The sequence below is a fragment of the Coccinella septempunctata genome, chromosome 2, assembly GCF_907165205.1.
Source record: "Coccinella septempunctata chromosome 2, icCocSept1.1, whole genome shotgun sequence".
NCBI lineage: Eukaryota > Metazoa > Arthropoda > Insecta > Coleoptera > Coccinellidae > Coccinella > Coccinella septempunctata.
The window spans coordinates 9634954-9707042 of NC_058190.1; the positions used below are offsets into that span (position 1 = coordinate 9634954).

At 37.0% G+C, this 72089-nt stretch overlaps 5 protein-coding genes and 2 long non-coding RNA genes across 7 annotated transcripts in view; 3 read left to right on the top strand and 4 right to left on the bottom strand.

The window, feature by feature from the left end:
- The window catches only part of LOC123306689, a 1518-nt gene extending 894 nt beyond the window's left edge, over nt 1-624 (top strand). The window contains exon 3 of the mRNA XM_044888808.1: nt 1-624. This exon is cut by the window's left edge and continues 254 nt beyond it. Coding sequence (XP_044744743.1) covers nt 1-517 — 517 coding nt within the window. The 3' untranslated portion in view covers nt 518-624.
- Nucleotides 625-648: 24 nt separating this feature from the next.
- Nucleotides 649-1713, bottom strand: LOC123306703. The gene is made up of 2 exons (XM_044888823.1): nt 1178-1713; nt 649-1119 (listed from the first exon to the last, which is right to left on the bottom strand). Exons 1-2 carry the CDS (start codon nt 1568-1570, stop codon nt 649-651), a joined length of 864 nt encoding a protein of 287 aa, XP_044744758.1. The 5' UTR covers nt 1571-1713.
- A 33325-nt stretch (nt 1714-35038) lies between these two features.
- LOC123306731 lies at nt 35039-35724 on the top strand. The gene is made up of 2 exons (XR_006536951.1): nt 35039-35078; nt 35578-35724. It is a non-coding gene; the product is annotated as an uncharacterized LOC123306731 (long non-coding RNA).
- Nucleotides 35307-35663, bottom strand: LOC123306730. The gene is made up of 2 exons (XR_006536950.1): nt 35586-35663; nt 35307-35428 (listed from the first exon to the last, which is right to left on the bottom strand). It is a non-coding gene; the product is annotated as an uncharacterized LOC123306730 (long non-coding RNA).
- Nucleotides 35725-36769: 1045 nt separating the features above from the next.
- On the bottom strand, nt 36770-37890 carry LOC123306933 (jerky protein homolog-like). The gene is made up of 3 exons (XM_044889136.1): nt 37749-37890; nt 37143-37595; nt 36770-37092 (listed from the first exon to the last, which is right to left on the bottom strand). Exons 1-3 carry the CDS (start codon nt 37888-37890, stop codon nt 36770-36772), a joined length of 918 nt encoding a protein of 305 aa, XP_044745071.1.
- Nucleotides 37891-68182: 30292 nt separating this feature from the next.
- Nucleotides 68183-68685, top strand: LOC123306935. The gene is made up of 2 exons (XM_044889137.1): nt 68183-68436; nt 68519-68685. Exons 1-2 carry the CDS (start codon nt 68247-68249, stop codon nt 68683-68685), a joined length of 357 nt encoding a protein of 118 aa, XP_044745072.1. The 5' UTR covers nt 68183-68246.
- Nucleotides 68686-70103: 1418 nt separating this feature from the next.
- Nucleotides 70104-70923, bottom strand: LOC123306938 (zinc finger protein with KRAB and SCAN domains 2). The gene is made up of 3 exons (XM_044889141.1): nt 70833-70923; nt 70362-70771; nt 70104-70256 (listed from the first exon to the last, which is right to left on the bottom strand). The coding sequence occupies exons 1-3, from the start codon at nt 70912-70914 to the stop codon at nt 70104-70106; spliced, it is 645 nt and encodes a 214-aa protein (XP_044745076.1). The 5' UTR covers nt 70915-70923.
- Nucleotides 70924-72089: the final 1166 nt, after the last annotated feature.

Genomic DNA, 72089 nt, shown 5'->3' on the forward strand with positions numbered 1-72089 from the left:
CTCAAAGCTATCAGAAATATTACAAAAAAATTCTGCCAACCTCCCAAAAGATCAAGCATTGCCAGGAAGATCAAAAGCAATACCTTTTGTCGTTGTTGCTGATGATGCATTTCCTTCAAAAACTAATTTGATGAAGCCTTTTCCTATGAGAGGTTTGAGTCTGCAACATAGAAGATTCAATTATAGACTTTCAAGAGCACGTAGGGTGGTGGAAAATGCCTTTGGAATTTTAGCAAACCGGTTCAGAGTTCTTCTCAATCCAATAAGTTTGAACGTTGAAAAGGTTGAAGCGATTTGTTTGGCTTGTGTTTGTTTCCACAATTATTTACTTGAAGACATTCTTACTGAAAATCGAGGTTGTGGTGACATCACAGACATTCCCAGAATAGGTAATCAGGCTGGCAATAGATCCTCGTCAGATGCTAGAGCTGTGAGAGAAGAGCTCAGCGAATATTTCTCTGCACCAGAAGGACAAGTCGACTGGCAAGATGAACAAATCAAAAGTTTTAACTCATGAGCAATAGAAAAAGAACAGTTAATGAGTCATGTTTTGACATTATGTGAATAAAGATTGTTATGTTTTGTGATTTATGAATTGAGTAAATGAAAACAGTTATTATCTTTCAACTTTTATTTACTGACAAGTATTTAGATTTTATTTCTACATCCTCTGATTCCTTCAAACAAGAGATTAATTATCCGTTCTTCCACATCAGATTTAACTTGTGGATCTGATATTTGCCTCATTTTAGAAACGACATATTTTCCAAATGCTTCTTCTGCATCAGTTTCTTTATTTTTATTTGTCGGTGCTTCAGAAATAGTTTTCGATATTGTGCTCAGGGCAGCAGAAGCTTCTTTCAAAAGTGAATTTGAGTCATCATCCAACTTCTTTTTCCGTTTTGGTCTTGGAGATTCAAGTGGCAGCTCAGATTCCTCTGATATTAGAAATCCAGATTCAGCCACAAAACACTGTTCCAATTCATTGGAACATTCTTCTGCTTCTTGAGGGGCAGCTTCGATCTCCAAGAACTGAGATGAATCAAAAGAAGGCCTCACATCAACATGGTCAATAATGAACTTCATACTATTAAAGTACCATAATGAAGGTATATAGATCTGTAAGAAAATGTGTTAGTTCTACACTGAAACAGTAGTAATTCATCTCAACTCTTACCTCATCTTGTCCAGCACCACTTTTCATGCTTTGAACATGTTTTCTATGCTCGTTCATGAAATTTGTTTTCAGAGCTTGAAATTTGCTCTTAATTTCTTGGGACGTTACACTGGGCCTTAACGTCTTCAGGGATGCTTCTATAGCTTCTATCGCTGTATTTCGGGCATGTTTGTTTCTGTACATGGGTGATTTTACCGCATACAAACATGGGTATTTGTGATACTCCTCTATCAGGAGTGAAACTTGATCCCTAGACCACGACATGATATCAATATTATTTGTCTCAACCGAACAACACACACCACACTTAAGACTTTTCTTTCGAACACTATTATTGTATGCACCAAACTCTCTAAACACCCTGAAATGGTCTATTAACTTTCTACCCTCCATAACTTAACCCCTGTAACGTAAACAGAAATCACAGATTTCCTTAACCTACAAGATTAGGCTATGTTATAATTCTTCTTCTATCTTTTATTATGTGCCTGCCTGGTAGCCATCTACATGTTTTATTTCTCGAAGATATACTTAAAATGGCGTCAACCCGTTCTGGTTCATTGCGCATATTTACTGTCATATTTTCGACCTCTTTTAGAAAATTTCGGAATGAAATGAATTCTCTGGAGAATTCTACCGAAAGTGTGTTGCAACTGCAGATAATTCACGCTGAATGAATTTTCGAGTAAATTTTCTAGAGAATTCTCGGCTGTTGCAAACGGGCTTTACGATAAATTTTATGAAATCGGCACCCTGGAGTCGACACTATTTTAACATGTGTGCAGTCAATTGCACCATCAATTCGAGTAAGCCCAGGCCACGTCCCATGTTTTTCCAAGTCCTTGAATAGTTTACGATTCCGAAGTAATCGATTGCCAGTAGGGAATTTGATAAATTGTTCGTTGAGTTGTGCTAATAATTTTGAAACCTTATGAATGATTCTGCAGTATTCACGTCCATGTTTCAAATAATAAAATATCGCAGGAATTTGGACAGGTTCAAAAACAATCTCTTATGAATTCGCCAAGGTTTCGGAACTACTTTGTTCCTTTCTCAAGGCTAAAAAGAAGGCATTTATTAATCATATACAAAACACAAAACAAATTATACCTCATCATACAACTAATAAAAGTAACATTTTGGTCATAGGAAGTTAGGGATAAATTAATAAACAGTCCGACGTGTGACAGTCAATGAAATAAAGCAATGAAACTGAATCGGAATTACATACGTTGTTATCGATGACAGATATCTCATATTCGGTCTCGGCTTATTTGATTTATCCCAACCAGCAAATATACAGTGTGAGACAAACATACAAAAGGCGACGAACACGAAACAAAGCGCGCAGACAAACAATTTTTCGTTATTTTCCATTATCCATTCTTATTCTTGTTATCATGTGGTCATAAAAAGCATTCAAGTTGTTGGTATACTCTCTATAATTCACTGTGTCGTTTCTTCTTATATGTATCATTTCACTTAAAAGACGTCTGATTTGATGCTGCTCGTGATCTAGGATGGCTACATCTTCAAAATTAAACCTATGTCCCTCTCTGTGTGTGTGTGTGTTGTGTGAGGGCAGTTTTGTTTTCGGCTTCTAAATGTCTGCCATCATTTTTATGTTGTCGAATTCTGTCTTTCAAGTATTGTCTTGTTTGGCCTACATACACTTCAGTACTGATGTTTGAAGCAGTAGGTTGCGAAAATTGGAAAGATCACCACAGACGGACTGAAAAGGAAGTATTACTCATTTAATAATTCATTACATCTAACTTGAGTTAAGGTAAGGTGTATTATATTTGTTATGTATACTTACTTGCAACGATGCTGTAGCATAAAACCTCAAGGTCATCAAGACGGCTACCTCGGGGGCTACAGGTTATCCTCGCCTCGTTGGCTTCTGGAGCTTCTCCCTTATCCAATTCGTTATATAAACAACTGAATCTTTTCAAAAACGCAATTTCTTCTTAAAATCTTTAATTCCAAACGGATTTGAGGCATCTCGCATATAAGTTTTTGGAATTCTGAGACAAATAATTTCTTCTTGTTCGTCGTAGTGATCGATTTCGTCGTAGTAGTAGACCACATCTTCCATGGATTCCATATTGACTTCAATAAAGCCGATTTTTGGAAGCACAAAAGACAATCAAATTACTGTCTGTTTACACGGCAAACCAAACCAACTTTCATTTCGAGTCAGGGTTCGACCATACTCAAAATTTGACGTTTCCAAAACCTATCTTGAGATCATTCGAGGACTTGAGTCACATTTATTGATGAGCGACTACTCAAGTGAGAAATATGTAAACAACCGGATGGAAGATTTGAATAATCATCCACAAAAGTCAAAAAATACTCACCTCCATCAATTGCCACAGGGCTTATTGGACCACGTACTCGTAGGTATATCTATTGATATTTCTTTCACTGAAATCATCTGAACAGTGTTCATTCGCACCAGTTCTATATATTTATTTATTTAGCGTATGGATGCTTTACAATACGATACTTTACAGTACGATAGGAGACTATAAGTATAGGTAAAAGTAAAAACAGAAGTGAAAATAAAAAGTACCTAATCCACAGAAACATAACAAAATAACATATCGTAGATCCTCTGACAAACTATATATCAATGTCCAAATTGCACAGCCATTTAACATCCAGTTCGTTTTGATTTGAATTATGGATATAATCGAATTGATTATCTCACCTTCTCGGTTATCCCTACCTTCATCGTTCGCGTCTTCGTTATCTGATTCATATTCTGATTTGTGCCTATTCTAATATTCTCAATAGCTCCCTACTAGCTATAGGTTGTCGATAATGCTCCTTGTGGGTTTTGCTGCTGTGCCCCATGAAATTAAATAGACTGTAGAATATGTGTGCGGAACCAAAACCTCTACTACTAGTTGTCACAGTCAGTGTAATTGCTTCCATCGTGTTCACTGTCTCCATGGTAGACTGGCCATCCTTAATGCCAGGAAAGAGCTTCCGCTTAAGCTCGTATGCTAAGTCGATTTCCGTCAATAGATTATTCGCTCTCCGTCCTTGTTGGACTTCTTTCCTGATATCTCCCACTCAAGGGTGGCAGTCTCTTCCTCGGGGTCTCTGCGAAGTGAGAACTCACCTGCTGTTCTACGGCTCTACTCTTCTCACGTAATGGAGCTCAGAACTGAGCACATATAAACCAAAGTTGAAGTTGATTCTGCAGGTACCAACCAAGCTTTTTCTCTGAATTTTGACTGTAATCCACCGAGAGCGAGGTGCTTCCTTTCTCTCGCGTAATTATTGAAAATTTTAATGTCTTTCGTTGAAGGCAATTCAACGACTTTTCTTCTCGGATTTCCAGTCCGAGAGAGTTTTATTGACCGTAACTTCAATATCCTCATTCAGTTTTCTTTTTTGATGCATTCGCTTTACACTATTTTTTTATTAAAGTTCCAGTAGTAAACGCCCTGCACACCGCCTGCAATATTTGTGGCCAAATTAGCATAATCAAAATAATTGGGAACGTATAAATCTTTCTGTTCCAATATGTCCTTATTGATGGACTTTAAGCTTATTGAGAATCTTTCTAAGAGTCCCAATTGAGCCCTTATCAGGCCATGTTGGTGTTGCAAGCGAAACTTGCAGCTTATTTGATTTCCACAGATAATTATAAGCCATATCGGATAGACTCGATAACATTATCCTTCCTTAAAACGGGAAATACGCAAGATATCAGATGCATCTGGATGGATTCCTCCTATTACCTTCCGCTCCGGCACAATAACGGTTCGGCTTCTGGATCTATCCTAGTTGTAGAAGTTGTAATTTATATTGAAAAATTTTTGGACCATGGTCCAACTAACAATTTAACATTTCATCATTTATATATATAGTCATTTTAACTCTTTTTACCCATTGGGTGTAGGGTGTTGTGTGGCCTCTACATCTGAATATATTCCCTCCACTTCTTCCTATTCAATGATATGCGTCTAGCTTCAGGAATATTCGTTGCCCTCTTATTCAATATCTCCGCAATGACTTGACTCCAACTTCTTTCTGGTCTTCCCCGTCTCCTCTTTCTGACATTTTGGCATCCCAAATTCTCCTCGTCATTGTATCCTCCTCCATTCTATTCAAGTGTCCCCACCATTCCAATTGTCTCCTCTCAATACATTTTTCCAAAGATTCCACTTGCAAATCCTCTCTAATTAATTCATTCCTTATCCTGTCTCTTCTAGTCACTCCCATTACTCTCCTTAAGTATTTCATTTCCATAGCCTGCAATCTTGACTTTTCTCAGGTTCCATGTTTCACATCCATAAGTCAAAGTTGGTCTGTAGATCGATTTATACACTTTGAGCTTTGTTTACTTTGATACTTCTCTCTTATTTATAATGCCTGACCTCATGGCGTGGACATTTAATCATTTAGAACATATGAAATTATCTGCAAACAATGCTCTCCAACAAAGGGACATTTTATTTCAAGCGTTTTGAATGGTTTGTCTTCACGGAAAATGATGCCATCCGGAGAGAAGCGAAGCCAAGCATATCTGCTACAGATAATAAATCCAGTTTCTATAACAGTATATCCTAGCTTGGATTTACATCATTCTCGGGCTTCTCTTTCATGTTCTATGCAATGGTGAACAAATTTGTTAGTAGATCCCTTTGGACGGAAATACTTCACAAGCTTATTCTCCGAATCTTCTTTATTTTATGTGAAGATGGAATAGCATCTTGAACCTGAAAAAAATTTCATAGTAAACAGCGCTATGTTTATTTGGATTTTTCATGATTCAGTTAATCTCATTGTTTGAATTTTTAATATTCAATACATACACCTGTCAACCGATATTTTCTGTGAAATTTCCATCCTTACTTCCATCGTAGTACGATTTTGGGACCTTAGGAATGTCCACTTTATACAAACTTGAGTAAGTGGACTTACAACAATCTCTCAAACTAAAATTTTGTTTTTGCACCAACTTCCGGAACAACTTTAAAGGAGGGGTGTTTGTTCTTAATGTGTCTTTTCAGGCACCGATGATTTGAATGCAAGCACTTGTTTAGCTATTTGTATTTATACGCGAACCAGTTTTTTCATCAGTTATCGAATTTTTTGATATTTTTATTTATCGTAAGATCAAACTCCAATTCGAAAACGTTTAGTAAATTTTTCATTATCTTTATATTATCTTCATCAAATGCTTTGATGGATTCCATATGGAGTAGTCTGCAGAGTTTTTTTAGTTCTGTTTCTAATGACATGCAGTCGCTGGAGTCGATACAGTCCCATTTTTTTATCTATACCTGCTACTTTGTTAACAGCTTCGATCCTTGCATCACGTAGATTAGGATTAGTCTCTCTGGCTGCTAATAAAGACTTTCCCAATTCAAGTGGGACCTTATTTGTGCAGCATGGTGTTCGGAAGTATATTACCTACATGAATAATTTCCATACTCTATGACTGCTTCATCATATCTGATAATGATATGGCCATATATTTCGGCCATGTACCAAAATGATATCACATCAGTATGTAGGTACATACAAATTAACAGACGTGATCTCTTATTAATCGAAAAATAATTTGAAATGAAAAGAAAGACCAATATTTTTTCGATAAAGATAAGAGCGTCACCCTTTGGTTAACATGCTCAGCAGTAAGCAATGTTTACAGCGGATGCCACACCCTGTTTATAAATTGAGGACGCTGAAATTACTAATTACCTAATGAATTTCCGTACTGGCGTGAAAGGGCAACAATCAAACCAAAATTTTGTTAGATTCTCATTTCATGGAATGATCTTGGTCTAATCCAGATATTACTTCAGTTCGCTAGACATACCACCACTGGTAGATGTCGAATGAGAACTTGAACTGAACCTGCAGCCATATCTTTCACTTTTTTTCATGCCCAGACCACAAGAGTCTGAAACTGCAGTCGTGAAGTCGTGAGTTGAACAAGGGAATGTTGTCTTTTGCGCCTGTGGTTAGCCCGTATTTCGCTGGATATTTCCCTTATAACCGTGGAAACAGCTACAGAGGAATTAAAATGTATCCGCTTGAAACGCGGGAGAGGGTCCAAAATTGTGGCTTCAGCTAGATGGGGACTACGTTCTAGTGGTGCTTGTTACCAAGTTAAGCAAAAATCTTCTGCACTGCAGTACCTAATTCTGTAGTAGGATACTTTCTGCAGTAAGTTTGCAATCTGAATTGCTAAACTAGCAGTCACGTTTTGATCCCCACTAATCATCTCTACGGTAGCTTACTTAAATGGGGCGAGCAGAACAATCAGGTCTCTTACGACACTCAACTCTGCCGAAGCTATCAGGTCAGCCAAATTCTTAGCCACGACAGACCATAACACACTGCAACTTTCCAGCATATCAAGACAAGAATTCCGCCTAGTTCTTACGGATTGAATGAGTGTCAACACTTGTCCCTTTTTCTTTTGACCCTCTTGTTCTCCAATGCATCTACAGATTGTTTGAAGTAAGTAACAATGGCTCTCATTCGATTTGCAAGTTCCAAAACCTTTGCATTCTCTATAATTGCTCTACCACATTCAACAAATTTGCCAGGCCTGGAACTCTGTTTCTATCTCCCAAGAATTGCTTCACAGTAGCCATTCTGTTAGTTCCACCATCAATAATAATCATTGTGAGATTTTTCTATTTTGAGTTCTTGGGTTATATTTTCAAAACATGTCTTTATGTAATCAGCTGTAGGTATGTGCCTACAGAAAAAAATCCAATATTAGTTCACCTCAAATTTATCACAACGTAGAGCCTCTTCCCAGTAGGCGATATTCTTCACATCAGACAATTTTAGTATAAAAATGGCTTCTGTGTTGGCATATCTCTGTTCCATTCAGCCAGTTATATGTAATGAGGAATGAATAATGAAGTAAATATAATGATATTCAATATTGTAGTTTGCTTACGGTTGACCTTAACGGTGCATGTTTTCTTGCAAATCATATAAATCATGGCTTGATTTATTTGACTGCTCATTTAAATTAAGCAAAATAATATACTCAGATTGGGGGTTATTTGGGATTGCAGTCAAAAAAACGAATGGATCACTCTTTATTCTTTATACTCGAGCTTTCGGAATGTATTCAATCTGAGTATAAGCAGACAGTCGATACTTATTTACCTGAAGCAAAATAATATATATACAATAAACAATATAGTAATATACACAGTAACATAAAAAAATTTCTAGTTATGAAGATTCGGTACATTATCATTAATCATTACATTTGTCATCAATGTTTCAAGTTAGGAAGCAAAATATAAATCGATTATAAAACTAACCATCATCATAAGTAATCTGACTATTGATTTTTAATGGTATACATTAAAGCCACTTTGTTTTACATAATTAAAGTATGTACTTACAGTAGTATTATCGTTATTCACAGATTCAAAACATTCCTCATTTTCTGTATCAGGAGGTGCCTCAGTAGAGATATTACTAATACTACTAGTCATAGTTTAATCTGTTGAACAGGCTGCTGTATCTGTGATTGAATTCAATAAGTTCTGAATCAGAATCTCGTGATTCTCTTGGTGTTATTTCATTCACTCAACCGCATAGTGATGATTACTTTTCAAATGTGTTGATGAATCCGATGTGTTTCGCTACTTTTGTAGTTTTTTTCACAAAGATTGCACGAAACATTTTGTTTGTCTATTTTTTTTAAGTTCCATACAACACTGAACCTAAGTGTGGAAAATAGAAATAACAAAAATCCACTATCCTTCTGCAATGTCTTAACTAATATGTAATTTTTATATGAATATAAAATATACGTTGTTTAGACACAGCAGAACAGATAACACAATAGTACAAGAATCGCCTATCGGACGAATTAAGAACCTAAATTCGAATTTGAGCTCAAAACTCAACAACGGACAATTGTATATTTCAGTAACAGTAAGCAACCGATACAACATATTGCAAGATGATGAGAAAGAAAGGTCAAATGCAATAAAAATTATTTAAAACGGAAATAAAAAGATCATTCTAGAAAACTATCGAAAATCTTGTCCTAAAATTTTATTAATTTCTGCCAGTTGAAAGCACTGGTATAGTACCATGTCCAATATTTTTTCTGAATCCATAATTTCATTCAGAAACTGTCAGTTTTTCAGCTGTGTAAAACCTACACAGTTACACAATGTTCCTATTACGCTATCCTCGCTCATGTTCTTCATCTTGTCATCTTCCCGATCGACACAAGTCACAATTTTTTCGGTAATATTGCAAATCCGACATTTGTAATATAGGTAGCTTTGAAGATCAATACTTGCTTCCTTGATAAGCAGCATATTTCTGAACGCACACTGGAATGGTTTGTGATTGTCCAGTCTTCTTTTCTCTTCTTTGAAGTGTTTGATATCTATAATCCGCCGGCCTACTAGAGAAAATGCTGTAGAAAACTCTTGTATAGGTTGTGAAACAAAAACTTCCGCATTGTCAGTCCCATTGAAATAATTTTTTCTGGATTTTGTATTTTTTTGCTTTTTTTTTCTGTGAGTTTACAGGCAATGCCTAAACTCTGAGCAAAATTAATAATAATTATAATAATTTATAAAATTACCCACTCGCCTCTTGGTTTAATATTTATATTAACGTTATAATACTTGATTTCAATATTTTATTCAGACTTCTGGATATAATCTCTTGAAATTATGTAATATGATACTCCATCTCTATGAATTACTCCATCTCATAGAGACTACCCTACCATAGAGATCCAAAACATTCGCACTGATAACTGCAGTTCCACTGTGGCAATGGTGCTCGACATTTCACAATATTGTTTATATGGCTGCCTTCACATGGTACAGCTGCTGAGAAATCGCAAACGCCAATTTTGAAAAAAGGCGACTTAGTCATTTTGTCCGTATTTACCCTAATTATACAGGCTGTTCAAAATTAAGCTGGCACCCTTGCCAACTTCGTTATTATTCATGCTACGAATTCGGTTGAATGGAAAAACTCATTTTTAATGGCCTTCTCGATGCCGTAAACAAAACAAAAATTGACAGTATCGTTTTAAAAATATTTCATAAAATTATTTTTTTTTCAAATGGAACACCCTATATTTCATCATGCATTTCGATTCGTAATAATCTCTCAACAACAAAGCTCATATCTCACCTTTCTTTCTTGAGTTATAAATGACCGACTTATGTGGAAATATTAATTTCATTCACTAGTACAAAAAATTTATGTATTTGTTTTGGCGAATAAAGAGCAATTAAATATCGAGTAGATGTCAAAAAACACGTAGTGTCAAGAGAAGGGCCCAAATATGTATTCAACAAGAAGGCGATGGTTTTTGAACATTTACTCGATGTTTTATAATAGCTCTTCATTCGCAGAAACAAAGAAATTTTCGGTATAGTCAATGAAATGAAAATTTCCACATAAGTCGCTTATTTTCAATTCAAGAAAGAAAGATGTTATACCAGCTTTGTTGTTGAGAATTAATCTAATGTCAACATTTTCATCTTCTGTTACTACATTGTTGTCCATAGTTATGAAGTCTTCTACCACTCGGTCTGGGGGTCCTAGCTCTTTGACACCTCTCAACAAATCAGCCAGTTCTGACAATGGTAAATCATGTTCATGAACAAATTCTGTTGGACTATTCAATTCATGTTTCTTGGATCCTGCTTTACGGAAACAATAACTCTATGGTTGCAGTAGTTATCTTATTCCATGCTGTTTTAATGAAATACAATGCCTCCAACATATCAATAGATTTCGAGAGCTCTGATGCAGATTCAATGCCTCCCATGTTTGTCAAAATATGTTTCAGAAGTTGTTCTTTATAATGAAGTTTGAAATTCTGTATTAGATAGATTTATTATTCTTAATTATTATTATCTCATTACTCCTTGATCTAGTGGCTGGCACACCGAAGTTGAGTTAGGTGATAAAAAAATTACATGACTCAGGCTTGATTCCCCGAGGATGATATCCAGCATTATCTAAAAATAAAATTATTTTTCTTTGCTGAAGGCCCATTTTTCTGTAGAGTTGCATCAACCATTCAGTCATAATAACTCGTGTCACCCACGCTTAGTGATAGAAAAAGCGAATCGTCCTCGAGCGTTCAAAAATGTCGATCTCATCTCGGTAAATCATTGAGATCAACATTTTTGAACGCCCGAGGACGATTCGCTTTTTCTATCACTAACAATTCTTCTTTATGACGTGCCATACTCACACAAAACAAAATTGTGAGTAATAATAATAAGAGATATTGTACATAAATGGATTTTTTACTATCAACTCTACATGTTTCGCTTTACAGAGGCATCTTCAGGAGTTTCGTCCAAATTCACAGATATTGTGCAACATACATTCTCTGGTTACGCTGAACTGAATCAAATCTCATAGATGTTCAAACAAGATATGATCGAGCTAAGTCCCAATTTATACAGTGAAATTATTTTCGTTTAAAAAAAATTATAGCATCAAATTATTTTCATTCCATTCGCTCGTTACAAACGATGTTTTATCGTTATCAGAAATTTTTTTTGCGTGTTCGAAACCGTAATTTTGAATAAAAGAAATGATATTTTTTGTGATATCCACCATTTCCGTACCATTTACGTTGTTGACCGGTAATAATTTTAAGATTTCTTTTGTATGACTAATCATATAGGAAAGAACCGTTTTAGTCAGATCTTTGGGTTGTGACGAATTAACCGCGGTATCGATACTATTTTTCGATCCATAATCTAAAGTGGGCAGTTCGCGGGATACATTTGAGAGATAATTTTTATTTCCACTATTAAAATTTGCAGAAATTTCTAGAGGCGATGAAATTGATCTTGAATACCTCTTATTAGGAAGAATGAAAAAGTTTCTCAATAATTCATAACAAGAGGCTGACTGCGAATATAAAATACTTGATAAGTAGAACTAATCATATAGGAAAGAACCGTTTTAGTCAAATCTTTGGGTTGTGACGAATTAACCTCGGTATCGATACTATTTTTCGATCCATAATCTAAAGTGGGTAGTTCGCGGGATACATTCGAGAGATAATTTTTATTTCCACTATTAGAATTTGCAGAAATCTCTAGAGACGATGAAATTGATCTTGAATACCTCTTATTAGAAAGAATGAAAAACTTTCTCAATAATTCATAACAAGAGACTGCGAATATAAAATACTTCATAAGTAGGTACCTAATTGTATTCCTACTTATATTGCTCAATTGATCAGTACCAATTTCCAGCTGCCTTAGTTGGTCAAAATTTTCATTCATAGTTATTTGAGACCATATGCTCAGAATCAGATGAGAAGGAAGTATCGATTCCAGGTCATTTTTAATTTCCCATCCCGACATCTATTTTAGCCGAATAATTTTCAAGTAAACCTTCAATATCTTTAATCAAATCGGAACTCAAAAAAGCTTCTACTTCATTTTTATTCCCAGTAAAAATTGGTTCCCTTCTACACTGAGGATCGGTCTTTTTTTTCCATTTGGTTTTATAGTTTTGTATGGTATAAGGGTAAATTTGAATTTTTTTTTGGGATAGCTCCTTTCAATTTTGGGTATTTCAAAGAAAGTAATTAAATGGTTGCATCTGCTTGTAAATGTTTATCGAACTTAATTATATCGTCGGAATCGAAATGTTTCTGACAAACAAAACTATTATTTGTTGGAAATAACTGTTGTGGTATGGCCCTCATTCATAGAAATATACGCTGTTCATCTTTCGGGAAACTAAAACAACTGAAATATCTTTCATTTTTTGTATACTGATAATTACTTCTACACGATGAAATGCAACACGTTTTGTCCATTTTCCGAAGCAGATGATCCTTATTAATTTTCTAGTTAGGGTGGCAGCACTGAGAAATGAACAAATAGCGAAAGTTTTCACTTTCTACAACCATCAGCTTCTTCATTTGCAACGGTGAAGTCTTTGTACAACATACCATTTATTTCGACACATATGTGATTCAATATTTCCTCTGCGGAAAACATTAAGTTATCTATTTCGTTTCGTGTTTCCGTTTGACCGTTCGAATTGCAAAACTTCCAAAATGAATACAACTCATCGTCACCGCCTTCGATGTTGTTTTTTATAGATTTCGCTTGGTAATCTCTAATTTTTGAGTTTCCCACAAACTTTTCCAGAACTTCAAGGCTTGATTTGAAAACTTCATTCGTCACTTGATGCCCAGTTGTTTCGTTTGAAAAAATTTCATCGCGTCTCCCTGATATTCATTTTGTGTAATCAGCAGCATCTGGGTTGAAAGGCTGAAGTCCGCAAACACGAAATCCTTTCACAACAGTTTCTGGTTTTGCAGATCTTTCAAACGCTTCTTCAAACAGAGAACAAAAATTGTGCCTTGTAATGGTGCACCCTGTGATTTGCTGATAACTTCTGACGGCAAATATCCATTCAGTTTTTAAAGGACGGAAAATGCTGATATCACATGGCTGAAGAATGTGCGTGGAATTCGGCAGTTAACAATACAATGTTATTTGTTTCTCTCTGCAAAATTCATACAGTTCCATATTGTAATGCGACTTGGGTCCATCAACGAACATAATAATTGGAAATGTAACATTATTGTTGAGAAGCCACGAATAAAGAACATCAGCAATGTATTCGTAAAATGTTGCTGCTGTCATCCAACCTGAGTCAGACCTTCCCATTGCCCACCCTTCTGGTACTGACAAAGCAAGTTCTTTCAGAATTCTCTTATAAGGTAACATAACCATTGGCGGTGCTACTTTCCATGCTGCTGAATAATTGCATAGAACAGTAATTGATTCTTTCTCGCTACCAGAAGAAATTTCGTACAAGTTTTTTTAACCCTTAAGGCTAGACCTGTTCTGATGCCCGTTTCATCTGCATTGAACACCCTCGAAGGATCTTCGATCATATCTGAGATGTTTTTATTTCGCAAGAAATCTTGAAGATCGGAAAACCATGCTCGGATGGCCTGTTCTGTTACAGATACCCCGGATTTAGGAATAGTTTCGGTATTTTTCTTCGTAATTGAGGATGTCTTCTCAAAAATACTTTCAACCACTTGTCGCCCGGTCTGTTCTCTGTGAAGAGGTTGGCCCGACCAATATCCTGCAATATTTTCTTCACTGCATCTTTGACTTCATCTTGATGAATTAAAAAACCCAATTTTGCCTTGAATAAAATCCAATCTTTAATTCGTTTCTATTCAGTTTAAGTTAGTATCGGAGAAGGACCCATCTTTCTCACATTTGTTTATTTTATTATGTAGAGTAGATTTGGGTATTCCATATTACTCAGAAGCTTTATTCAATGAAATATTCCCGCTTTTGATGTCTGTGATAGTGTTTGTCAGTGCTTGCTCCGAATATCGGAATCGTTTATAGATTTTTTTTATCCATCTGAAATGAAAAGTTTTCTTCAAGCAATACAAAACAGTGTTCGCTAAAGAATGAACACCAATTAATAAACTAAGAAATAGTTGCTGTTCATTTGCTGGCACCCTAATCCTGTAAATAAATATTACAAATAGTTATAATATAATATATATAATGTCTGAATTATAATAATATGAAAATTTTTTAACAGCCGTTAAAAATTACAAATAGTCTCGTTCACTGGTTTCAGGATTACGTGATGAATATCCTTTTAAAATTTATTGAAGCACTTATGACACTTCACCATAATGTTTTTTTTTCGCCTGTTTTCATATTACTGTGTGAACAGCCGTTCATTCACTGGAAATAAATTCGTTATTCTCAAACTATTCAATGGACATCACATATAGCGGTAAGCAAATTATCGAACTGAATCTAATACATCAACATAATCCTTATTATGTTATTATATTATTATTTTTTTTCCAGTACAAATATAAGATACAACATGTAATCGTTGTGGATATAGAAAACAATTTTGAATACAATGGTTTGCACTTACAATAACAAAAATGGCCCACAATAGCTGCGATCTAACTTGTTCCGATCTAATAATGTTATAAGACTTCACTGTTTGAGGTTAGGATATTTCCAATGAATGAAAGACTTGGTCAACGATGTTGCCATATTTATTTACGTCTTCGTCAGCTTCTTATAGTTGAAATAACCTTAATACCGATTAAATAATTTGTTCGTTTAGTGGTTGGTGTGCATTCTCTGGCTTATTCACCGTGAGTTGAATTTATTGGTTAGATACTTACAAGAGACGAGTGTAGTTTGATATTTCAAGGAAAATTCAGTAACACTAATATCACAAACACTTTCACTGTTCACTGCACTCGAAACTGAGATAATGCTACAAAAACGGGGGAACTATTTACCACTTGACCTGACTAGACGGATACCCTGCTCCAGTGTTGCCGCTCTTGGCAATGACCGGGCCCGGGGGTTTAGAAGGCCGTGTACAGGGTGACAATTTGAAAACTTGCCAGTCCAATTATGTCACAACAAGGATGATTTCAGTGAAAATGCCGGAACAGGTAAATTTCTTTTCGTAGGGGGATATATTTTGAGCAGAATTGTAAGCCGAAATCTCCCCAACCCTACGTGTAGGAGCTGTCACCCCTAAATTCTTAATACTGAATAGGGGATGAGCTATACCCCAACTGAAAGATCACTTGACCCTCTACATAAATATTATAGTTTGCAAATTTTTATTGAGTCCTTGAAGTAGTTACACGAGCTGACAACTTGAAAACTTGCCAGGCCAATTTGTGTCTCAGGGGGACATGTTTCTAGCAGAATTGTGAGCCAAAATCTCCTCAATCTTAGGTGTAGGGGTTGTCACCCTTAAATTCTTAATAGTTAAAGAATTTAGGCGTGATAGCCCTACATCTAGGTTTTAGGAGATTTCGGCTTACAATTTTGCTCAAAATATGTCTCCCTGCCTTTAAAAATTTAACTGCTTTGGCTTTTTCTTTGAAACCATTCTTGTCGAGACAAAATTAGTCTGGCAAGTTTTCAAATTGTCACCTCCTGTAACTACTTCAAAGAATCAATAAAAATTTGCAAAAAACCATAGTATATATGTAGAGGGACAAGTGATCTTTCAATTAGAGTAAATCCCACCCCCTATTCCTATTAATAATTTAGGGGTGATAGCCCCTACACCTAGGGTTGAGGAGAATTCGTCTTACAATTCTGCTCAAAATATGCCCCCGCCGAATAAAAACGGACCTGTTCCAGAATTTTCTCTGAAAACATCCATGACGCGACATAATTGGCGTGACAAGTTTTTAAATTGTCACCCTGTAGATATCCTCTGGTTGATAACCAAGCAACATAAAAGGAAGCTTTTATATAAACTGATTCACATCAGCTTCATTTCCAGATATGCATTTGAAACGTAGATAGCGGAAGGGGAAGATAACGTAAACAACAAGAAAAGTGTGTCCAACATCTCTATGTTTTTGTTGACATTTACTGTGCATCTACTCCATGTTTGTTTACGTTTACCCCAATATTTGAATGTTTATTATCGTATTTGTGTTCGATGTAATAGTGTTTCGTGCGTTTCAAGACTTGAGTATCAAGAATTTCGGTGTTGACATGCCAGGAAATTGTGTAATTTGTGGAAAATATACCGAAAAAGATTCGGATTGGGGTAAACGTAAACAAAAACAAGTTGATGTTGGACATCTTCTCTTTCCTCTATCTACGATTTGAAACTAACATAATGCCTTCCACACCATTTTTGAAGCCATCCATCTGAAGCAGTGAAACTTGCAACCAGATTTTTCCGCAATATCTATAGTTTTTGCCTTCACTAAAGGCACTAGACTTCATCATATTGACATTTATTCCTGAAAGCCATTGAGTTCCTATTTCATCCTTATTTTTTTGATATTCATGCAGCCTGTGTTTTTCCTATGTATATATATCAAATTTATACGGATTTTCATAGAATCGATAAAATGAAGTGTGGTGTAACATACTACGGGCCCAAGTTTTTCAATAAGCTGCCGACCACTGTGAGGGCGATGCCTGCAAAGCAGTTCAAGACATGTTTGAAGAAATATTTATTGAGTAAATGTTTCTTTACTTTAGAAGAATTTTTCTGTGATGATTTTGTTTATATTTCATGATTTTTTTTTCCCGTCGTTGACGTATGCAAACATTTTAAAATGTACTAGCATGAATAAATATTATTATTATTATTATTATTATTATTATGTTGAACCTGATCAAAATAATGTTAATATTGTTGATAATATTGCATGTGGTTGTATAAACTAACTGACCTTTTTGCCAACATACGAACTGAAAACTTGTCCTTCTCCAGTGCATTCACAACCTTCATTTTTCCTTTTAGAACGTTTTTCTTTGGCGCCATTTTTGTCGAATGTATTCATACGAGCATCTCCTAAGCCGTTGTACGATTGCAAACAAGCCTGGACTTGCACGGGAATCCGCGAGCTTACAAATTGGAAGTGGGGATACTTCGAGATCGAGAATTACGAAGATACATAATGTCTTTTGTCCTTTTATTGGAGCTTCGCGTCCGCTTAGCGGAGAATGCAGAATCAGTGGACATGTAGAAATACCTACATACATACCTACACCAAATACTTGTCCGCTCAATGGAGATTGGAGTGGGAAATGTGTGAAAAAATTGTGTGCGCTGAGAGCGTCCGTTTTCCTAAATTTACTGTAACGATCCGTTTTATCTCTTCATTTTATATTATAAATTAATTTGTTATTACAATCAACGGAATCGCAACTTGAAAAGAAATTCAATGCTCAACTAAAAATAAGTGATATCGATTGAAATTTATTCTGGGAGGATTCTGCATTTCTTCATAAACTTTTTAGGCTTTTCACTCCCAATCTCTGAAACAAAATCGTTGATTCCATTTTTAATTGATTTTGTTTCAGAGATTGGCAGAGAAAACCCTAAAAAGTTTAAAAATAAGTGACTTTTCTGAAAACTATTCTGACTGACAAGTCTCTATTTTTTTTATGTTTCCATGCCATCCTAACCCAGCATCTATGATGAATAAATTTCATATAATTTAACAGAAATTTCTTCTAGTTCCTAATACTCATTGAACATACTAAACGAAACAATATTATTTTGGGAAAACTCAAACCATAACAAAATCCCCAAAATTAGAATATTTATTCCCAAATTGAAAATTTTGAGAATAAACATTTCAAATTTTTCAAACTGAATGAATTTTCACTGTATGAATGAATTCCAAATCTTGATAAAAGTGAACTGAACTGTGATTAAAAAATATCATTAACTGTTCCCCTATGTCTTCTTTTTTGAATCTTATATATTTTCTCTACTTTTGTTTTTTCATCCTCTTTATGTTTTTCTCTCCATTCTGTTTCAATTTCACACAAACTTTCTGGATGATATTCTGCCATTTTTTGTTCCATGTGTAATTCCAATTTCTTATATATGTTCATTCTTCATCATTGAACCATAATAGTGCCTCTTCAGATAATAAATTTCTTATATATTCTTTAAACGTTCTGAATGTTGAGAAAGATCGCTCCTTATTTTCTAAATATCTAATAAATGGAACAGGATGTTGCCTTTTTATTTTTCCATTGAAGTTCCATTTGGAATCATGTGAATACATGATTTCTGGTGTACTAAAATTTTCTTTGATGATTACTCTTTGTAAGATTTCATTTTGTTTGTCTACGTTCTCTTTGATTTTATTTATATCCGTATCTAATTTCTCTCTCACCTCCTTTCGAATGTTATTTTTCGTTGTTTCCAAATCTCACATCCCTCCACATTCTCTCTACATTCTGAGAGTGCGCTCCCGAGACCGGATCTACAAAATTTAAACTGTGATTTACCGTTATATGGTGGCAGACTTCCTGATTTAAACAATCGTAAGCCTTCCAACAATCTGACATAATCGTGGTTCCTGGGAGAATCCATTGCTTAATAATTTCTTATAAGGTATCCTGGCTCCTGTTAGCGACAGGTGCCAGGAAGACTTTTTTAGTTTCCCTTTCTATCCCTCCAAGAATCCACTGTCCGTCGACTACCCCTATTGTATTTACGACGCCCGAATTTTGCCTCGTCAATTTCCATCCTTCCTTGAGGGTTTATAAATACATACACCGAATGTCAAACCATTTATTCATTTTTAAGACCTATTTTCGATTTATTCTGTGGACTCTGAGGAGAGGGGGTGAAATTCACCCTTCCAAGTCCTGCAAATGAAAAAGCTCTTGGAATATCGTTCCTTGAGGGTTTATAAATACATACACCGAATTTCAAATCCTTTATTCATTTTCTAGACCTATTTTCGATTTATTCTGTGGACTTCCAGAGGAGGGGGTGAAATTCACCCTTACAAGGCCTGCAAATGAAAAAGCTCTTGGAATATCGTTCCTTGAGGGTTCGTTAATACATACACCGAATTTCAAACCCTTTATTCATTTTTTAGACCTATTTTCGATTATATTTCGAATATCCATTTTAAGGCTGGTACTGACACTTCAACATTCTTGGAATAAAAAATCTTTCAAATAGTATTTATCATCTTCTAATGAATAAACACACTGGGTTTGAAAGAATTCATTCATTTCCGAGACCTAATAACGATTTCAGTAAGCACAGTACGCGAAAAAAAAAGTACCCGACGCCACTGGTCAAACGGCCGCTAGATCTGAAGTGGCTGCTGGAAAGTGGCTGCTAAGTTCACACCGGTTGATTTGTTAGAGTTCTCGTTGATACCATCGGATTTTCACTCACTAAATCCAGGATACGTTCTTCGTTATTTCGGATTGTTTCCTTCTTCTTGCGGTGAAGAATACCTTCTTCACGTAATTTACGCACTGTTTCTAGGAAAGTTTTAAAATTAGGAACGTTTCGGCTTGGAAATCTGCGAGCGTAAATTTCCCTTGCTTTTCTCCCTGAGGAATTCGCTTCATAATAAGCCTGAACCATATCATTTTTTTCTAAAAGTGAATATTTCATTTTCGTTTGCATACAAATCGTTTCAATATACTCGAATTATTCAGAAAAATTCAAATACCCTGTCAAATTCTATCAGCTACTGTTGCTCGGCAACGAAAATTAATATGTATACTCAGAACCTTAGAACAGACTCATATTTCACATTAATACTTAACTCAGAGTAGGGAGTTCGACTCTCAATGAAGTTTCACTGATTTTTTTTAATTCATTTTGCAATCTGGAATGTTTCGACATACAAATTCAAAAATTATGGGCCTAAGAACACAAGCTGTGTCATGTTTTTTTATTATTTCAGATATTCGAACGGGACATTTGAATGGCTGTAAAAACGAAACCGTTTGATATTCGTGTTAGGTATGGAAGTAAGTACAATCGTGAAAAATTTCATCAATTTCGAGTGAAATTTTTTTTTCGCTGTAGACATGTAAAAAAAAAGTTGTGTTCGATTTCTGAAAAATTTTTTTCACAGATATCCTTCAAAAATTGTGGTAATTTAGGAAATGAAAATCAATTTGGCAACCGAAAAAAAAAATCACGAACATTGCAGGTTTTCCGCCATTTTGTAATTTTTTTTCGGTGCTCTACACCATTTCTGAATGAAGCATCCAAAAATACTACGATATGACAAGAAACATTACTTCCAGTCTTATACATAACCGACCACACTCAATATAATAACGCTCGAAAATGACATTAAACACCGTGTATCTCCCTTATGCTTCGAAAACGGGAAATATTTCATAAGAAAAAAATGATTCTCCCGATGTTCTCTACACGTCATATGAGTTTGTCCAGTTTATGATGAAACACCCTGTATATCTTTGCCTTTAAGTTTTCGTTCTATTAGAGCGTGAACACTGTCGCATTCCATTTGTGTGTGCCCACGCTCTTAACATTTTTGAAAGATCTCTACGTCATGTTTCATGAAAAAATTTCATAAAGCATTTGCAAGAATGTTATTCCTATTTTGATAGGTACATCCGTTTGAATATATCACAATTGGTACCTTTCTACTGACGCACTATTTTTCTAGATGCTCTAGTATGATGGAAGTGAAAGTAGAAGCTTGAAGATCCGAATCGACTTCCGTGAACCATTAACAAACTACTTCATGAGACTCCAAGTTATATACGGAAAAATTGTAACAGTATAGTTTGGTTTAAAAAAAAATTGCGCTAGCATTTACATTTGGACTCACTTCAACAGCCTGAAGATCCATCGTTAAAGTAATGCAGATATTTTCTTGGGCATGAATTTTATCTATTTCTTTTTCATCACGAGCCCTATCTTTTTTACCTATGTGTAAACTCCACTCTTCAGGAGATACGTTGCCAACATTATACGCAGCACACGTGTCACATTGATCTTTCTTTTTTTGATAAACAGAAACTTTTTTTTCTTGCAGCTGCAATAGAATTCGTATTTCATTTAAATAAATATGATTAAACAAAAAAAAAATATATTTGAACTTTAAACTGATTCAAGCGTTTTGTAAAATATTGACTTGAGATGCGCTTGAAAGTCAGCACAAAATTAAGACGCCAGTTGTCGTTCGTCGAAATATTTCTTTTCAAGAACGAATCTTTTTCATTTTGGCATTCGATAGATGATTCAATTCAGACTTCTTTCCCACTTCTCTTATTATTATTATTATTATTATTATTATGAACTCTTTATTGCTGTAATAATATTTACAAAAGTGTGTACATAAACAAGTGCAATGGGTGGACATATCGCCAAGTGCGATGTCTTCCTGCCAACCTATTATTGATGATAATTCAAATCAAACACAATCCAGTTTTCATGAAAATGGAATGGTGTTATAAGTTTTCACATTTTGAATAGAAGGAAATCCCGTTATTTGCGAACGGCAGTTTTGATTTTTAAATTCGATTCCTTTTCTTCAGAGTCCGTCGTAATATTTGGCCTTTGAAATTATATTTTGCCAAAGAGGAGTGATTGTCTTATAAGAGCAACACCGGTGTGAAGAAGATCCGGATCTTCTGGAGTCGGTTTGGTAAACTTGATGAAATGGTCCATATGAGTGGAGAATTCGGTAGCAGTCATCCATCCTGAGCTATTTCCAGCTCAAGCTGACTCAGGAGGGCCATCCCGTAAAAATAAATCTTTATATCTCAAACGTGGAAACACGAACATTGGAGGTATCGTATTTCCTGCGGCACTGGCTGCTAGCACTACAGTAACCAAACTATCGCGCTATGGCACCAACCTGTTTTATACCTTTTTGGGCTACTATCTTCTTTGGTTTCAAGACGGTCGTTACTCCAGTTTCGTTTAGGTTCCAGATTATTGATTGTGCCACTTTGTGTTTTTGTAGAATTTCACTGAGCTTGAAGAAAAAATCATTTACATTATGTTTATTAAAATCAGATGCACGTCCTGCACTAGTTGCTTGTGGGGTTCTTATCGATAAAAGGGGGTGCCTCTTTATAAATCCAGTAAGCCAGTTAGGGCCAGCTTCTTGATTCTTGTGCCATGACGGGGGTATATTTTCTGAAGAAAATTTTACTGCACCTTCATAAGCGAGTTTTCGCACTTCTGCGGGAAGAAGACCGAAGTATATTCAGGAGCATTTTTTTTTTGGTAGCAGGGGGAAAATCTGCAAATCAGACGAACCACCCTCTCCTGAGGGGGAACAAGTGTGGGGTTTCTCACTCTTCTGAGCTCGAGACCCACTAAAAACCCTTAACTGCTTCTTGAATTTTGGTTCCGAGCATTTGCCTATAAACCGTTCATCTCTTAGTCGGTTTTCTTCTCGCACACTATCGTGCTGGGATTTATGTGTTTATCCTCTATTGGATTAACACTTAATTGAATTTTTCAATAAGTGTCTGTTGTTATTTTAATCTCTTTTTAATTGATCTCCTGGTCTCCTTCGGTAAATTCGCATTCTCCTCTTTCTAGGTCTGATTCTACAAAATCTCTTAAGAGCCACTGATCTTTTTCTACAAAAATAGAAATAATATGTGGAATTAAAAAACTAATATTTTTTGGTTGGGAAGGGGCCAGTGGATGGGTTGAATATTTGAACTTGTTGATTTCCCTTTTTCTACTATTTATTCCTTCCTCCAAGACATCATCTAGATGTTGAGGAATCGATAGTTCCTGAGAAGTTGTAGCTGTACATACTGTGGTGTCTGTGGTTGCAGGAGCACACCAGGGATATGTACAAATAATATAAAAATAAAACAAGAATATGCATAAAAATATTATGAAAATGAAACATGAATGCAAACTGTGAATATATAAAAAATAGGAGAAACATAATGAAATCAATTCAAAAAATAATCATGTCATTCTTATCGACTAGTGGAATAAGAATTATAGTCATAATAGTTTTGACTCATATTTTGTGCATCAGGCGAAGTTATGGGAGTGAATGAATTTGAATAACTTGGTTCATCGTTCGTTCTTGCCATGACTGGTGGATTTGGACTAATGATGGATTGGATTTCCATCTCTCCACTGAGCCAACTCGAGCTTTTATAATGGCACGATGGTGGCATATTTTTCAGTCTGAGCCAATCCATGGAAAAAGGCATCGATTTCGTCCTTTTCTTCTTGTTAATTTTTTAGCAAATAATCCATAACCATGGAAGAAGCTTAAGCTCTCTCTTTTCTTCTCCTTTTTGGGGTAACAGAGTCATTAATTCTTCATTTTGGGAAAGGTCGTCGACTTCTGTTTCGGGGTCGGCCTCAGTTTCTGAATTTCTATTGAGGAAATCGTCTTTCCATCCTGAATATAAGGATCCAAAAAATTCATTTCCCCTTCAACGTTCCACCTTTTCAAAGGTGTTGCAGCCTGACCACTTTTTGTCGTCCGTTTTCTCTTATTTTTCTGTATCCGTCTCTCAAGGAATTCCATGGCTTTCTGCATTTTTGGCTGGACAAAATTGAGAAAAATCTTTCATTACAGTTTTTTGGCTACTGGGGATTCCTTCGAAACAATTTCTTATAGTTATCGGCTCGGACATTCTACAGTACAGTAAATTGTGAAGAATGTTTCAAATGCAATCTGGACATCTCCCTCTTCCTACAGTTGAAAGATGCAATCCAAATCTGCCTCCAATTTTTTCTTGTTCATTTGCGTCTCTGTACTGTCTTTTATTGAAGTTATATAAAATATCGTGTTCACGCACCAAACTGATCAGTTTTTTCAAATCCATTTTATTTTTTCGCTTCACGTTTGAAATACGAGAAATGAGAGCTGACCTGAGCGGTTGATTATTCATATTACACGTTCAGTTCCGTTCAGTCCAACCACGCCTTTCAGCCCAACCGCACAATATTCTCTGGAATGTCCACCTCTGTAGGAAGTTTCATTAATGTACAAAGAACAGTTGCAAAATTAGTCAGGTTTAAATTCGGATTTCATAACATTTTTCTTTAAAACTTATCTGTAGTTGAGGTTGATGTCAAGGAATATAGGTTTTCATTCAGTATAATTATTATGAAAGGTATTGTCGGTCGAAAGGTGTTTCTATTCAGGAATGTACAGAATGGGCATAATTCGGTGTCACTAATGTCCTCATTTCACTATCTCAAAATCTGTTTATATAGAAAAACAGTATTATCATTCCAGGTTGTTGTATCTTTGAGCACTCTAAGGATGCATATTTTTTTAAATATTATACCATAAAAGTATGTCGACCTTCGTGAAAAATTTCACTCGTGTATATATAATTAAAATATTTTTGCCAAATCATTCAGGTTTTAGTTCATTACTTGAAATAATAATTATCAACGATATTTCTTAGAAATGTGCCTTGATTTAGTTTCATCTTCGGGAACTGGCAAACACTGTCTAAACAAATCAAGAAATTCGTCTTTTGTAATTGGACAAAGGGTTTTGAATTCCTCATCAGTAAAATTCTTCTCGTCATGATACCTGCATTTAAGAGCTTCTCCATGGCATTCGCGCATTTTTTTTGTAGAAATGTAGAGATTTGAATTCCGTTCATTCTAATATTTTTCTTGGTGTATCATATGAACCAACAAGGAGAGGTTAAAAAGATCCACATTCATGTGGTGTTTCTAGCATTCTCACCAATATATATGTCATGTCCTATGAAAATTTTCACTGTGCACTTCGGTGTTGACCTGCAAAGATCACCACCGTCTTCATTGCAAATGAAGCATGACTTGGAGTTTGACGCAAAGTATTTAATTTAACTGGTACTGTAGAATCATCATTAATGTCGTTGATTTCTTCAGTTTACTCTTTCAAACAATTAATGCACAATCTCGTTAATTGGGTTACTTCAACTACCGGTAATTCTAATACTTCACGCCTCAAAACAGCCAGATTTATTTTATCGACATCATCTTCTCTATCTATTCGTCTGAGGTTATTTAATTTAAACTCATGATCACATAGGACACATGCATATCTATTTCGCGCATTCGTTGGTGTCTTTTCACATCAACTTTCTATAACTTTATACCAATAATCGTAGCAAAGATAAAAAAAAATAAATGAAAACTACTTGACAGAAGGAAAGCTAACCGACCGTTTAAGTAGCTCACAGAATTCATATAAAATCAAATAATTGACAGTCATCTCAACTACAGATAAGTTTTAAAGAAAAATTGTATGAAATCCGAATTTAAACCTGATTAATTTTGCAACTGTTCTTTGTACATTTATGAAACTTCCTACAGAGGTGGACATACATCATGGTATCATATTTTGAAAAACTGCGGGTGGTCCCAAAGTCACTAACAAAGTTACATTCAGTTACTTATACAGCTTCGTGGAACAGCCTGTATAACGAAACTCAACGTGGTGGGCGGTGTTTGGATATCTGTGATATCTTGTTATTCAGAACCCAAGGCATCATGATGAAATTCTGAAAATTAGAAGAATTATCATCAAAATTTAAAGATTCATTGTTCCGTAGCTGCAATTCAGGAACGCCCTATAGAGCAAACCGGATGTAAGACCCTCGTGAAAATCTGATATATTGTTCTTAAGGTTGATATAAATATAATATGTAAAAATGTGAAAAATTCACTGGACCCGCTGTTCCTAAGTGAGTGTGCGGGGTCCTTCATTCATCAAATCAGCCATAACTGCTGACGATTTCAGTTTTTTAGTTATTCTCCCTCTATTGACAATAACGACATGTCTGATAGCCGTTCCTGTCCCATGAAAGTCCTTAAGTCCTTTGATAATATTTCATCAGTTTTAATTTCGAAAAATTTCTTTCAGCGGTTGCAGTTGTAATTTGAGTCCTGCCCCACATAATCAAGTTCGAATCGAGCCATCTCCTCTAACTCCCTATCAGTCCACGGGGCTCTTCCAGACTTCCCCTCAGCCTCTGCTACAAGATCCGCGTTATATTCGTCCGGATGTGCCTGACGCATGTGCTGCCTCATAGATTGGAAGGAGGCATAGTCATTTCTACAGACCGGGCAGACTCCGCCGTTATCGGTAGGGGGTCCTCTGCAAAACCTCCTTTGGTGGTCTCGGAGGTTTCGCTGCGTGGCATACGACTTACCGCAGATACACGGGAAAGGCATAGTTTAACAAGTGTCGCCAGACGGAATAGAGAAACTCTCACGCCTCGACTGAAGATAAAAAGTTAAAAGTACACTTGCAAAGTAGTGCCCGAAACACAGCTTTCTCTCTAATTATGACATGTCGAGGGTGGCCCGCATACCGCCGCCAACGATGTTCCCGGATTCACCAAAAACACTAGCTTTCTGCGACCAATTCCAAAGTTGTTAAATTTTCACCCGGCGCCTCCGCCAGTTCACAATTCGAGCTCCAGAAGGTCCACGAAATATCCGAGCTCCATCCTGACATCAAATATCCGTTCAGTGGTCCAAAAAGCAGCGTCCAGGCCCAGAACACCCACTCAGATTTCCATAGATAGCAGGGAAATCAATGGGATCCATTTTCACCATTAAAAATGCGTTGATGACATATACGCAGCCGGTTTGCGGCAATGGTGGAATGTTTATACGCAGTCGGGTGGTCGGACTGCGAGGTGCAGGGTAAAGCTCCGGAGCCAAAGCTCCGAAAGCTCAAAGTTACCCGATTTCACAAAAGTGAAAAAGCTCAAAAGCTCCAAAGCTTATCTATTTACGGCCGTTTTCAATAACCTATCCAAGATAAGGGATAGATCGCTATCTCCAGTTTGTCTGCCTATCTATCCTTGTAGTTATCTATCTATGGTTTGCATTTCACAATTATGGTTTCACGTTATCTATCTCAAGGCAAGGATAGATAGGAATCTATTCAGCTCAGACCACAGAACACTAATATAAGACCTAACATCATTAATTCATTTCTAGCGGTTGAGATATTGGAGTGTGTTAGAAAGTGTGAATATTTGAATATTATGTATAGAAGGTTAATCGTGTATACCCGTATGCACCATTTCATTAAACGAGCTTAATTCCTTAATGTCTTTTTTTCCCATAGAGATTCTATGCTTAAACGTCGTTCAATGAAAGGTGCATACGGCAATAAATACATCACAATAATTGTTGATCGAGATTCTCAAACACGCAATACTTGAAAATGAATTCCTCAACCGTAAGTACCTTCAAATAAAAGCGCCGTTGTTATCGATATTCATTTTTCATTAATTTCAAGTTCTGAAGGCAATGATTTTTTCAGCCTAAATCAAAACCAATGACTTAAGAAGAGGCCATGCGTTTGGTACAATTTGTAGCAGCTGATGTGGTTATTACCAACAGGGCTATTAATGCTACCAACAATAAATTGAAAGAGGAGAGTTGGAGAAGATTGACCGAATCCTTCAACTCTTCGGTTTCAATTTTCCCACATTGCGCCCTCAAATATGGATTAATTAAATCCAATAATTCACTTACAGCACCTTTGCTCAGTTGAATTCTACATGTGAACTCGTAATCATTCAAAATAATCATGTAATCAACTCGTGCTTTATAAACTTTTTGTATTATGGTCTCTTCCGATTCACTTTCTTCTCATCAACCATCTCTAATAATTCCATGTCGCTGTCGTCGCTACTCAAATAATCCATTTTTTAAAGTTAATTACAATTCAATTGTCAAGAAAAATGCACTGAAATGCACTCTGATAGCCATTTCCAACGCTTATCTCTACCCCTTACTGCTCGAACTCGACAAATCAAAAAACTGAACTACCGGAGATACTTTTTACAATCGATGGTTTACTTCAAATTTCTTTGAAACGCAGGTAGGCGCATATATAATGAAAGTTCCTATCTCTGGTTGTCTATCTGTCCTCATTTCAGAGGAAGGGATAGATCGCTGGGGCCAGTAAGAATCGCTATCTGCAGATAGAATATTGAAACGTAAACAAGCACAAAATGACAGATTTGTCTATCCCTAGTATCTATCTATCCACCGTTTTGATTAGGTTATTGAAAACGGCCGTTAGGTGGTGCGAAAGCTCAGTAGAGCATTCGGGGTGGTAAAAGCTCACCTGCCGGTAACTGCACCTATATTCTCAGGGATCACATTGGAACAAGGAGAAGTGAATTTGTATCCTCCATCTCAATCGCGAACGATCATAGGGGGGGGGGATCAGGAAGAACTCTGCCCCGTTTACCTTTCAATAAAATATATGCAGTAATAAATAACGTCCCGAAAACTGGATGCAAGGCTATTTAAAGCTATAATTATAATGTAATTCTGAAGGTTACTTCATGGAATGAATTTTCCGAATTTCAGATTTTATACATGTTTTCTGAGCAATTAATTTTTCAGATAAATCCACTGAAATAACCCTTTTCTATTTAGCAGACAGTTTCCAGCTTCCTCTTTTGTTATTGCGTTCGACAAAGATGAGGTAATACTTCGAACGTATCTTTAAAGTCATAAAGGCTGTGAAATCTTTTATGTTTGATAAATTCATATGTCTAAACAGCAATATTACACATTGACTTTAATACGACATTTCACTTCTATCAAACCATGATCATCCATCAATTCTTTAGGAGAACCAGCAATAAATTTATGTTGGATGGATGATCAAACCTGAATTTAGCATTACCTTCTGCTTCACACTCATTAACAGCTTGTTTTTCAAGATCTATACAATGCTATAGCAACATTGGACTCGAAGTCAATCGAATCTTGCATTTCTTAAAACATATTTAATAAACTAGTTGTACTCCTCGCATTACATATTCTACCAGAATAATATATAAGTATAAAGGAAGAGATTTTCTTCAAGGATTCCATCATATTATCAATCAAAATGAACTGCCAACTTGACCGAACTAGTTTTTGAGCTTTTTATTGGAAGAACAATTAGAGATACGACTTATATTATATATTCTGAATCAGAAAAAATATGGGACTGTAGTATGTAAAAATAACATGGTTAATATTTAAAAAAATAAAAGTTACCACTATATCTGTGGCGGACTGAGAAAATCTTTAACTACGCCACTGCATTCTACCTGAAAAAGTATTGAATGTAATATTTGTTTTTCGATATCACTGAGACTTTAATATATAGAGGCACTACTACGAAGAGCCGAAAAATGAGTTTACACTTATAACTTGAAAACAAAAGAAGATAGAGGGATGAGGTTTTGGCCATTAACAATCTTTTGAAAATCGAGTTCGGAAACGTGCCATCCATTTTTCCTTAGCTCTCACGGTTACAGAGCTGTCATTCAACACCATCGAATTTTGCCAATTTTGCCCATTTTGCCCTGTACTTATATTCATAAAATACTTTTGGTACTCGCTGTTCCAGTCAGATCCCATATAAGTGAATAAAGCATAGGCTCTTGGAGCTGTAATTCTGAATCTTCTCTGCTTCCTCCAATAGACCTTATTGTTGAATCTTGCAGAACACTTCTACAGAATCACACGGTGTCTGCGTAATACTGGTAGAACACTTTGTACTTGAAGAAGCTCATAGCATGTATTGCAGCATGAAAAGGGTAGAAAAGGCAATCATTCCTTCAGTCACCTCAACAGGAGGATAAACGTTCACTCTCTTTGGTGCACCGAATATTCCGTAAATTCTCTCTCTCTCTGTCCCTTCATATATTTTGCCTTTGCTGTTTTAGCAACGTATGGTTGCTTCCAATTGCAAGGCCTACTCGTTTTTGTCAATAAATCTTTCTCATTTACGCAGAGCACTGTAGCAGATATGTGCTTGCAATGATCCGAAATGTCAGCAATACAGGAGCAAGATGCATTGCTCACATTTCTCTCTTTGTCAAGCTGAAAACGGAATTATTATCAATTAAAATATAATACTGACCGTGGGTAGTCACCGTGATCTTCACATTATAAGGAGGCAAATTCACCGAAGTCTGCCTCATTCATGTAGACGTGATTTCACCACCTCACTCAATGATGACCAGATGCCTTCAAAGCTTGGCCTTTTCCTGTATTTCTTTCGAATGAATGATTGAAATTTACAAAAACCGCTAGAAATAATACGGAACTTAACCTTAACGCTATGAAATCTCCGATAGTTTTGCCGAAAGTCACCACCAGATGTCTCATTCTAAAAATTGCTCAGCGTCTATAGTTCGGGTCGGGTATCGGATGATGTTTATTTTATGTGGAAACAAACGTTATCTTGTGAATTCGAGTTTAATGAAGCTATTCAAAAGTATGCTGTGAAAGCAGTTATTTCCGTATATGTTAACACATTTAACATCAAACTCGAGAAGATCCATAATTTTTGGTATTTCACATTCATAACAATTCAGCAAATATTGTGTTGATGTTGATCCTTCTTCCGCCCTTCCATTGAGGTTCGCACTATATTTTATGAGTTCTTCGAGGCAAGAAATTGCATTTGTAGTGAACATCAACATGTGAATAGGTCTAAACCTGGCTTATCTGTGTCACCGCCCGCATACCTTATTTATTGAGTTATTTAGTGGAAGGTTATCCAGGCTTTTACGCAATACCATAACGGTCACTTCTCCCGCACTCCCTTTTATTCTATTCATGCAAGAAATTGCATTTCTAGTGAACATCAACATGTGAATAGGTCTAAACCTGGCTTATCTGTGTCACTGCCCGCATACCTTATTCATTGAGTTATTTAGTGGAAGGTTATCCAGGCTTTTACGCAATACCATAACGGTCACTTCTCCCGCACTCCCTTTTATTCTATTCATGCAAGAAATTGCATTTCTAGTGAACATCAACATGTGAATAGGTCTAAACCTGGCTTATCTGTGTCACTGCCCGCATACCTTATTCATTGAGTTATTTAGTGGAAGGTTATCCAGGCTTTTACGCAATACCATAACGGTCACTTCTCCCGCACTTCCTTTTATTCTATTCATGCAAGAAATTGCATTTGTAGTGAACATCAACATGTGAATAGGTCTAAACCTGGCTTATCTGTGTCACTGCCCGCATACCTTATTCATTGAGTTATTTAGTGGAAGGTTATCCAGGCTTTTACGCAATACCATAACGGTCACTTCTCCCGCACTTCCTTTTATTCTATTCATGCAAGAAATTGCATTTGTAGTGAACATCAACATGTGAATAGGTCTAAACCTGGCTTATCTGTGTCACTGCCCGCATACCTTATTCATTGAGTTATTTAGTGGAAGGTTATCCAGGCTTTTACGCAATACCATAACGGTCACTTCTCCCGCACTTCCTTTTATTCTATTCATGCAAGAAATTGCATTTGTAGTGAACATCAACATGTGAATAGGTCTAAACCTGGCTTATCTGTGTCACTGCCCGCATACCTTATTCATTGAGTTATTTAGTGGAAGGTTATCCAGGCTTTTACGCAATACCATAACGGTCACTTCTCCCGCACTTCCTTTTATTCTATGCATGCAAGAAATTGCATTTGTAGTGAACATCAACATGTGAATAGGTCTAAACCTGGCTTATCTGTGTCACTGCCCGCATACCTTATTCATTGAGTTATTTAGTGGAAGGTTATCCAGGCTTTTACGCAATACCATAACGGTCACTTCTCCCGCACTCCCTTTTATTCTATTCATGCAAGAAATTGCATTTGTAGTGAACATCAACATGTGAATAGGTCTAAACCTGGCTTATCTGTGTCACTGCCCGCATACCTTATTCATTGAGTTATTTAGTGGAAGGTTATCCAGGCTTTTACGCAATACCATAACGGTCACTTCTCCCGCACTCCCTTTTATTCTATTCATGCAAGAAATTGCATTTGTAGTGAACATCAACATGTGAATAGGTCTAAACCTGGCTTATCTGTGTCACTACCCGCATACCTTATTCATTGAGTTATTTAGTGGAAGGTTATCCAGGCTTTTACGCAATACCATAACGGTCAATTCTCCCGCACTCCCTTTTATTCTATTCATGCAAGAAATTGCATTTGTAGTGAACATCAACATGTGAATAGGTCTAAACCTGGCTTATCTGTGTCACTGCCCGCATACCTTATTCATTGAGTTATTTAGTGGAAGGTTATCCAGGCTTTTACGCAATACCATAACGGTCACTTCTCCCGCACTCCCTTTTATTCTATTCATGCAAGAAATTGCATTTGTAGTGAACATCAACATGTGAATAGGTCTAAACCTGGCTTATCTGTGTCACTGCCCGCATACCTTATTCATTGAGTTATTTAGTGGAAGGTTATCCAGGCTTTTACGCAATACCATAACGGTCACTTCTCCCGCACTCCCTTTTATTCTATTCATGCAAGAAATTGCATTTGTAGTGAACATCAACATGTGAATAGGTCTAAACCTGGCTTATCTGTGTCACTGCCCGCATACCTTATTCATTGAGTTATTTAGTGGAAGGTTATCCAGGCTTTTACGCAATACCATAACGGTCACTTCTCCCGCACTCCCTTTTATTCTATTCATGCAAGAAATTGCATTTGTAGTGAACATCAACATGTGAATAGGTCTAAACCTGGCTTATCTGTGTCACTGCCCGCATACCTTATTCATTGAGTTATTTAGTGGAAGGTTATCCAGGCTTTTACGCAATACCATAACGGTCACTTCTCCCGCACTCCCTTTTATTCTATTCATGCAAGAAATTGCATTTGTAGTGAACATCAACATGTGAATAGGTCTAAACCTGGCTTATCTGTGTCACTACCCGCATACCTTATTCATTGAGTTATTTAGTGGAAGGTTATCCAGGCTTTTACGCAATACCATAACGGTCACTTCTCCCGCACTCCCTTTTATTCTATTCATGCAAGAAATTGCATTTGTAGTGAACATCAACATGTGAATAGGTCTAAACCTGGCTTATCTGTGTCACTGCCCGCATACCTTATTCTTTGAGTTATTTAGTGGAAGGTTATCCAGGCTTTTACGCAATACCATAACGGTCACTTCTCCCGCACTCCCTTTTATTCTATTCATGCAAGAAATTGCATTTGTAGTGAACATCAACATGTGAATAGGTCTAAACCTGGCTTATCTGTGTCACTGCCCGCATACCTTATTCATTGAGTTATTTAGTGGAAGGTTATCTAGGCTTTTACGCAATACCATAACGGTCACTTCTCCCGCACTCCCTTTTATTCTATTCATGCAAGAAATTGCATTTGTAGTGAACATCAACATGTGAATAGGTCTAAACCTGGCTTATCTGTGTCACTGCCCGCATACCTTATTCATTGAGTTATTTAGTGGAAGGTTATCCAGGCTTTTACGCAATACCATAACGGTCACTTCTCCCGCACTTCCTTTTATTCTATTCATGCAAGAAATTGCATTTGTAGTGAACATCAACATGTGAATAGGTCTAAACCTGGCTTATCTGTGTCACTGCCCGCATACCTTATTCATTGAGTTATTTAGTGGAAGGTTATCCAGGCTTTTACGCAATACCATAACGGTCACTTCTCCCGCACTCCCTTTTATTCTATTCATGCAAGAAATTGCATTTGTAGTGAACATCAACATGTGAATAGGTCTAAACCTGGCTTATCTGTGTCACTGCCCGCATACCTTATTCATTGAGTTATTTAGTGGAAGGTTATCCAGGCTTTTACGCAATACCATAACGGTCACTTCTCCCGCACTCCCTTTTATTCTATTCATGCCAGAAATTGCATTTGTAGTGAACATCAACATGTGAATAGGTCTAAACCTGGCTTATCTGTGTCACTGCCCGCATACCTTATTCATTGAGTTATTTAGTGGAAGGTTATCCAGGCTTTTACGCAATACCATAACGGTCACTTCTCCCGCACTCCCTTTTATTCTATTCATGCAAGAAATTGCATTTGTAGTGAACATCAACATGTGAATAGGTCTAAACCTGGCTTATCTGTGTCACTGCCCGCATACCTTATTCATTGAGTTATTTAGTGGAAGGTTATCCAGGCTTTTACGCAATACCATAACGGTCACTTCTCCCGCACTTCCTTTTATTCTATTCATGCAAGAAATTGCATTTGTAGTGAACATCAACATGTGAATAGGTCTAAACCTGGCTTATCTGTGTCACTGCCCGCATACCTTATTCATTGAGTTATTTAGTGGAAGGTTATCCAGGCTTTTACGCAATACCATAACGGTCACTTCTCCCGCACTCCCTTTTATTCTATTCATGCAAGAAATTGCATTTCTAGTGAACATCAACATGTGAATAGGTCTAAACCTGGCTTATCTGTGTCACTGCCCGCATACCTTATTCATTGAGTTATTTAGTGGAAGGTTATCCAGGCTTTTACGCAATACCATAACGGTCACTTCTCCCGCACTCCCTTTTATTCTATTCATGCAAGAAATTGCATTTCTAGTGAACATCAACATGTGAATAGGTCTAAACCTGGCTTATCTGTGTCACTGCCCGCATACCTTATTCATTGAGTTATTTAGTGGAAGGTTATCCAGGCTTTTACGCAATACCATAACGGTCACTTCTCCCGCACTTCCTTTTATTCTATTCATGCAAGAAATTGCATTTGTAGTGAACATCAACATGTGAATAGGTCTAAACCTGGCTTATCTGTGTCACTGCCCGCATACCTTATTCATTGAGTTATTTAGTGGAAGGTTATCCAGGCTTTTACGCAATACCATAACGGTCACTTCTCCCGCACTTCCTTTTTTTCTATTCATGCAAGAAATTGCATTTGTAGTGAACATCAACATGTGAATAGGTCTAAACCTGGCTTATCTGTGTCACTGCCCGCATACCTTATTCATTGAGTTATTTAGTGGAAGGTTATCCAGGCTTTTACGCAATACCATAACGGTCACTTCTCCCGCACTCCCTTTTATTCTATTCATGCAAGAAATTGCATTTGTAGTGAACATCAACATGTGAATAGGTCTAAACCTGGCTTATCTGTGTCACTGCCCGCATACCTTATTCATTGAGTTATTTAGTGGAAGGTTATCCAGGCTTTTACGCAATACCATAACGGTCACTTCTCCCGCACTCCCTTTTATTCTATTCATGCAAGAAATTGCATTTGTAGTGAATAGGTCTAAACCTGGCTTATCTGTGTCACTGCCCGCATACCTTATTCATTGAGTTATTTAGTGGAAGGTTATCCAGGCTTTTACGCAATACCATAACGGTCACTTCTCCCGCACTCCCTTTTATTCTATTCATGCAAGAAATTGCATTTGTAGTGAACATCAACATGTGAATAGGTCTAAACCTGGCTTATCTGTGTCACTGCCCGCATACCTTATTCATTGAGTTATTTAGTGGAAGGTTATCCAGGCTTTTACGCAATACCATAACGGTCACTTCTCCCGCACTCCCTTTTATTCTATTCATGCAAGAAATTGCATTTGTAGTGAACATCAACATGTGAATAGGTCTAAACCTGGCTTATCTGTGTCACTGCCCGCATACCTTATTCATTGAGTTATTTAGTGGAAGGTTATCCAGGCTTTTACCCAATACCATAACGGTCACTTCTCCCGCACTCCTTTTTTTTTGAGACTTCTTCTTCTTCTTGAGACTTGCAACTATCTACAGTAATTATCCGAATTAATGGGGACCGGGACCCATTCGGATAATCAAATATTCGGATAATCGGATTTTTTTTAAAAAAATTGCCATTGGAGAGAATAAAAGCTACGTTTTGATATTGCACTATTTTTTTATTGAATTAAATGAAAGAAACATGAAATTTTCACATGTTTTAAATATAAATAAAATGTACTTATGTACAAGTTTAGAAATAAAAATCATTGTTTTTTAAACATCTCCGTCAATGTAAGCTGTTTTGCGGTCTTCAACCGTTTTCGGGCAGCCAGGTCACGCATTCGCTTGACGGTGAGCAGTTGCAAGTGGTCACACTCGGGCTGACGCTCCATCCACTTCAAAGCAGTCTCGAGGCCGGCAAATGCTTCACTAGCTGATGGTCCAGCGTCTACTTCAACATCAGCAGAAAGTTCTTCTTCCACTTCAACATCTTCTCTCACACTTACAACAATTTCATCGTCATTGAGAATTTGAAAACTAGGGTCAGACGTGTCACAAGCCATCCACTCTCCTACATCTTCAGCACTTACTTCTGTACAACCAGGAATTTTTACAATCATTTTTCTTATTTCCTCTAGTGACAACGCATCTTCATCATCATCATCCTCTCCATATTCTTGTTTCTCATTTTCTTCAGATTCTTTTTTTTTGTTCTTCTCAGACGATAGGCCTTTCAGTTTATTCCACGCACGTCACTGCCGTAACCAAACTCCAAGCTTCCGCTACCATGTAACAGCAGTCCTTTAAATTTATTTTGCTATGATTTTCCAAAACCAATTCTTCATCTTCAGCACCTTCGATCAGCAGTTTTCTCAGCAGTTGCCTTCTGTAATGGCGCTTCATTGTTTCAATAACAGACTGGTCCATGGGTTGCAGCAAACTTGTAACATTGGGAGGCAAAAACGTCGTTTTAAACTGCCCATTCTCTCTTTCCAACAGTTCTGCTGTAGGATGAGTGGGTGCGTTATCAACAATTAAAAGCACCTTACTGCCTTCTTTTCCTACCGATTTTTGGTGCTTTTTCACTTCAGGAATAAACACTTCATCATACCATTCGGTAAACAAAGCTGCAGTGGTGGAAGTTTTTTTACGTTTTTAAATGCTCTTGGATTTCTTGATTTTCCTATCAAAAGAAGTGGCAGTTTATGATTTCCAGTGGAGTTGGCACAGTTAAGCACTGTAACACGTTCTTTACTGACCTTATGTCCAGAGGCACTAGATTCCCTTTTAGAAGCCAAACTGGATTTTGGTAATGCTTTCCAAACAAGGCCAGTTTCATCGGCATTATAAACGAACTCCGGATCATAGGATTCTGATGCAGTTTTAAATTTTTCAATAAAATTTTCAGCAGCTGCAGAGTCTGCTGAAAGCTTCTCACCAGCCAAATCTAACTCGCGTACACCATGCCTGAATTTAAAATTCCTTAGCCAGCCGTTACTAGCCTCAAAAGATGAATAACCAAGCTTTTCTGCTAAGATTTTGGCTTTTTCACAAAGGATTGGACCTGAAATCGGATTTCCCATAGAACGTTGCTGCAAAAACCATTTAAACACGGCATCTTCCAAATTTTTGTTGGTTGCTGTCTTCATTGTTTTCCTGGAGGAACTTCCATCTTCATTTTCAAGCACCGAAACAAAGTTTAAAAGTGTTGACTTACTGTTTTTAATGTCAGAAATTGTTGCTTGTCCAACACCATAAATCTCAGACAACTTCTTACCCGTTACACCTTTATCGAGTTGCTCTATAATTTTCAGTTTGTCCGCTAACGATAGCACAACACGTTTTCTTTTCGAAGCCATGGTATAAAAACAATGCAGTATTGTACACGCACAAACAAAAGTAAGCCGTAGCGAAAGAGTACATAGCGTCCTCGAGCAAGGTCAATAGCACACTGGCTAATCAAAACAAACAATGACAGGTGCGCCGTGACTACAATGCGCCGGAACTTGTCTTAACTTGCCGTTGTGCCTACACACGCGGGGGGAAGTCAGTGTAGGCACAACGGCAAGTTAAGACAAGTCAAGTCAAGACTTGACGCGCATTTGTGATTCGGATAATCGGCGATTCGGATAGTCGGAGTTCGGATAATTGGAGTTCTACTGTATTATTAAAAAGGCGTACTGTTGATAAAAGAATATAAATCAATGAAAGCAATAGAACTGAAGAACACTACGCACCTATTAAACTTTTCAGACAGTGTAACAAACAAAAATATTTCAATTTCTCACTCCATATTCAAAATCACCTTCAATCTCTCACTTCCGACCTGTTCTGATGGCGGCCAAAATGAAGCCGCCACTAGTTGTGCCTTGTTACGAGTAGGTCGCAAGCTATTTACGATACCGGTAGCGCGAAATTTTAATTGTAATATTTGAGATGGTGCAAGTCTCATACCTGAGCAAGTCTCCCGGATTGCCCCTTCGGCTGTAATCGAATCATCCACAGCCAGAAGATGGGAAGAACAAATGGCAAGTCCGCCAACACTGAAGACACCAACTCATCTATCACTTAGTCTACCAAAATCGGGCCCAGAGGGTTGCCCATCGCACTCACATCCAGTTGCAAATATATTGTCCCTTCAAAAACGAAGTAGCTCAAATCAACAAAGAAAAAACAAAGGAACATTAGAAAAACTTAATATTCAAACTCTTGGAACAACAAGAACAGTTTAAATATCGATGATTTTGGCTATTTTTATACATTATTTTTTCCTTGAAGAATATACCAAATTCTTTATTTCAGAAAGGAATTTTTCCTGGAGCTACATCCTTTTTTGATGGCGTATATTTCTTGATTCTTCCCTTCTCTTTGGCTTTCAGAAATTTGATCAGTTGAGATGTCTACTCTTTCTCCTGGGTTGCTCAATGTCCAAGCCTTGGGGGTTCAAGAAACTGCCTAAAATAATATTTATATGTGAAATCTGAGCCTTGATTCAGATACTGAATACATTTTCATATAATTATAGAATTGGCTAAATGAACTACCTCCAGACGAGCATGCCAATGCAACTGTACTGACATTGGAGCGATCCTCAAATATAATGTCCATTTGTGTCTGTTTGGAAGAAAAGTTGGAACCGTAGATTTCCATCTCTGAAGAAATAATCTTCCAAACAGCATCATTCATATAGGAACCGCACTTGAATTTACTATCATTTTCATGGTACAACTCTATCAAACACGGAGGCGGAGGCGGTTCTTTCCATCCCAACTCCATATTGGCCAGCGGTGGTCAATGGTTTGAGAAGATAAGATAACAGACTTAATGTGTTTATAAGTAAGTTGGTTACAAACGGGCATATTGCCTTACGGTTGTTTATCCCTCAACTGGGTGGAACCCAGACTCGTCGGACTGAGCCTGACGGAAATCGGAAACGGTGACGGGTTCGGCGCTGCTTTGGTTCGTCCACGTGTACGAGAACTGCCACCCTTTTCTTTCCAGAAGCTGACCAATTCCGGAAGTCCGGCTGTTCTTTCAGCCGGGCCGCCAAACTCGGAGACAGTGGGATCGGCTGGGACAGGCCCTTCGGCGGGCGGGATAAGTCATAAGTCATATTTATTGAAGATATAGGAAAAACGTCCTGAGAATTACAAGTAAATATAAGGTAGATATAAGACAACTACAATTTGTTTAAATTGTAGTTGTCAAATGTGAAAGTATCATTCTCTCAAAATGCCTGCGCGCTATAGAGAGCAGTCCTCAACAGCATTCTTTCCATCTCCTGAATCGCTTTCTATCCAACCTCTTGAAAGAAGTCGGAACTCTATTGTAAAATACAGCACCCCAATGGTCAATGAACTGTTGGCATGAAGTAAGTCGATGGTAAGGAATCTCCAAAGCAGATTTATTTCTATTACAAAAGCATGTCTGTTCATATTTATTGGAATTGGTGGAATGGTTTAACCTCTAGAATAGCAAACCTACCCTGGTAGCTACTAGCCGAAGACAAGGTTCCTTGGTGTCTGGGGTGTTAGCGACAACCAGTGAAATTCAAAATCAACGCACACAAATTATATTTGTCGACTCTTACAAGAAAACACAAATGGCACTATTATAAAATTCGTACAGTGAAAGACTCGAAATCAATGAATTTACAGGGCAAAATGGACGGAATGAAACGGGATCCGATCTCAAACGTTATACGGGGGTTTACGGACTTGTTCGCCAGCCAGAACCTAAGACGCACACTTAACGGACAGATATCGGACTTCAGCCAGGTTAGGGGATGAAAAATTACAACACAGAGTCACGACGGCTCACCCTTAGGCTTGTTCGGCACTCCCCGGGTATCCACACTAGTAGGGTACGTTAATGACAGTAGGGGTGGAACTCAGACTCGGGTATAAGAGGGATGTAGACGGAGACTGAATTTCCAATAATATATAAAGAAAAACGGAGTGTCGTCTTACCTATCGGTTTGGCCACTTGCACTCGCAAAACAGAAAGAATCGCCCAAGTACGGTGAATAAGAAAACAAAAAAAAAGAAAATTGGAATTTTATTCGTTAAAAAAAAAACTAAAAAGAAATCTTCTGATTAATACGGCGGACGGCACTAGTCGTAGGCAAGTTCTCGTAACAGGCGAAAAACGTAAGTGACAGCAGGTTAATCGTAAGTGAAGTGACCTGCGGGGGAACATCTGATTTTATACCCACAGAGGGGGTGGGGAAATCAGATGTGCCCCGACAGTCGAAATTCGGTAAAATATGCGTCGATGAAGACGTCTTAATTTTGACTTTCTGTGCTAGCGAACAAAAATCTCGGTTATCTTCCATTTCAGGATGTTTTATACGGTGCGACATCGTTTTTAGGAAATGAAAACGGAATAAAAACGGTACGGAATGTTTACAATTCCGAACGATGTCGGAATCCTGAATTGGAAATTTGAAAAGATTTCTCGGAAAATTAATTCAAAACAAAATTACTTAAAAATGAATTGTGAATTGTGAGAATCCCCTTTGATACAAATGAGCTCCTACAGCTGTTTCTGCGCTGAAGTCCGCAAAGTGCTCTGACTGCCCTCTTCTGCATCCTTAAAACTCTATATGCTTCCAATGTTCCACCCAAAAAAACTATTCCATATGAGGCTAAGCCATGAAAATTAGCGGAATAAGTTAACCTAGCGCTCACGTCTTTATTCTACGGATGGAATAAACCGCTGCTGATAACTTTCCGGTCAATATATCTATATGGGTTTTCCACCCCAACTTACTCTCAAGATTTAGTCCGAGTAACTTTTTTGAGGATACTTGTCGATTTGCATGCGAAGGCGAAGTTTTCGAGTTATTCAATTTCAGCCTATTTGCCCGAAACCATTCATTTAGCTTCCCCAACAGAATTTCTACTCTCTCACGAATTTCCTATGGGTCCGAACCTTTCACCAATACAGAGGTATCATCAGCATATAAGAAAATTCCATAACATTCCATACTTTCCAGGATGTCATTGATAAAAATAAGGAACAGTATTGGACCCAGGACCGAGCCCTGCGGTACTCCTTTACCAATGCTACCAATAGCTGACTTACGATTCTTCCACGCAACCCGTTGCTCCCTGTCTGCCAAATACGAAGATATCAGATAGAGGGATATTCCTCGAACACCATAATATTCCAGCTTCTCGAGTAAAATGTTATGATCGACGGTGTCAAAAGCCTTTGTTAAGTCGGGGCAGATCAATTCAACTATCTCACGACTATCTCAAGCAGCAGTAGTCTTCTTGATGACTTCCCATATTGCCGATATGACTGATCTTCCCTTCCTGAACCCATGTTGATGTTTCGAGAACATTTTGTTTTTTTTTTTTATTATGACCTCGAATACTTTAGATAGAGCCGGCAATATTGATATGGGTCTATAATTTTGAGGTAGGTTGATGTTTTCCCCTTTATAGATAGGAACCACAAGGGCTCTCTTCAGTTTCTTCGGAAATATTCCCTGCTCCATACATCTGTAGAAAACGACCGAGAGTGAGAGAGATATCTGCTTCTTCACTTCCTTCAATATTCTCGTCGAGAAGTCGTCTACATCCGGAGTCTCCTTAGATTTGAGCTGGCCTATGATGTTTTCAATTTCGCTAGCATCAGTAGGCCGAAAATTATTTCTTTTCTGATAATATTCCAGTTAGTTTTCTGTTTGTTTTCAGAGTATTCTATAAGTCTGGAGTTTTTATACTTATAGGCACGGAGGAGTTCTTCATGATATACTTTTTTGATAGTGAGGGGGGAGGACGGTGACACGGACAGTGGAGGTATTGGTATTACCGGTGGTGGCAGGCTGGACCCGTCCAGACCCTCATACTCAGTGACGCGCCGGCTGCAGCCCAATCCCACTGCCTCGCCGGTCGCCGAAGGATCGGATCGGTTATGAGCAATCCCCCGATGAACCACTGGACAGGGAAGCATGAGCCCGCCAGTATCGGTCGTCCGGTTGTGGGATCAGACCGGTGGGCATATATCGGGCCACCAACCCGAGTGCACAAAGGTCCATTCCTTTAGCATATGGGTCTCCGCGGTGCTGTTCTGGGGCCCAGTATAAGCCTGTGCCTACCAGATCAGTTAGGAGGCCCTGTCCCGGTTCCAACTTACAGGCCAGTCCCAGGTCAGCCACCACATATCGGCCGTCCCGGTGGAACACATTTTCCGGTTTCAGATCACGGTGGACGATGTGCTCCCGGTGACAGGCGGCTATCCCCTCCGCCACCTGAAGCAGTATACGGTAGAACCCCGACACTGTCGCCCTTGGTCCTTTTTCGGTTATCAGGTCCCAGAGGTCTCCTTTGTATAATGGCATCACCATGTACATGCCCGGAGGGGATACCAATCATTCAGTCTTACCACGTTTGGGTGGGTGATGCCTTCCAGGAGCTGTACCTCCCTGATCGCATCCGTGTTGAAGGACTCTTCTCGGCCCCTCCGCCGAGCCTGGAAAACCCGGCCAAACCCTCCTTCGTCCAAATTGTACCGACGGTGGAAAGTTGTCATCTGAAACCGCAAGGCTAAAGTCATTATGACTATTGGGTTTTCAGATATTTCTGGAAAGTCATCGAAACAGTCCTTGCGAATATGCTCAGAATCGTTCAGGATAGATTTCTATTCCTTGAATTGTAATCCTCCGCATAAATTTCGACAGCTGAAATTGACTCGGAGTGGGGCCTTGGGTGTCCACATTTTACTATCCACAATGACAGAGGACATATTCCAGTATCGACTCTCTAATCCTTTTCGGTTTGTCTGTTGAGAGCGTAATAAAATATGAATTTTTATATTCTCCTCTCTGGTCTTTTTTTCATTTTCGGTACATAGAGCTTTTTTTGGATATGACCTTGCTCAAAGAGTTTCTACTATTCAGCAGGTCAAAAATAGTATTCATCATACGACAATACTCGACAAGTGGTCCGCTTCCATGAAATTGTGTGATTTTCAAGTCCTTATCATAGTGTTCCAGAGCATCTGCCACACTAGCACTGATCATTTCCACTGCTAGTTTCTCTCGCATCTTCCTGTCTGGTAGTTCAAATGCCTGCTACCAATTTTCGTAGCTGCATGAAGCCCAGATTCATTTTGAATATTCACTAATTCAGTGAAATAATTCCAATTGATTTCTTTTCCACATCCATTGTAGAAAAATCCCCAGCCTCCAAGTGTGTTACGACATAACTTGATCATGTGGTATGCATCCAGGATTACATGAACTCTGTTGTGAGGGTCTTTATGACAATCCCAGTAGACTCCATATGTACCAAGCAGCCCCTTCCCAATTTTCCTTCCTCTGCCGTTAGGGTGTCAGTTAAAAAATATGCTATGGGAACTTTCCACTTAGCATTTACAGCCACAAGCATAAATACTAAGGCATTTTCAGCCCTAGGAATTCCACCGCTATCTCGGATCCCCGTTCCATAATCAATGTATCCAGCATGTCTTGAACCTTTCCATTCAACATGCTCTTTTACGGACATCTCATCCATAACTAATCCTGCGATTAGTTCTTTCCCTTTCGCTTCTTCAACCTCCACCTTGATTTTCACTGCTCTTATGGCTTCTGAAGTGAAACCTCGTGATCCATCTACTGAACTACACCACTTCAGCAAGGTACGAGGATGTGGCAGACAACTTTTCCAAACGTTCTTTTGATATAATTATAAGCAGAAGCTAAATAAAAATTTAAGATCAGTGCGAAACTTCTCAGTTCTGGTGGAAATCTTCCCGCTGTTTCTTTCAGTTGTCTTGAAAGGAATTGCTTCCCTGCTTCAAGTACACATTCCTATACAAAATAAAATCAAGTGAATATCCGGAAGCAGCACCAAAGAACCACAATGCATCTGAAAATTAATTAGTTCAATCTAGCTTTTGCAAAAAAAGCGGTCATGCATTTTTCATTAGCAGAAGCAAATGAATTAAGCACAGTTACTGGCAAAAGCGGAAAAAGAAATGAAAGCAACTTTTGTGTAATATGATTTGGCGAATTATAAATAACTTTCTCAATTGCACAGGATGTTTTATTATGACATTCCTATAATCTTGTACTACTAATTTTTCTTCTACTATTGTGAGATTCGCTGTGAGAATAGGCCAAATTATAACAATAGCAACATCAGAACCCTGAATACCTTCAATACTATTGATGATTCAGAAGACATTTGATGTGTTCTTTTTAAATTATCAAGGAGACTACTGAGATCATTGACCTTCTCTGCGAATTTTGCGAGTCTTTGGATTTCCTCAATTGTTTTATAACAGATTGAGAAATTACAATATCTCTTCCTTTTCACTGGATTCTACAAAATCTCCCACAGGCATTGATATTTTTCTACAGAAAATTAGAAATAATATTTGAAATAAGAAAACTAATAATTGTTGGTTGTAAAGGGGCCAGTGAATAGGTTGAATATTTAAACTTGTTGATTCACCTTTTTCTACTATTCATTCCTCCCTCAAATCATCATCTCGAGGTTGAGGCATCGATAGTTGAGAAGCTGTAGTTGTTGCTACTCTGTTGTCTGTGGCTGCAGGAGCACACAGTTGTGAAACATTCACTACACCTTAACTCTCTTCAGGAATGGGTGGGGGTTCGATTATTACAGGATCTATTACAATTGGAGGAAAAATGAATTAAATATATACTTATTCAAAAACAAAATCCTGAAATGCATAATCACTAATGAACTTACCTTCAACATTTTTTTCCAGCGGGGATTTTCTGAGGTTTTCTTTTTTTCCTAGATGTTTTGGGAAATCGAAAACCGATGGAATAGATTCCTTCTTCAGAACATTATTGCCATAGGCATCACAATCAAGTAATCCTTGCCCTTTAAATGCTTACTGCAAATTTTTGAACTAGCTGAAGGATTGAAGTCTATTCTCCTCAAAGCTAATGTTTCATCCTTTGGAAAACTTCAATTATACTTTTTTTTTCTTATGAAAAAGTACAATCGCAATTACTCCACGATTACTTACGAATGAAATTTAAAATTTTTGCCTTTCTTGCATCGAGCTTCACACCAAGTCCAAGTACTTACTACTTCCTTAAAATACAAAACAGTGTAACAGTGAAAAGATGAACAATAAATATGAAACTATTATTGAAATCTATCAGAACTAATTCTGAAAGTTTCTTGATGGAATGAACTTTCTGAATTTCAGATTTTAAACATGTGTTCAAATCAATCAGTATTTCAGATAAATCAACTGAAATAGCTTTCCTATCTAGCAGACTGTTTTCGGCTTCTTCTTAAATTATTTCACACCACAACGATGAGGTAATACTTCGAACGTATCATTCAAGTCATAGAGGCTCTGAAATCTTCGTTTTGTTTGAGAAATTAATACGTCGAAACAACAATAATACACATTGACTTTAAATTACGATTGAGGGTCTAGAATTCTTCCGATAACTTATCAGAAAAACCGCTTCGTTATCTTCCTTCTTTTATTTTTGAATACATTTGTTACCCCCCACTCTTCTGCTAGATCTCCAGACTCGTTTAACAAACCATGGAATGAATTCTGCTTTCTCATTTCGCTCAGTCTTTTCAAAAGATTACTAATTGAAATAAAAGCTTTTTTTGAGTCATATTTTCAAGCTGCAGAAATTTCATGCTTCAGGAACAGAAATAATTATGTCAAATAGTGAAGAGAAAAAGGCGACAAGTACTATAGAATCGTAACTCTCTAACAGTTTGATAATATTGTTATATTCATCATGTTCATCGTTTTTAGTAGAAACTACACTCAGTCGGTACAAAATTTCCATTATTAATGAACAATGTTCCCTTATATCTGATAAGGTTTCCCTTTTATCTAATAAGGTATCGTTTCTTAAGGACCATCTTGTAGTACCCACTCTTTCAAAGGTAATTCTATATTTTTCAGATGAATCATTACCTAAAATTGACCAGCGTTTCATGCTATTGCTTGAGAAAAGGTTTTTTTTTCCACATTATCGAATCTGTTGGTGCTGATTGTTTTACTGATTCCCTCTCCCAAGACCGCTCTCAAAAGAGGCAGAAAACAAACATACATCATCATACTCAACAACAGACGTTGACTACCTTCAATTTTTCTCCAGATTATATAAGTACTCATTTTGCATGAATGCGTTCTGATTCTTTCTAATACACTTAGGTTAATTGAATGTTCAGTTATCCTTGATGTTTCCTACCTTTATATATCCTTGAAGAGCCTCAACGATGGCGTCACATATGAGTACTTCTGGTACAAAACTAGAGATTTACTGTTTGGAAATCTTCATAAGGTACATTAAAGGTGATAAAAATCACCAGTTGCAAGGAAGCGTATCCTTACCAGTTTATCAAAATGGGTCCTCTTCATCTGGAAAAAGTTCGTTAAACCCACTTTGTTCCTGTACTCCAAGTTGAGCTCCTCAACTAGGACCTCATCTAGGAGAACGTCGTTCACGAATGCGCTGGCTCCATATTTCTCTCGACCTTTCCTAATACTGGGTCTTATCCAAAATCTACGAGGATGTGGGCGTCGTTGACAAGCTGTAACTCCGCTTAGTGTAGATATTAGTTTTTGTCCTCCGTAAATATTATTATATATCAATTTTCTCGAACATACAGCTCCGATGCATGTAGAAAAATGATAAGTGGAACAAAAGGTATATCCATATAATTTTAATGTTCGTTAATGGCATCAAACTGACGGCGGTATTCAACACTCAAGCATTCTCAACTTTCCTAATTGAGGAACCATAAGTCATTTTAAATTTTTTTCAAGATCTATCGATTTATCAATATTTGCAACTATCTAAGTTTCTTTATGTCATACTCGTGAGATATCAAATTCCTGATTAGCGTATTTTAAAATATAAAGTATTGTTATCATAATTCTTATGAATAAATGCAGTGAATCAATACGCAGAAACTGTGGCAAGGTGGTTTGAAAGGAATGACTATTAATCATTCAAAAAGCTTCCTAGCAAACATACCAGTAACGACTGAATTAAGTTGATATTCCCTCTTGTGTTTAAATGTAATTCACAAGAATTTCCTCTGGAATTTATAATCTTCCAAAATTTGAATCTATCATTCTGCCATATTTATGAGTAGCACCTGCATAAATTATACCTTCTAATGATTGAAGATAAATATTTATACACCTTTAAAACCGGCTATACACGTTGAGAGCTAGCGCGTTCCTCTGACGTGTTCGTGGCTTGTCAGAAATAGTACTGTTTCATTAAGCCTTTTTCTAATTTAATTTTCAAAGAGTTCATAGTTTTTACTTTACTCTGTAATCTTTATATTTATAATAATAATATCCTTCGAAGCATAATTCTGACAGTCAGCTGTTTTTTTAATTACTTTCAATTCTAACAGGTGGATATATACCTTTACTGCTCCACATTTTCAGTTGGTGGTTCATTGCCTACGTTTGTTATCAGGAAAATTTTTCAGATCCTTCAGTTGAGATAACAACTACAAAGGCACATTTGCAACATGCTCGAAAAAATTGAATCTATTTCGTAGGTATTTCCAATAAATAATATAACTAATAAAAAATTTTCATTCATCCGCTGAGACATGCATTGATCTATAGGATAAGGCAAGAAAAAAACGTACAATTCTGATCAATGTGTACACGTCATCCATAGATTCAAATGAAATAAAAGCATAAGCTGCAAACAAAAGTAATGAAAAAAAATCATGCTATAACACAAAAGACACATATACATAACTACTTTCTCATATTCATATTCATTATATACTTGGCTCATGTGGAGGCTATCAACATCTGCAGCGCAATTAAAAGTTTCTTCACAATCAAATTAATTCATACAGGACAACTTTTTGAAGGCAGTCATAAATTGATAAGGTGTTGGATTTACTGAATTGCTGCCTCCCTGTTCTAGACAATCATAATTCAAACGAATAGTGCTTATTTGATTTATGCCTTTATTCTTCAGATTCTCCCATAAGATCATTATGCTCTTGATAGTAATCTGAATGAAATCTATCATTTTGAATGTTCTTGTTACGTTTTTTTTTTGTATATGTGGTCGAGAATACTTCCATCGTTTTCAGACTGTTCACCATAGATGACAGAAACTAGTCTTATTGTTCTACAAAACCAACCTATGGTCGTCTAAACTGCAGATTTCTCGCTTGAATTTAGTATATTAAACAAATGGTTAAACTTCTCCAGGAAGTGAGTAGTTTCCGCTGACCATTGACAAAGTATGCCATAAAAGCTTCAAATATTGATATCTAACGATTAATTATAAATGATCCATAAACCACAAATAACAGCCTACCAGAAACTACTGTTGAACTCAACTCTTGGGAAGCATGTTTTTTAGATTAACATCTAATTGCTTCGAAAACCAAACAAAGGTATGGACCATATATGAAATTACATCTTGAACATCGAGCTCTGCTTCCAAAATTTTTCCTGTGCATACGTACACATACTATTAAATAAGCTGCATTACAGCAGTTAGGAAAATACGGAGTGGTTGTTTCTAATTATCTGGGATTCCTTTTGTCATTAACACCAATGCATTTCTGGCTGTAACCAATGTTTTTCCTCGTCCTTAAATATATTAGGATGAAACTAGTGCTTCAAACTTCTTTTGTAGAAATATGATTGTATACACAATTGGATGAATCAATGATATTTCAAACTTAAATTTTGCATCAATTGGCGATCCCTCCACACATTTATAATTCATGAGACTTATGTTGGTTACATACATACCGCCATGTATGAGCATACCCTGTAGGTCAAGGTTAGTCTATTCTTTGGATATACCAGCATATTCATTCATAAACATTTTTTTCTAACGTCTCCGTAAAGTATTATCTTCGATCTCGAGGGGTATTTCTAAAGCTTATTTAGCTGCTGTTTCGGGTACGACATTGAATTGTTCATAAGATCGATGCATACTCTATAAGATCCTTCAAGGCACATATTGAAGAACTTGAATTTTTATTTGGATTTTGAAGAACCAACTACATTCAATTTCCTGAAGATCATTCCGAATAATGATTGAAAACAAGAATATCTTTTACTTAATATTGTAACGTGACAATTGCCCTGAAGGGCGTTCGAGCATGAAACTCTACTTCTAATTTCTCAAGGGGAAAACATTTCAATCCGGTGCTCAGAAAATGTATCTGCATCAGTGACGCAAAATTTAAAATTAAACTCCAAAATACACCGTTGGATACAACAAGATTCTTTTAACTGCATATCCGCAATATATTCCAGACAAATTAACGGCAATTTCATGCAGAGCCAAAATACGATAGGAGGGTCGAAAATAGGTACGATAAAGAAATTGCCAATCAAGTAAATAATCCTGTGCACCGGAAAGAGTGAATTTAATGGTCATGTTCGTGTTCGTCAGAGTCGGTAGGTACATCATGAGTTAGATCAGGTTTAAGATGTTTAACATGGAAGTTACCCAGTTTGTGTCCGTCTAAATCTTTCAAGGCATAGACCAATGGGGAGATAACTTCATCGACAATACAAGGAATATACTTTGGAGCGAACTTAGCAGAAAACTTATTCGATGCATCCGAGAGGACAAAGTTCTTCCTCCAAACCCTATCACCTACAGCATAACGAACGTCACGCTTCCTCAGATTATAGCGATTTGCATTCTTCTTATATGCATCAAAGAGTCTACGCTGAACAGTCTTATAAAGGTCCGGAAGGTTTTTGAGTTGTAGAGATGGGTCCAAAAACTTATTTTCCACTTCAATCAAATTACTAGCGTTATCTGAAATCAAACCAAAGAAAGCACCGTCAGTGGGAACGTTTCTGCCAAAACACAAATAGGATGGAGAATAACCCGTGACTTCATGCCTTGTCAATCTGATAGCTTGTGCAATTTGATAGAGATTCTGATCCCAAGTATTATGCTTTTCATCGATGAAAGATCTAATTGCGGTTGTTATCGTTTTATTGACTCGTTCAGTGGGATTAATTTGTGGAAAATACCTTGCATTGTACCAGATTTTTTGTACGTTATATTTCTTAGCCAAATTCTTAAATTCATTGGAAGTGAAACTCCATTATCTACAACTATGATCTGCGGAACACCAAACATAAGGAAAACCTGATTCTCAATGAACTTGACAACACCCTTTGAGGTGGCTCTAGCCATAGGATGCACTAAGACAAACTTGGTGAACCAATCTGTAACTACAAGGACGTACTGATTACCATTCTTCGATCTGGGATATGGACCCAACAAGTCGGCAGATATTAACTGGAAGGGAATATTGCGATAATTACCAGTTAAACCAGCTTGTGGCAAATTGTCCGACTTGCACGAAGCACATACCATACATTTACGAATATATAATTTTACGGAATTCCTCATTTTCGGCCAGTAGTATAATTGGGAGAGTCTAGAGAGAGTTTTAAATACACCAAAGTGTCCAGCTAAAGGGTCGTCATGATACTTATTCAGAAGTTCCAGCCTATTTTCTGTCGGAACCACAATTTTCCAATCTGCAGACGCATCCGAGAGCCTAGATCTACTCATGATGTGTTTATATAAGACATTTCCTGAAACCTTGAAATCAGGGAAGGACTCAGGGTTCCTAGATACCCTATCACACATAGTTCGGTACCAAAGATCCGGTTTCAACCTATTCAGATCCAGAACAGCTGTTTCAGGAATTCTAGACAAGGAATCAGCCACGGTATTGAGGGAGCCACTGCGATGAACTATTTTGAAACGGTGACAGGACAAACGAACAATCCATCTTGCAATCCTAGGAGAAGGGTTCTTCATAGAGTGCAGCCACTGTAGTGATGAATGATCCGTTATTACAGTGAATTCAGTTCCTTCAATGTAGGGACGAAATCGATCGATAGAGAGAAGAATAGAAAGAAGCTCCTTCTCAGTCGTTGTGTAATTTCGCTGACACTTGGTTAAAGTCCTGCTGAAATATGCTATGGGATGTTCAACACCGTCGTTTTCCTGAAATAGAACACTGCCCACACCCACATCAGAGGCATCACAGGCTAAAAAGAAAGGCCTTGTAAAATCTGGGCTAGCTAGAATTGGAGTTGAAGTCAGCATCTGCTTGACCGTTCTGAATGCAGCATCAGCCTCGTCCGTCCACTGTACTGGTTGTCCCTTTTTGCGACCTTTTAACAAATCTGAAATAGGAGCACACACTGTCGAGAAGTTTTTCAAGAAACGTCGATAATATCCAACAAGACCAATCAATCTTCTAATTTGTGTAGCATTGGTAGGAATTGGATACTCCACGATTGACTTGATTTTATCGGGATCTGTTCTGAGACCTCGTTCATCCACCAAAAATCCTAGAAATTTAAGTGAGGGACGACAGAAATGACACTTTTCGAAGTTAACCGTCAAGTTTGCCTCTTGAAGGCGCTTAAAAAGTTCTCTCAGAACCCAAATATGAGTCTCAAAATCGGGAGTTGCTATAATGACGTCATCTAAATAATAAAAGACATATGGCTCAAGAGATGACCCTATTACAATATCCATAAGACGGCACATAGCTTGAGACGCGTTATTTAAGCCAAAGGGAAGGACATTGAAGCAAAATAACCCACGACCCTGAACGGCGAATGTCGTTTTCAACTTGGATTCCTCATCAAGCGGAATTTGAAAAAATGCAGACTTCAAATCTATGGACGACAAAAATGAGGCATTGCGAACCTTACCAATTATTGAATCGATTAAAGGCATAGGATATGAATCAGGAACAGTAACCGAGTTTAACCTCCTACCATCAAAGCAAACCCTATATGAACCATCTTTCTTGGCAACCAGCCAAAGAGGAGATAGCCAAGGTGAAACTGTTGTCACAGGTTCAATGATACCAAGTTCCAACATTTCATCTATCTGTTCATTGAGAACAGATTGCATAGCCGGTGAAAGGGGATACTGCCGTTGACGTATTGGAGAGCCTTCAGTCTTGATAGAATATGTGAGAAGGTGCGTTCTACCAATTCTATCCTTGGGTCCTATGGTCCCATATAATTTGATTACTCCGTCCAAAATATCCTTCTGCATGGGTGACAAATCATCAGCAGGCTTGATTGCATGAACTGCAGCAGTGTTGAGAAGTGATGAATTATAGGAAGAGCTAGTGAAATCCAACTTGATATTAAAAGCTTTAACGAAATCCATTCCGAGAATCATTTCTTGCGAGATAGAAGGAACTACCAAAAACCTGAGAGCTTTCGAGAGACCGTTCAATACGATATTCAGAGTCACGTAACCCAGAGTGCTCTGCAATGTTCCGTCAGCCGTGGTAAGATGCAAGGAGACATCATAATTTATAGGGATATTGAGTTTCTTCAACATAAACAAGGAAGGAGAACCAAGAATTGACACATTACTGCCGCTGTCTAGCAATGCCAAAACGCTTTCCGTAGATATTTTGACTCTAAGATAAGGTCTATTGTCATCGTTAAGTCTTTCCAGTAAGTGGCATACAGAATGAGCAGGATCTTTGAGATTGTTATCTGAATGATGAGGCCTTTTATCAGAAAAGGAGGTTTTTATCGTCTCTAACCAGTTGTTAAAGTCCTCGCGATTAAATTTATTTACTGTTCGGTGTTTCGAGTCGATGTGGCAGTACTTGAACGCCGATTCACGCTGTTTGCCGTAACGTGACCAGCAGCTACGTTTTTTGAACATTTGAAGCACTTCGATTTTACAATTCCGCTTGCTCCACAACCGAAACAAAATCTATTCCTCCTGGCTTGCCTACAGGCGGAATACTTGTGACCAGATTTTTTACAATTCCAACAGGAAATCAAATTGAGTTCAGAAACGGCTTGCGACTTTATTTTGTTTAAGCCCAAAGTATCCTCTATTCTCTTACACAAGGAAGTTAAATCAGATATTGTGTCAATGTCTCTCAAAACTAAAGCCTTCAGATAATCTGGTTGCAAATTTGACCGAATAATGTTAACTATTTCCTTGTCTTGGGGTTTTGTATTCAAGCGATGGAATTGTGCCTCTAGTGAAGATATGAAAATGCTAGCGCTTTCTCCTGGACGTTGATTCCTCGATTTTATTTCGTCAAGCATAACCTGATCATGATTCGAATGCAAAAAAGATTCCTTAAGCGCATCCACCAATTCTGACCATTTACTAAAAGATTTTCTGACGAAGTGGTTATGCCACCAAGTCCAAGCATCTGACTCAAATAAGTCAGCGGCGGAATCAAATAAATCTGCATCAGAGCAGCCACGAGAAACTTTCAACGTATCTAACAGTTCAAGAAAAGGCATTAAAGGCTCTCTTCCAGAGAATTTCTTTAAGTTCCATTTATAAACAGGCACTTTACTACAGTGAGGCTGTGTTGAGACAATACCGGTAGAGGATGGGGAGGAGGCAATAGGTTTAACTGAGAACTTGCGCTCATCAAGTTCTGCTTCTAATTCAATGATCTGAAACATCATATCACGTTTTTGATCTTCTTCAGTAACCTCTTCAACAGAAATCCGCTTTAATCTCCCAGAACAATGACACAATCTATCTTCAAGTCTTTTAAATTCAGAAACATTAGACTTAGACGTTAATTTAGATATTTTTAAGGACAAGTCTGAAATTGATTGTGAAAGTTCCTCAAAGTTTTCCTTTATCGTAAAAATGTCCTGAATTTCAGAAAAACTTCGATCTCCTCTTTCCTGCGCCAAGAGACCTCTCAAAATTTTGCGATTTCGCTCAACAGTATTTTTGTCATCCCTTCCTAAACGTATAGCAACCTCATACGCGAGTTCATGAGCTTTCAAAAAGTCGGGGTTCATAATTCCAACAATTCAAATGCAAGATATAAAAAAAATACAACAATAGCAAAGGTTCCAGAATTATTCAAAGCAAAAAGAAAAAGTGAAAGTAATGTGAGTTGTGCAAGCTTGAGAGACTGATAGGTTTCTTTAAACTGATGAAAAATGTCGCTGGGTTTCTCGAGCCCCACGTTGGGCGCCAAAAGTGTAACGTGACAATTGCCCTGAAGGGCGTTCGAGCATGAAACTCTACTTCTAATTTCTCAAGGGGGGCTTGATTACCCCAGCAACAAAATTCCCAGTCAGGTTTTTCACAATATATTATTTAAAATAATTACAATGTACAATCTGAAAATCAGTCGTAATGACAGGAATTTAAAGTTTACAGTCTCTCAAAATTTCACAACTTAGATCTACTTAGCTTAAGTGAGTTCAAGCAACAGATCTGTCCCTGTTGGACGTGGGTTTCCTGCAGTATTCGATAATGTGCAGCCTAGAGTTGAATTTCAGCCCAAGGTTGATGATTCTGCTTTAAACCAAAATCGTACTTTCACAGTCAGACACCTGCATTTCAGTCCAAATTCTATTAAGCCTCAAGCTCCGTTCAAATGCTGTGCCTCAAGCCAAAGTTGCATTCCAAATTCTTGTCAGACACATAAGCACCCAGCTCCGGTACAGAAATTGGAGCTCCAGTCCAAAAATTTGAGCTCCGTACCAAAAAGCTATGCGAAATAAACAAGAATGAAAATGTGCAGAAAAGTTTAACAGAACTCCTTCTCAACTCTTCATGAGAAAACAAAGATTTTCATGAACAAAATAATTATTAAATAAACCTGAGAAGGAATCCTGCTCTGGGGAAATGAAAAGCAGTACAAGAACATGTGCTGTAAAACAAAATGAAGGCAAGCAATAAATCTAGAACCAGCAAATTTACCTAATCAAATATTCCTAGTGAGATTCCTGTTTAAATTAAAGGAATTATGAACTTACCGAGACAATATTGTTAACCTCGCCAACTTAAAATTCATTAATTTCAGAATAATCAATCGATGAGTTCCGATAAGACATTTCGACAGATAACCTTCTTCCTTGAGGGAAAAAGCGGAAAAGAAAGAACCTTCGAGAGATTTTCAATGCGCAGACAAATGAAAGATCACAGAGGCGCGAGACACAGAGTTAATGTGTGTCAACGTAAAGATGTAGTTCGCGAAAATCAGCGGCGTTGCAACAATAAAGTGTTAAGCATGGGCGTGCAAGTCGTTGCAATATTCTGTCGACTTATGCTGGATTTTCATAAATAACAAATGAGGGTAGTAAATCAAAAAAAGTTGATGAAAGTTAACATTATTTAACACAATTGGCCCCTGATTTAGCTAGGCAACCCATTTGCGATCCATCAATGCACATATTGTATAAGTTATAACATTTGTCATCATCAAATAACAGATGAGGGTATATATTTCTTATGTCGTATCTTAGACTATGAAGTTACTACCCATTGAAGAGCTTATTTTCTTTCAGTCAATGAAATTCTCCGTTGTCATTTCATTCACAAGGTAAGGTTCTCCTTTTTTCTTGGCAGATTGTACTTAAGTCACAAATTCACTAGGAATATAAATGGCGTCCGCTTTTAAAATTCGACTTCGTTCCTTTTCAATGCAGGAGTGCATGGAATCTCCCTCATTTTCAGTATGACCTATAATTAAATACTTATGGTTGATTTGAGGCATATTCAAATACTCTACAGCATACAAGTACATCGATATCAAGAATCTGTTTTTGTTTTGTGAAGAGCAATTACAACTGAAAAAAATTATGTCTTTTCCAATGCCAAATGACTTGATGTAATCGAACACGCAGGTACTGATTTTATTTGCTCCCCTTTTGGCTTCTACCTGATGCCAAATATAACAAAATCTTTTTTTCTCTGGGATATTGAATATAGAGAAATTAAAAACATTCAGCTTGTTCTTATAATAGAATGTCGAGACATTTCCATTTGGTACAGGGGTAACAGAGTAATATATTTTTGTCGTTAAGTACTAAGTTTTTATCAGAATCTTTATCTTTTCTTGCTAAAGTCTTCTCCTCAGTATGTATTTCAAATTGTTCTCTTTTGTTTTCTTTCTCTACATTTGAATATTTGAACGTCTCACAGACCGAGCATTAATCTTTCTTTAGTATAAAGAATTCCAGGTTGAATTTAGTGTAAAAAACTTTTTCATAAAAGTGCTCTTCAACAAATTGTTCATGAGTCTCCAGGCATTTTTATTTATACAATCTATATATCATATTAATATTGAGGGAGCCTTCTAGATATTCTTTTGATGTAGAGAATCTACAATAGTGTGATTCGGTTCTGGGAAAGCTGTTCACATGATCAATTATTCCTTTTACTAGTGCATCATCCACTTTATTGGACCTGTTGGAATGAGTGCCTCTCTTTTCAGGTGTTAAAAAATCGAATTCGTTCTTCTTTTTTAGTACGGTGTCAATTGAAATTTGAAATCTCTAATTTTTTGATGATTTGTCTTAAAGTAATAGGCACATTTATCTTCTTCGCGTCCTTGCATGAAATTGGAATAGTAATTTTAACGTTTTCGAAATCGAAGTCATGGTTGTTGTCGAAATGGTGCGCCGCTAAGGCTGTTTTTTCATTTTTCTCTTTGTTAATTTCTCTACAGTCATAATTGTGTTGGTATATTCTTTTTTTAAATATTGTTTCGTCTTACTGACGTATGCACCACTGCAATAATTACATTTTATTAAGTATACTAAATTTGATTTCAAAAATCCGGCGTGGGATCTTTAAGTTTACTAAAAATGCTCCCTACTGTTTTAAGGGGATAAAAGGCTAGTTGACAGTTCGGTGCACTATTCTTAACCAGTTCATTTAACTCTTCCAGACAATTCAGGAATGAAAGGAGATCTATAATAAACTTTCTGACTATTTTCTTTTCCTCTCTCTAATGAATTGACTCTATGTTTGTACATTGTTAAGACTCTATTGAATAGGCTTATGGGGTAAATGTTATTTCTTAATAAGTATTCAATTTTATTTTCGTTTTGCGCATCGAATATGGGGTCGCTTAGTTTATAATTTCTGAACAGAAGATTTTTTATAGTGGCAATTTTTTGGGATCTTGGCTGGTTGGAATAGTAATTTAGTAATCTTCCGGATGATGTTTCCTTCGTTTACCAACTCGTAGAGATTGTCCCATTGTTGTTTCTGATTGAAGTAACGTCCAAAAAAGATATTTTGTTATGAGCTTCTTGTTCAACCGTGAATTGCTGACCATGGTTTCGGTTTCATTTGACGTCATCAGAGCAACATAGCATTTTTCTACGATGGAGGTTCGTCATACGTCTGTTGTTCGCAAAGCGAATCGGCGTACTGAATTTGGAGCTTTCTTTTGGTTCGCACTTGAGGCGGTTCCGAATCGATTCAAAGGCTGTATTCGGGTTCGGCTTTTGGACGGTCCGACAATTGTTCTAAAACTCGCAAAACTGTTGCGCCCTAGTATAAAATCCCCTGCGCAGTTCTAGAACCATTCTCGGACTGTCCGAAAGCCGAACCCGAATATAGCTAAAGTAGTGGGGCAGCAATGCTATGGCATGCTACGCGCGAGCTTACGCTGAATAAATAAAAGTGCGACTGTTTTGAACCGTTCTGGAACCATCCTAAATGCGAACCAAAACACGCTTAGGGAGAATATGGGACATATGCTATTGCTTCGTCTTGGTTTTTATCTGGAGGGGATTGAATCGGACACCGTTTCATATTGGGTGGCGCTCTGAGTAAATGTATAGTACCCAGTAGCACTTGCCAATATTGAATAAAGTTCCATCAATTCCAAACGTTCTCCATCGTAGAAAAATGTTATGTTGCTCTGATGAGGTCAAATAAGACCGAAACCATGGTCAGCATCTGCTTTTCTTCGATGGAGCGTACTCCATTTAGGGCCTTGACGATGGCAAATTGGCTAGTTCAATTCAGATCGTAACACTTGTCGATATTCATATCGTCGGGTGGTATGCATCTGAATTTATCCTTATTATTGTATTCATTGCCTCCTTGTTAAGGCGTGATCATTCTTTTATTTTTATTCTTTATATTTCTGCACATGCGCAGAGGTGGATCTCGGCCACGGGCTGGCTATAGATATTGATATGGATATAGAATAAAATAGATATATGGGTTTATCCCAGTGTTGCATTAAATATTCCTAGTGTTACAGTGGGACTTTTATCCCGGTGTTGCATTAAGTATTATTATCAACTTTGGATTTGTGCAACACTGAGTTATATATAATAACTGACTTAAGCACATATGTCAGTGTTAGACTAATTTATTTTCATAATTTGGAACTCAAAAATGGGGATATCCCAAAATCAAATTTCCAACTTGTCCCACATATGCTGCTGCATTATTTATTACTGAGCTTAAATTAAGTGGTAATAATGAATATTTCCAAATAAAAACCATGAGCTTCAAACAAAATTCTATTTACACTATGGTTATTCACAATTGTAAATTCACCATTCTAACCGTTTTTATTTATTTTGTGTTTATCTGCATTCCACGTCTTGGATTGTATTTTATAATATTGCAGCTCCTCTTTATATTCCGGCTGCAGCATTTCTATGTAATTCTCAGGACTGCACATCCTCGCGAACTCCCTGAAGAATGTATTATATCCACCCTCCAGGAGATGAAGCTCCGGGTAATCTGATGCAGGGTATGCAGTCCCGTTTTTTTTTCTATCTATCTGCCGTAGATATCTGCAACTGGAAAAAATGACAGTATTTTCTTAGATTCAGGTTGCTATAGAAAATTAATGGGAGGGACGTTTGAGTACTTACAGGTTAGGTCCACGTTCACTGGAAAATTCACAGTGGAAAATCAAAAATTTAATTTTTTCTCTTTTCTGATATGATTTATTGAGAAATTCCAAGATTTGCTGTCTCATATAAAGATTCACGGCACCACTTATATGGCCGCCATTAAATTCATAGGGATACCGGCAATCAATTATTTTGAATGCCACATTTCTAATTCTGCCTGTAATTAGGTCGGCCGCAGTTGAGGCAGTTATGGACTTTAGGTCCTGATGCCCCCTTTCGTAATCGGCAGGGTATAGGGCTTGATGAAGTCTCCTATAAGTTCCTCCTCAGTTGACCTCTGCACGGCAGATATTATTTCGTCTCCAGAGAAGGCGGGTTCAAGTACCGGCTCTTTATTACTCGCAAGATTCACCGGACTGGTGTCGATTGGCCGCTTGATGGAATTTTTCTCAATTTCCTGGAGCGAAATCTTTCTGATTCCGTTATGATAAAATGTAATCCTTAAAAATGCAATTTTTACATAAAGTATATTTCTTTTCATCAGCTCATAAATTTTTTGTTTCTTTTGGCAACATACCTTCAATTTTTTTGATGCAGTGATGAACAAATCAGGTGTGGAATTATTTCAATTTCAATTATCTTCCGATTATCTGTTAATAATTGACTAATTTTTTCAGTATCGCGTTCGAAAATATTCAAAATTTTGTTACGATTACCATTAGTATCTGATGATAAAATATAAAGAAAAGAATGTCTAATAATTTCACTACCCGTTGTGAATTCTTGTAATGATGCGAAAGATATATCTGGATAATGTTGATTCACATAATCAACTTACAGGAAATTAATTGTGTTGGACTTCAAGCCATACCACAAACAGAAATAGACAATTTAAAAAATATATGATGATTGATTTTGAGAGTGAAATATTTTCTTTCAGAAAAAATTTTTCTTTTAAGTTGGTAATAACCCATAAGTTAAGATTTTTAATGCTGATTAATATGCTTTGAATTTGTTCTTTTCGAATAATTTCTAGGTTAAACTTATATATTCGAGTTCTGTGAATGAAACTACAGAAATTAATGAAGATCTTTTGTGACCAAATATTAAGCTGTGTGGACCATAGATTAATAAATCTATGGTGTGGACTTTCAAGGCCTACAGGGATGTCAATCATTCTTGAATGGACTATACATGCATATAATCTTCAAAATATCACATCAATATCACATTGATCAGTCTTAAATTGTATGCAACATAAAGGGAAGAGATATAGTGAAGAACAACATCACTGGCTGTTGGCCTTATTAATTTTATGCCGCACATATACTTCCAAAATATCACATTTTCTCCTTTCAATGGCATTCCTTTCTCTTTCAATTTCACATTTTTCTTCGTGCCGCCTTTGTCTTCTTGTATACTCTTGGGCCTTCATTTCTAAATATTCTTGCCTCAGTTGCTTTTCACTTGCTATTTTCCGTTTATGTTGCATACGTGTTTCTATTTCTGCATCATCAGCACTTGGCATTTCTTCAACATGTCCTGTGCTTTCTGAAAAATCTGTGATATTAGGGACTGTATCAACTGTGGTTGATCCAGTCCCTAACATTATATTGTTATTATTCGTTTCGAGAAACCTCTCGGTATTTTCAGGCACAGAACTTGCTGAAGAAATGTCAAGGCTGTTTATTGAATGCTGGCAATTATTTTTAGGTTGACAATTTCATTAATTGCCTCGAAAAACAAAAATCTTGATGGGCCTTGGCCCGTTCTATTTTTATTGTCCTTGGCCTTGTTATAGCTTCTTAACAAGCCTTTCCATTTATTTCTTTATTCTTCTTCTCGGGTCGTCAAAATCTTTGTATTGGGAGGACATTGAATAATAATCCAGCATCTGGTCTTTTGGTAGCTCCAGACATTTCTTGAAGTTCTTAAAATAGGAGCATGATGCTCTATTTGTTTCCAGAGGCACTTACTCGTTGAAAGTTTCATTACTTACTGCCTTCTGAGCTTCAGACAGCAAATATTCACAATAGTCGGAATCTGAAGGTGTATAACCTTGAGAAAAATATCAAAAAATTCAAGAACAATTCTACCTCTCATACTTCTTTCATATTCTTCTTTTGTTACATTAATTTGGTATTTACCTTCTAAAATTGAAGTAATGGTTTGCGTTTCCTCCATTTTATTTGTTTTTTCGGTAAATTTCAAAAATAAATTATGAAACGGTTGCCGGCAAAAAGCTAAACATAACCTAAATGTCACTTCAGGTGTTTGACGCACTCGACGTGCACCAGCATTTGGGTTGGTGCAAGAGGGGGCAGGGGAAGGGTAAGCGAGTTAGGGAGATAGGAAACCAAGCGACTACACTTGCGGTAACGCCACCTGGTGGTTCAATTGTGTTACTAAGATGCTAAGAATGGTTGAAATATTTATTCGACGGCCATTTGGAGAAACATAATTTGACTTTTGTAAGAATTCAAGAAACATGGCCGTTTTACAAAATGGACATTACGGTGACGGACATCCATTGTACGTCCTGCTATGTACAATGATAGGTCCAGATAATGTCCGAACCTCACTCCTATGGACGTACATGCAGGATGTACATTGGACGTCCATACAAGATATACAATGGACGTACATATAGGATGTCCGTTGGACGTACATAAAGGATGTCCAGTGGACGTACATATAGGATGTACATTGGACGTACAAACAGGATGTACATTGGACGTACATTCAGAATATACATTGGACGTACATACGGGATATACAAGGGACGTACATACAGTATGTCCAGTGGACGTACATACAGGATGTACAATGGACGCACTTATAGGATGTACAGGGTGGGCAAAATTCGTTGTCTACTGAAGGGATCTCGAGAACTATAGCAGCTAGAAGAAAACGGATGACACATTCTCGAGCTCTTTTTTCCTTACTATTCCAAATCTGAAAACAGATCCAGCTTAACAGTCATAGATTTTGAGATATGAACGAAAATTGAGAAATTGTCATTTTCAATGAAGCTTAATAACTCGCTTATTTGAACTTGTATTCGAAATCCTTTGCTACATTCTGCAGGCACTTTATTATGAGGAATTCGAATATGATATTAAGAAATTTTCCGATTCAGTCATTTTCGAGATACGAAAGGGATTTCTGATTTTTCAAATGTAAACTATAGTTGAAAGTTTTTTCATCTTGCTGCAATTTTTTGCTGATTTCAAAAATGTATCATATGTTGCTATTCACATGAATATTACACGAGAAAAAAATTCAAAACTTTTTCCTGCTTTTCGATTCTCTGTTGAATTATAAGTGGGCTGGGTTACCATAGCAACCGTTGAATATGCATTATATTTAGTGAACCTGAGCCTCTATGATTGAAATCACGGATTGCTGAATAAATATTTCGATGATAAATTTGCCATCGTTTGTTCTCGCCATGTTTGGCATACTTATCTTACGATGGTTCACAATTCGAACACTACCGTTGACAAAAGTACCTATTTTCGTCATCTTACTTCTGTAAAAATAATTATAGATGGCCATCGTATTTTATTTATAATATTGCTGACTTTTATAGTTTCCTTCATAAATAGAAAAACGATAATTGAATAAATTTTCTTCTTTAACAACCAGACGAAAGAATTTTACTCTCTTTAAAAGGATATCGATCTTGATATCGATATATAAAAGAAATAATTATTCGCCAGTAGGTGATTGCTATCTCAAAAAGTTGAGTTCACATAGGATTATGTGAAGTTTACGAACCATAATGCATTTTCAACGGTCGCTATGGTTACGCCAGCCTACCGAAAATTCAACAGTGAATCGAAAAGCAGGAAAAAGTATTGAATTTTGTTTCATACATTATATTTATGTGAATAGCGACATATGATACATTTTTGAAATCAGCAAAAAAATTGCAGCAAGATGAAAGAACTCTTAACTATAGTTTACATTTGAAAAATCAGAAATCCCTGTCGTATCTCGAAAATGACGGGATCAAAAAATTTATTGATATCATATTCGAATTCCTCATAAAAAAGTGTATAATGTAACAACGGATTTCCAATACGAGTTCAAATAAGCGAGTTATTCAGCTTCATTGAAAATGACAATTTCTCAATTTTCGTTTATAACTCAAAATCTATGAACGTTAGGCTGGACATGTTTTCAGTTTTGGATTAGTCAAGAAAAAAGAGCTCGAGAATGTGTCATCCGTTCTCTTCTAGCTGCTATAGTTCTCGAGATCCCTGTACCCTGTACATTGGACGTACATATAGGATGTACAATGGGCGAACATACAGGTACGTCAATTGTATATCCTGTATGTATGTCCATAGGATGTTAAATCCAGTGAGGTTCGGACATTTTCTGGACCACTTATTGTACATAAGTGGACGTTCTTCGCACGTCTCAAATGCCCATTTTATACGCCCAAAGAACGTTCAATGGATGTACATTGAATGGGCATATGCTTTATTTTTGGGGTTAGCATTTTATAAGTTTGATATACCGACTATTGAATATACCGAAAAAGGTATTTTAAAATTCCACCTATCAACACATAAATTTATTGATACATATAAGGAAATTGGGATTAATGAAAAGTGATATGCATGGGTAAGTTCTAAATCTTTATGTGAAAAATTAAAATGAAATAAATAACAAATGTGCTTGATTTAAACATTGGACTACCGCCCGAAAACTGAAAATCTGAACTACAAAAAACTCAAATATCAAAAAAGCAGAAATATATATATATATATATATATATATATATATATATATATATATATATATATATATATATATATATATATATATATATATATATATATATATATATATATATATATATATATATATATATATATATATATTCTGCTTTTTTGAGTTTTTTGTAGTTCAGATTTTTTTGTTTTCAAGCTCTCAGAAACAGGTGCTGTTGAGTACTGTGAGAATTGTAAGGAGGTTCCTGCAGGGTCTGTGAAGCTGCGACACCTGCCTTGACAGCTGTCCGGCAGGTGCAAAGAGTATTCCCGCTTACTGCGGTTGTTATTAAAAAAAATATATATATATATATATATACTAGTAGTAGGAATCACTCAGGTCTTTCTCTCGTTAGCACTTCTAAGCCATTTAGAAATAGAGTCTTCTATTTCCTTCCTATCCCTTTTTTTGCAGTGTAAGGCCGTTTCTGTAGATTTATTTCATTGAAATTGTGCTGTTGTCATATATCACATCAATACATCATCATACTATGACTATATTGTATTGTACAGGGTGGGCAAAATTGGTGATACCTCAAATACAACTTTTTAACCCAATGTACCATTCATTTTTCTTCTTTTCTCGAGAAACAAATAATGCCGTCAAATGTATTCTTCTATCTTCTTTTGTTTTTGAGTTATAGGCCGAAATTTTAATTTGACCGATTCCAACTTTGGTCATTATCTCCGTTTCTGTTTGTGCTAGGATGTTGAAATGAAAACATTATAGATACACTTTTTTGTTAGCAATCCAGTGGCGTACTATGATTTTTTCCTACATGATTGATGAGTTATAACATAAAGTTATATTTTCTCTTATGAAAACAGCAGTTTAAAATGACTAAGACAGAATCGCCCTCATCAGTCCTTCTAAGTCATTTTCAATTACTGTTTGCATAAGAAAAAACACATTTTTATGTTATAGCTCAGCAAATATATACCTGTTGGAAAAACATAGTACGCCACTGGATCAAAAAAGGTCTGTATAATGTTTTCATTTCAACATCCTAGCTTCAACAGAAACGGTGATAATGACCAAAGTTGAAATTTTAATTTTGAACTTTTCATTGCTTATTTCCGTTGCCGGGAATGAATCTACAAAAAGACGAAAAAGGGAAAAAACAAAAAGAAACGAAAGAGAAAGGAAAAAGAAAAAAAAAGGTGCGAACAGACTTATAAATTTTTCAGGGCTAATTGCGACTGTGGGCTCTCCTGTGACTATTGAGACCCAACCGTGACCTATATATCCTACCACATTCCGGGCATGGATAGTCACCAACCAGATCTGGCCGCCGCTGTATCCTTCTCGAGTCTCCATTATAACTGTGTACCAAAGACCTCCACTGTGACCTGTCTAACGCCAGTTGTTCCCAGTTATGATTGGCATTAACTGATTTCAGGGATTGATGTAGTGTATCCTTAAACCGCTTGTACGGGCTCCCTCAGTGAATTCGCCATATAGAGCTATTTTGGGGAGTCTTGTGTCTTGCATCCTCAGAATGTGGCATCTGAGTCGGGCCCTCGTTACTTGAGTCTCAATTGTTGTACAACTCGCGCGTTGCAAGACTTCTGCATTCGAAACTTTGTGGAACCATCTGATGTGCATTATCTGTCTTAGATGACGTTGTTGCGTTTGTTCGAGCTGTTTAATATGTCGCCTGTAGGGCGTCCAGCTTTCGCTTCCGTAGAGGAGTCTTGGGAGGACCACTGCTTTGTAAACAGCTGTCTTGGTCTTCAGATTGAGGTCGTGATTTTGAAACACTCTCTCCTTTAGCTTCCAGAATGCCCGTGATGCCGAATTGATACGGTTGTGTATTTCCGTGTCTAGGTTAGCCCTAGTATTTATGAAGCTTCCCAAGTATTTGAACTGCTCGACCTGTTCTAGAGTTTCATTCTCCGGGCTGATATGTGTTTAAAGGCTTTCTGGCGGACTTACCAGGATTTTTGTCTTGTCGATATTGAGTCTAAGGCCTCAAGCTTCGTATATATGTTTATAGGTGTCCAACATTATCTGTAGATCCTCCGAGCTGCTAGCGATAAGTGAACAGTCGTCTACATATTGAAGTTCAGTGATAAACTTGGTACTGGTTTTTGCTCTGAGGCGCTTCAGGTTAAACAGGCCTCCATCAAATCTGAATCTTATCTCAACTCCTCTTACGGGCATACTCATGTCAGCAATTATCGACACAGCTATGGCGAAAATATTGAACAGTAGAGGCGCTAATACGCAGCCTTGTTTTATTCCAGAGTTGGTTGAGAAATGGTCGGTTGTAGAACCATTATGGTGTATTTTAGCGGTGTTGTTGGTATGAAGGCTTTTACACACTGCTAAGAATTTTTCGGATACTCCAAGACGTGCCATGATTTTCCAGAGCGCTCTCCGGTTCACCGAATCGAATGCCTTACTTAGATCGATGTAGGCTGTATAGATCCTTGATTGTTGTTCACGGGCCTTCTCTTGCAGCTGTCGCAGTGTGAAAATTAGGTCCACCGTACCTCGATTTGGTCGAAAGCGGCACTGGGAATCAGGCAATAATTTTTCTAAGAGTGGAACCAGACGATTAGCCATAATCTTCGAGAGAATTTTGCCAGTCACACTAAGTAACGATATGCCCCTGTAGTTGTTGCAATTCGACGTACCGCCTTTGTTCTTATAGAGGTTGATAACTAAAGCGTCTCTGAAGTCTTGTGGCTCATCTCCCTGTTCCCAGATCTTACGGAATAGTGTTAGGAGACTATTGACAATGTCTTCATCCAAGGCTTTGAATATCTCCGCTGGAATGCCGTCTAGACCAGGTGACTTATCATTTTTCATATTTATAATCGCACTTATGATTTCCGACATTGAGATTTCGTCATCAAGCGAAGTTATCGGACTATACGCGGGGAGCAGGTCTAAAATGGATAAATCAGAGTCGTTATTTTGATTCAAGACCTGTGAGTATTGCTCCTTCCATCTTTCGAGAATTTTTCTATCATCAGTTAGAATAGCTCCATTAGCATCTCTTATAGGAAAGTTAGCTTTTCTGCTTGGACCATAAACCGTTTCAATAGCTTCGAAAAAACGCCTATAATCATGGTTATCGGCGTAAGCTTGTATTTCCCTAGCTTTTTCTTTCCACCAGCTGTCCTTGATTTTTCTTATTTCTTGACGGACCTCGCGTTTTATGTTATTATAACATTTTTGGGCTGCAAAATCGCCAGGCTTGTTAATTGCTGTTTCATCGCTTTGTGTGTTGCCCCCAGAAGGGGTGCGATATGAGTTTCTTAGTCGGCGAACCAGTCTGGGGATTTTCGGGAGCGTTCTGTGCCCAGTATTTCCTTCCCTGAATTTGTTAGAGATGATTTGAAGCGAAGCCAATGACTCTCAATGTCGTCGTCATAATCCGGTGGTGTTAGGCTTTCTTTGACGGCAGCTGTGAAGCTTTTCTTTGTAGAAGGGTTTTGTAGTTTGGAGATTTGAAGGCGCTCTCTTAGTAATTTTGGCCGGCGTTGGGGAGCATTGAGATCTTCATTCTCGAGATTACCAGCCTATGATCAGTCCAGCACTCCAGATCTGCTCTGGGTTTAGTGACCAACACCACTTTGAGATCATTTCTTCTCACGATCACATAGTCAAGAGTATGCCAATGCCCTGAGCGCGGGTGGCGCCAGTAAACAAAAGAATTCAGAGGAATGCAGTTTGATGGCATTATTATAGTTTCTCGAAAAAAGAAGACCGTAATGTGCATTTTCCTTTATATCCGTTGGGTTGAAAAAGTTGTAGTTCAGGTATCACCAATTTTGCCCACCCTGTATTGTATTGAGATATATAAAAAATCTTAAAGGTTAGCGTCAACAGTTCCGCATCGTTCGCAAAGCAATCAAATGAAAATGATAAATTTCTAGTAGCGCGTCGTCCACTGATGCAGACGTATTGGTTTGCCGTCACTCGGATGCCGATGTCACGATGGATTTTCATAAGGCGTTTTCGGAAACTTACTCAGGGTTACTAACTCGATCCATTGAGGTCACGTGACGGATCTTCTCGGATCACTGACCCGGTTCTAAGTTCACGAACTTATCAGGTTAGGATTTGGAAGTGTAAGAATAAGAATAACATAACCAAACATTTTCACAGTGTGTCTGCATAGGCAGATCATTTCTGTTCCCAGTTAACTTCTCCAGCTTATTCTCTAGCTTTGGTCGAATTGTTCGTGATATCTTATAATTTGTGGCGTGCCCTTCAAGTGATCAATTTATATAAGTGTTCTGTAGTGATCAATATCAAAATTATGAGCAAAAGGAAAATTGCAGCTATAGTGGCATTAGCCTTTGATTCATTTTTTGATGATGATGATGAAGTGGAGGAGGAAATAACATGTGTTACGTTATCTTCGAGAATGATTGAGAAGCCTGTAGCTAAGCGCAGAAGGATCTGCATTCAAAATTATGAAGAAGTTGTTCTACATTATTCTCCATCAGGTAGAATGATTGCATTATTCTTCTATATATTATTATATATAATTATTTTCCCGAAAGTATCTCGAATTTGTATTTATTATAGAATTCCAAGGTCATTTTCGATCAGAAAGGAGGACAGTTCAGGATATTCTGGAAAAAATTGGGGAAAAAGTATATAGGGCAACTTCACTAGGTGGTAGACCATCCTGTCCCCAAAAACAGCTACTGCTAACAATATGGATGCTAGCTTATCAAGAAGTCTATAGGTAAGTTTTTTTTATTTTCATTAGGAGATATTAAATCAGCCATCTATGGATTCGAGTAGATTTGTCTCTAAAGTGGTATTAAATAGTATTAATTCACATGAATTAACTTGATAGTTTTATTTGGTTAGGAATCATGTTTATTGCTACAAAAAGAATATTTTGATATTGCTAATATAACAGTATTTGTACATACATTTTCGCAGGTCAGTAGCAGATAGATTCAATGTTTCATTGAGTACAGCCTGGGAATATTTCCAAAGAGTTGTAAATGTGCTGGTGGAAGTATCTTCAATATACATCAAATGGCCTGAATCATATGAAAATATAACTAGAAAATTCAAGAAGAGAGGAGGAATTGATGGTGTGATAGGGGCAATAGATGGAACCCATATTTCTATTGCTCCTTCGTACATGTCGAATAAGTACTTGAATAGGAAACAATACCATTCTATTGTTTTACAAGGTGTTTGTGATGCCTCATACATATTCACAGACTGTTTTGCAGGTAATTTTAGAATATATTTACTTTTTCTTAATCGCTTCTTCAAAACCATTGTATGTATATAGTCACACATAATCCAATTCAATCACAAAAATTTTGTTCTAGGATGTCCAGGAAGTGTGCATGATGCTCGTGTATATAGGATGTCTCCATTATTCACACAAATAATTCCGAATATAACGGGAGATTACCATTTATTGGGTGATTCAGCATACCCTAATGCCACCAATCTCATAACACCGTATAGAGATAATGGGCATTTAACGCGACAACAGAGGCACTTTAATTATCTACATTCATATTGAACAGTCGTTCGGGCTGCTGAAAGGAAGATTCAGAATTTTAAAATTTGTTAATATTTATAAAACTGAAACAATTCCTAATATTATAATTGCGTGTTGTGTTTTACACAATATATGCATGCAAAACAAAGATAAGGATATAGATATTATTCTTGATTAGTTAGATAGTGGACAAATAATTGATGAGATTGTTCCAGAAGACTCTGCATCACATAACAAGAGAGATACAATCTGTAGACAAATAGCCACATAAATTTTTTCAAGCCACTATTTTGTTTCCATATCACTTACAACCTAGAAACCCTCTGCGCCTTAAATTATGTAGTCAATGGAAAAAATTAAAACTCATTTATTAAAAAAAAATTTAAAAATATGAAATATCACAAAACTGAAACTCTAAAAATATGTAAAACTAATAAATCAAATATCACGTATCACAAAACTGAAAAACTAATAAAACAAAAAAATCACAAAACTGAAAATCTTACTCTAAAAATTTTTAAAACTAATAAAATAAAAAAATATTCAACATTTTAAATATGAAATAACATTTTATCACATAAATATAAAAAATAAAAATACATAAACAAAACAATGGCAAATGTTAAATGAGTAGAATTATTTTTCTACCAATTTTTCTAAAATTTTGAGAAGGTGGTCCTGCTTTTCCATTTTTTCCTCGTGCCGTTTTTGGCAATCTTCTCTAAATTTTGCGAACCATTCAGGTTCCTCTGCAGAAGACCTCTTCCTTTTCACTCCACGACTATTGGTCTGTAGGTAAAAACAGAAAGGTCATTTAATTTGATCCACAATTACTTCCACATAATTCATATTTTTCAAATATTTTTGTTATAAAATGTTGAAAAACTGAAATACCTCTATATGTTGTGGAGTTGGAATTCTGGATATATTTTCTTCTACATCTACAGGATGGGCAGTAGATGTAGAAGGTCCATCCAGATTGCTGCAGGTCGAGATTGGATGCACATCTGGATCTTTGCAAAAAATGGCATCCAGTTCTTTATAGAATGGCCAGGATAATGTGCCTCTTCCTGATTTACCGTTATTATCAGATATTTTTTTATAGGTTTTTTTCAAATTTTTAAATTTATTCTCGCACTGCTCAGGTGTGACTTTATATCCAGGCATTTGGTTTATTTCATCGGAAATGGTTTTCCACACTTTTTTGTTTCTAGTTTTTTTATCTTGGAATTTCAATTTATTGTCGTCATACAGCTGAATTAGTAGACGTACCTGAGGTGTGCTCCAGTGTATTTTGTCAGATTCTAAAATTATTTTCATTACATTAATTTGATTAATGCAACATAAATATTGAATGATAGTTACCATTAGTTTTGTCATTCAGACTAGTCGATGCCATATCATCTACCTCATCATCGATTGGATTCTGGCTCATTGAATCATTCATCGTAAAATGATTATTCTGAGGAAAATCTAAATGATGGAATAGAAATAAGTGCATAATTAATAATTTTGAAATTAAATATGTACCTAGATACATCGCAACTCGGTGTATATTATAATATAAATTAAAAATACCTTCGATGCATTCCAAACTATAATTGTTATTGTCACTGACAACGTGAACTGAAATAATATATCTTCTCTCAAAAAGTAAGATTGGTGAATTTCCATGATATGTCGTCGAACATTCGACTCTTGGCTAATAAAGCCACAAATTTCGCACTGAGCTAAATTCTCTTCTCTTTCCATGATTATTTATTATAGAATATATATTTTAATTTTTAGAGTAAATGGCATCTTCCCGCGTTTCTACATACACAACTGCAGTACGCATGCGGTGACTCTAGCGATTCGAATGACCCTGCTTTTGTGTAGGGTTACGGTAAAACAACCCGAGTTAGTGATCGAGTTAGCAGCACCGTACTTTCCGAACACGGGTTGGATGTTCGGGTTAGGTAAACGAACGCAAGGGTTAGGGATTGAATGAACCCGGGTAAGTTTCCGAAAACGCCTATAGTGAGCGAATCATGAGCGAACTATATGGAGGAACAGGGCCGCCGTCAGGATCGGCAAACCGGGCACCCTGCCGGGGCGGCAAATCTGTTGATACCAATTTTTCACAGCAAATTTTTTCAAAAGCGAAAAGACGAAAATTATTAATTATTAGAGTGAAATCGAAAAGGCCGCTTTTTGCGCTTGGTCGCCAAACAATTCATATATGTTCTTCTCAAAGTATAATATGTTCACTTAACCAGAAACAAGGGGAATACCGCCAGATGGAAAACGATCAAAGATGCCACATTTTACTCCTAAATAACTATCAAAGCCAGCCTGTAAATATCTCTACCGCAGCCCCCACTCACTGTCCCCTTTTTTGCTCTCTAGCCAGTCGGTCGCTCTGATAAACGTCACAAACTGTATAGTTTTTGGGACGGCTTCCAATATAATTAAGTAATAATTTTTATATTCTGTTTGGCAATCCGAATTGGAGATGTTAATTTCTAAGAGGAATTTAAAATACTTGAGAAGCAAGAGTACCTATCAACATATTTACAATAGTATATCGTGTTTATACGAATTGAGACTGTTGTAGATTTTCATAGCTCTTCATCTGTGTAG

Bases quoted from the DNA above. Each gene is read 5' to 3' on its own strand.
- LOC123306703 (XM_044888823.1), bottom strand. From the start codon at position 1,570: ATGGAGGGTAGAAAGTTAATAGACCATTTCAGGGTGTTTAGAGAGTTT. The intron at 1,120-1,177 runs GTAAGAGTTGAG...ATTTTCTTACAG, and splicing joins GTGGTGCTGGACAAGATGAG to ATCTATATACCTTCATTATG.
- LOC123306933 (XM_044889136.1), bottom strand. From the start codon at position 37,890: ATGGCTTCGAAAAGAAAACGTGTTGTGCTATCGTTAGCGGACAAACTG. The intron at 37,596-37,748 runs GTAAGTCAACAC...ATCCGATTTCAG, and splicing joins AATTTCTGACATTAAAAACA to GTCCAATCCTTTGTGAAAAA. The intron at 37,093-37,142 runs GTATGATGAAGT...AAAAATCGGTAG, and splicing joins GCAGCTTTGTTTACCGAATG to GAAAAGAAGGCAGTAAGGTG.
- LOC123306935 (XM_044889137.1), top strand. From the start codon at position 68,247: ATGAGCAAAAGGAAAATTGCAGCTATAGTGGCATTAGCCTTTGATTCA. The intron at 68,437-68,518 runs GTAGAATGATTG...TATTTATTATAG, and splicing joins TCTACATTATTCTCCATCAG to AATTCCAAGGTCATTTTCGA.
- LOC123306938 (XM_044889141.1), bottom strand. From the start codon at position 70,914: ATGAATGATTCAATGAGCCAGAATCCAATCGATGATGAGGTAGATGAT. The intron at 70,772-70,832 runs GTAACTATCATT...AAATAATTTTAG, and splicing joins TCTGAATGACAAAACTAATG to AATCTGACAAAATACACTGG. The intron at 70,257-70,361 runs GTATTTCAGTTT...TTTTACCTACAG, and splicing joins CAACTCCACAACATATAGAG to ACCAATAGTCGTGGAGTGAA.